Source organism: Xiphias gladius, chromosome 21 (genome assembly GCF_016859285.1).
Source record: "Xiphias gladius isolate SHS-SW01 ecotype Sanya breed wild chromosome 21, ASM1685928v1, whole genome shotgun sequence".
NCBI classification, from domain to species: domain Eukaryota; kingdom Metazoa; phylum Chordata; class Actinopteri; order Istiophoriformes; family Xiphiidae; genus Xiphias; species Xiphias gladius.
Window position 1 is genome coordinate 21,455,676 of NC_053420.1, and position 72,089 is coordinate 21,527,764.

General features: G+C 39.8%; 3 protein-coding genes across 4 annotated transcripts; 2 read left to right on the top strand and 1 right to left on the bottom strand.

Annotated features, from left to right (window-relative positions):
* Positions 1-2,148: 2,148 nt before the first annotated feature.
* On the bottom strand, positions 2,149-6,056 carry LOC120783277 (keratin, type I cytoskeletal 18-like). Of its 2 annotated transcripts, none has more exons than XR_005706320.1 (7): positions 5,542-6,056; positions 4,104-4,186; positions 3,661-3,817; positions 3,371-3,535; positions 3,152-3,277; positions 2,566-2,852; positions 2,149-2,433 (listed from the first exon to the last, which is right to left on the bottom strand). XR_005706320.1 is itself a non-coding variant. In XM_040116152.1 (7 exons), exons 1-7 carry the CDS (start codon positions 5,971-5,973, stop codon positions 2,394-2,396), a joined length of 1,224 nt encoding a protein of 407 aa, XP_039972086.1. In that variant the 5' UTR covers positions 5,974-6,055; the 3' UTR covers positions 2,149-2,393. The 2 variants fall into 2 exon arrangements, 1 of the variants encoding a protein (XP_039972086.1); XM_040116152.1 differs by having other exon boundaries at positions 2,632-2,852; positions 5,542-6,055.
* Positions 6,057-11,486: 5,430 nt separating this feature from the next.
* On the top strand, positions 11,487-18,488 carry LOC120783362 (keratin, type II cytoskeletal 8-like). The gene is made up of 9 exons (XM_040116318.1): positions 11,487-11,995; positions 13,641-13,849; positions 14,635-14,695; positions 14,845-14,940; positions 15,084-15,248; positions 15,741-15,866; positions 16,062-16,282; positions 16,396-16,436; positions 17,613-18,488. Exons 1-9 carry the CDS (start codon positions 11,561-11,563, stop codon positions 17,918-17,920), a joined length of 1,662 nt encoding a protein of 553 aa, XP_039972252.1. The 5' UTR covers positions 11,487-11,560; the 3' UTR covers positions 17,921-18,488.
* Positions 18,489-36,100: 17,612 nt separating this feature from the next.
* On the top strand, positions 36,101-40,679 carry LOC120783476 (intermediate filament protein ON3-like). Its single transcript, XM_040116527.1, has 9 exons — positions 36,101-36,578; positions 38,031-38,239; positions 38,338-38,398; positions 38,496-38,591; positions 38,744-38,908; positions 39,025-39,150; positions 39,253-39,473; positions 39,571-39,623; positions 39,749-40,679. The coding sequence occupies exons 1-9, from the start codon at positions 36,216-36,218 to the stop codon at positions 39,868-39,870; spliced, it is 1,416 nt and encodes a 471-aa protein (XP_039972461.1). The 5' UTR covers positions 36,101-36,215; the 3' UTR covers positions 39,871-40,679.
* The last annotated feature ends 31,410 nt before the right edge of the window (positions 40,680-72,089 follow it).

Genomic DNA, 72,089 nt, shown 5'->3' on the forward strand with positions numbered 1-72,089 from the left:
TTGATTATTTTGTGTATTATTACAAAAAAACAAAAAACAAAACAACGAATACTAAAAAAAATGGGTAGAAAGTCATGTGCCGTCCATTCAGGGGTGGGTTAATGAGGCCACAAAGCAAATTAAGATGGCAAAAATGGCACATAGCTTAGACAACAGGTGAGGTGAATAGCAGACAACCAGGGGTGGAAGTAACGAGTTACACTTACTCTCGTTACTCTAACAAAGTCTTTTTGTGTACTTGTACCTTTTGGATTACTTTTAAATATTCAGAAATGTCACTCTTAAGTATTTTTAACTTAGCTGTTTTACTTAGCTACATTTAAAGTCGAAATCGTTGCAGAGTACAAACGAAAGTCACATGATGAAGGTGTGATTAATCGTGTGAGAAGGCCCCAAATGAAAAGAGCCACATCAGCCGCTGCAGCGGCGAAGGAGCTGCCGGTGAGTCTGCAGCATCTCCGTCTGTGGCCGCTGGGGGGCAGAGCTTCCGTGCTCTCAGCTCACGGTCTACATACATGGTCTAAATGTTTACATCCGCTGACCCAGGGTCAGGGGGTGTGAGGGATGCGCCAGCACCTGGGCTGGGTCTCACTGTGCCATAAAATGAAGGGTGACGGTGTCATTATGCGTCCCTGGCATTGAAATTAGCATAGATTTTAAAAAAAAAAAAAAAAATTCGCTTCTGCTTTAATTAATCACCGATTTAGTGCACCACCCGGCGACCACGGCAAGTGTCCTAAATCAAGCGCCCTTGCCACGTTGCCTGACCAACAGGTGCGTGCTGCGAGCAGTGTCAGCAAGGCTAAGACGCTAGCTCCCTCGCCTGTGACTGTGCAGCACCTTTCCGCGGTGACACCAGAGAGGCTGAGGGCTACCGGTTGTATGGTGCATTGAGAGTGACCGGGCAGAGAAGCGGGGCTCGGGGCAGATTGTGGAGGACTTCGCGATGCACCAGAGACTCGCAGAGCGACGCTCGGTCGGGAGCGTTCAAACAAATGACAACTCTGCGTAGCGCTTTGCCCGTTTTGCTCGGCTGCAGTCGCTGTGGAATTAACGTTGTCTATACGTGGTGTATGTGTCATGTATACATCATTCTATAAGAAGGGGCAGCTATTTGATTTATCCAGCTTAATAGTGCTACATAAAGTCTGTGGACACTCGTAACTGTGTCCAGGTGTTTCTGTTATTTATTATTTCATCTGTCGTTTTTTTTAAAATTTTGTCCACCCCATTTGTGCCAACAGCACCACACACTTCATCATAACGTTGAATGGACAACTCTCTGAAACAATTTAAATAAAAAAAAATAACCTTCACGAAGGCAGGATTTGTTTCAGGACTGTTCGTTAGACTCCCATTAGTTTTAGCCGGATGTAACTAATAAACTGCCAAATGAGTGTAGCTTTGTAATTATCAGCTGTATGGACAGACTGCAAAGTTGTAATGGTTGCTTTCGGTGCAGTTTTCACCTGGGAAAAATACCAGTGCATATACACCTGGTAGCAATTAGGTGTAAGTAGTTTTATCATATATCATTATCAGCATATAAAAATCTTCACCCCCCCCCCAACCTTTCTATAAATGTAATGCAGTAATGTTTACTCAGACCACATTTTCTTTTAAGTAACAGGACTCTTACGTTTGTACCATTTTCCAGTACTTTCCACCCCTGCAGAGAATGTGGAGCCTACTGCAAGAATATTTATTCAGTGAATTCCTTTGTTTGTCATAATTTTCAATGGGCAACGATTATTTCTTTTTTGTTGTTGTCTTATTTGTTGTAATGTCCTGTGATATTTTTGTGTTGTTTTTAATGTTTAAATGTGAGGAAAAAAAGAAGAAAGATGTCCCCCAGTGTGGTGGTGGATTAAAAAAAAAAAGACAACATTAAAAGGGAGCTAACAAAAATCCAGGCTTCACATTCTTCACAGTAAGTGAAACAATATCCGTGTTTTCTTCTTCATTTAGTGCATAAACCACTGTCATGTTTCTTCATCTTCAGTCATTATATCTGAAACGTGATTCCTTTTAAACTTTGTTTTTCAATCAGAGAGGACTATGATAGTTTAATAAATATGACAACAACCTATCAAAAAACATAACATGCACATACTTATGTTGTATGTAACAATGCACAAGAGTCATGACTGTGGGTCAGCAGCTGGTTTTATTCATTTTCAATTTGCTGCCAGGTCAGGCAGTGATTGCTTTCGAAACAGCTCTGCATAAAGGCTCAGAATGCCTTTATTCAGAATTGCTTAAATCCTTTATGGTTTACACGGTATGTGGTCTTGTTTCAGTTGATTGGACCAGCAGGACATTTTTTCCATCACTGATAGTTGTGGCTTGCGTTGGTTTCATTGTTGGGATGGTCCCAGACCCTTTGTTCCAAATTACATTGTGCCCGCCAGCTCGTCTAGTGCATCCTGGAGCCTGTGCAAAACACAAATGAAACATTTTGACTTTAAAAATATTCATGTGGAATTGGTCATGTGACCACTGACAAGTGGAAATACTGCCTCACTTTTAGATGTAGTTATACTTGACCATGACTTTAGTAATCACCTCCACCACCATCATCACCTTGCCTCGATCTGTTTTTTCTCCTCCAACTCTTTTAATAACTCTTACTTGAAGTCTCCACCATCCAGCAGAGTCTTGTAAGTGCCAATCTCTGCCTCTAGTTTCATCTTCATGTTGAGGAGTGCCTCATAGTCTTGGGTCTGTTGCTGGATGTTTGCACGCAATTTGGTCAACTCCTCCTCCAGATGAATAGTAATGGTGTTGTACTTCTCCATTTCCATGTTGTTTCGCAGCTCTGTGTTGTGTAGCGTGTCTTCTAAGGAGGCTTTCTGATAAAGGATTGAAAAGAAGGAATGAAGTTATTTTAGGCAAGCAAGTCTAATTTGGGAGAACATGGGAAAACTGCAACCTTTGTGAAAAGGATAATTTGGAAAATATTTGCTGGTTTACAAGAAGTATAGTAAAATTTTCAGTGGGTACTATGTAATAGGGTATTTTAAAGAAGACACAAATATTGCAACAAGAAATTACAATATAATGATAGGATTCGATTATTTCATGTTTGTGAATAAAATGAAAATGACCAAAGACAGAATACAAAACACATGTTTGTGAAATGGATGCTTACTAGGCTCTGTTGGGATGCAAGTTCAATTTCCAGGGTCTGTATCTGTCTGGATAAGTCAGTCTTCTCCATTTGGGCTCCCTGCAGAGCTTCTGTGTTCTGTGATACCTGCACCTGTATATCTGCAATCTGAAAAAGAGATGGGGAAAAAGGTGTTAGCCAAAAACCAAGATAATTCACAAGTGTATTTCTTCATGATTACCCTTTTTAGCAGTGCATTACCTGATTTTCATGCCAACGTTTTAGGTCCTCTGCATTCTTCATTGCAATCTTCTCATAGCCGGACCTCATGTCCTGCATGATCTGGGCCAGGTCCTGACCTTTGGGAGCGTCTATGTCCACTTGTACACCTGACTGGGAGATCTGATTCCTCAGCTCCATCACCTCCTAAACGACAGACAGAGGAGGGCAGAAAGAGAGAAATGAACAGAAATGTTTAAAGACTCCTAACTAAGCACTGTGCCATGATATATAATATAATGGTAAAGTGTGAGGATGTACTGTTAACTCACATTCTCATGGTTCTTCCTTAGGAAGACGAGCTCCTCTCTCACAGCTTCAATCTCACTCTCGATGTTCATCCTGCTCATGTTGGTGTCATCGATGAGTTTCTTCAGGCCAGCAATGTCAGCCTCCACAGACTGGCGGATTGCCATCTCATTGTCGAACCTGTAGGAGTGCGCAGACACAAACTCTATTAGAGACACAACCAGCTCATATTCACTCTGCGCTGTGTAGTAAAAAGTTACAAAATTGCACAGCTGAGGTTCCAAAGAAACCCTGCAGATATAAGTCTGCTACTGCAGAAATCTTATTCTGTCAGATACATATTAGACCACATGAACTGTACAGTCTCTATATGGATTATACTTACAAAGTCTATAACTTCTGACACCAAAACAAGAATGTGTTTGCCTCATGCGTATTAGATTAGATTATATATAAAACAACCTACTTTACTTTGAAGTCGTCGGCAGCAAGACGGGCATTGTCGATTTGGAGCACAAAACGAGCATTCTCCACTATCTTAGCGAAGATCTGGATAGAAAAAGTATTTATGACAAAATGATTTATCAGTTGACAGTCTTTGGCCAGTGTGTGTCCAAAAAAAGTTTATTTGGGTTTTTTTCCCCCTAATTTTACTGGTTTTACTGGTTCTTTATTCAATTTATACCTTGATCTGCCCAAATCCTTATGTGTTAGATAGCCATGATTCACACAGCTACAGAATTAAACATGATTTTAATCAGTTTTTCCATTATGTAACAACCGTAACTCCAGATTCACATTGCACAATAGGGCCACAACGTGGCTGAATCCTGAGTAACTTTCAGTCAAAAAAAAGGAACCACAAAATGAAATGAAGAACAGGAAGAGACCATTTTCCCGTGCCAAAACAGAATCGGGTTTGTTTTAGCATTGTTGGAAAATGGTTTCCTGTCGGAATAAGTCATATAGGTTTTTCTTCTCTCCAGTTTTCACCCAGCTGCACTGTCTCTGTCATTCTCTTTGTATATATCACTGTGTGTGGTTTGATGGCAGTGACTGCAGAATTCTTTGTGCATGAGTGTGTTTGTGAGTTATATATCCTGTCTCAGAGGAAAAGAGAAATACATGTCCCTTTATCTGTCAAGAAAAACAAAGTGCCAACATCAATGTGTCATTGTTTGACACTGAAGAAGAGGAGTCTGGAGAAGAATGTGACATTTGACTCCGCTCACAGGAGCTGATTGTTATACAACCAGTGCACTCACATGCACTCAGTCCGAGATCCTTTGTGTGTGTCTCATTACCACACATCTGTTTCACATTGAGGCCCTCCTACACCAGAATGCGCTCGCAGAATCACCAAGTAAGACCCTTTGGAAATTCTTTTGTATGGTGAAGGCTGTTTAAGAGCTTTTCAGTCCGTTTCTCATGGTAATACCCTCGTGGTGGTGATTCATCAGAGGAAGTTCAAGCCAGTTTGTGGCACGAATTAGTTTTTTATGGGAGGGGGGGAGCCTAGCAACCGCACCCTTCATTCTCTTGCAAGAAACCTGATAACCTACAAAAGAAATATTGCCAGTCTCAGCGTAAGCATTCTCAATCTTAGTTTACAACCTTAAGCTTAAGAGAAACAATGGATACACTGATATAATTTACAGCCACAATTAGGTCTACATTTGAAACATTGTCTGTGATGATGAGTACTATCATATGCTCTCATTGATTCTCATATTAGAGTCTCCATCAAATTATTCTAAAACATCTAAACACTCAAATTTTCACCTTTCTAATTGTCTGTCTCACCTAGCTGTATCAAAGACTTCAACCAACAGCCACAACTTCCCAGTTTTCAGATAACATTTCAAACTTCCTGCCATTCATTTTATTGATCATTATTTGCTTACCTGGTTGCGTAGGTCGTCAATAATGGGTTCATACTTGCTGTAGTTTCTCAAGTCGGGCCCACCCTTCTCCAGGGCATCCCTGATTTTCATCTCCAGCGCCTTGTTGGCCTGTTCCAGGTTCCTCACTGTATCCAGGTAGTTGGCCAGACGGTCGTTAAGGTTTTGCATGGCTCCCTTCTCATTGCCCAGGATCCCAGCACCACTGGTTCCCATGGATGAACCAGCACCACCAAAACCTGCACCCATACCTCCACCCATTCCACTGCTCAGCTTGAAGGCAGTTGAGGAAGAGGTGACTGGGGCACTAGAGCGCAGGGAAGACGAGGAGACAGAGGAGATACGGGCACCATATCCGCCAGCACCACCATAAATGCTGGCAGCACGGAACTGTGGTGTAGAGCGGGTCATGGAGATGTGGCTTCGCTGGGTCATTTTGGAGAAGTTTAGATTCAGAGAATGAAGTGAAAAATGGGACTTGGGAGCTTGCTGCTGGCAGGCTTAGAAAGTGACGCTGGCAGTGGGAAGTGGGGAACTTATACTCCTGCTTCCCCCTCAGTCACAGCTCTCAGACCCAGCCCACTTCAACATCTCCTCATTCTTCCTTTCCCGCTCCCCCTCCCTGCTCTCTAAAGCTCTCATTCACTCACATGTTCCCTTTTTTTAACAGTGTATTTTCCATCTCCAAGGAAATGTATGAGGCATTTTTCTGTTTTGGAAACACTTTAAAACATTCACATTTGAGGAACCAGAGCAAATCAGTTTAATCAACTGAACTATAGATAGATCAGAGATCACATAAACCTCAGTTCACAACAAATGAAAGAAAGCAATAACGGACATGTTGTCCAGCATAAAGTACATGCTTCAACAAACAGGAAAGCTGGAATAAGTTTAAAACAAAAAGTGGTTTGAATATTCTTTGCAGAATGAGGTTTACTTTGTAAGCATGCAACAAAATTCCTTTGGTTTGCCCATAAAAGGAATAATGTCTACCATTTGCCGCGTAGTTTCTAAGTTTGTGGTAAGCCAGACTCCAAAATCAGAAGGTAGCAAAAAAATGATGATCTAGGCTAAACTGAAAGTAAGATATGGCAGCTACAGCACAGATTATTTGAGTTGTAGCTAAAACATATTTTTTGTCACTCGTTTATACTATTAAAGTGCAAAATTATTTAAGAAGAACTATCTTCAGCCTGACACGGAATTGTTTGTCAGAGTAACTGCAATCCAATTTCAGCACAGTCAATAGTGTCTGCAGTATCAACAATGAAAACCTGCCAGGTTTAAAAAGACACCCAAGCTTCAAATAAACCCAAAGGGTAGCTTGTTAGTTGATACCTAGTTCAGAAAACAATTGAAAAGGAAAGAAAAGCTGCCCTCATTCACGTACTAAAGGCGACTATCTGAACACATCAGTTCTGTTGAGGATTTTGAACAATTATCTCTGAAGCCTTACCTGTGATCATGAGAACTATGTTTAATATCTCAGTATGAAAAAATAATCTTTTTTTCATGGATCCCTTGTGAACCAAAGGAGAAAAAAAACACCAATATAATCAGGATTAATTACTTTTATTTCTCCTGAGAAAACATGTTTTCTGCTGTTCAGTGATCAAATGTATGGGGATACACAAGGCAAATGAGACAAATGAGAAAGAAATTGCATAAATCTCCTCAGTACCAGTATGCAGCATTCTGGCATGACCCTGGAAAGGTTTAACTGAGGCCGAAGTTGTGGTCAGAGAGGATTTTCAGACTGGGCGCCAGAGAATTTGATAATAAAACCAAATGAACCACCCCCAGGAGGAAAATGGCAGAGACTTGAACACCATCCTGAGCTCCAATACAATCTAAGTCTTTTTTTCTTTCCTGGTCTTACCTCACCTTCATGGTGGATATGGTTTCACTGTTTCTCACGCTTCACACCAGCCCCTCGCTGTGTGTTTATCTACCAATCTCTTTTAGCAATACTCAGTAAGAAGGAAAAACTACATATAGAAGGTAGCAAAAAGCAAAGAAATACAAATTAAACACTAATGAGTCTGGCCTGTGACGAGGACAGTTAGATATAAAGAACAGTAAATTAAATCGGCATGAGTCATATCTCATGACAGTGTGTCTACAGTCTTGTCCGTCTGAATGTGTGTTGGCAACATTTTGCCTCGCCTGCTAGGGACCCAAAAAACAAGAAATTTACAAATAGAACCAGGTACTTAACTTGACCAATATACAGTATATTGCATATTTATGGCAATATACCTGCTGTTAAATGAATTTTTTATTCCTGCTTACATCTGAATTGCACACCTCTTCCCCACATAAAACAAGGGGAAAAAAAGAGGAGAAGCTGGAGTCTGAGTCATAGTAACACACAGCAGGAATCTGGAAACTGCTACAGGAGCTTACGTGGTTCACAAATCTTGGACAACTGTCAGATTATTACTGCTTTCAGCCTGCTGTGGCCTTGAATAAACTTCACTTCCCTCCCTCGTTCTCTTTGGTTTTCTTTCGTCCAGCTTCAGTGCAGAATGAGTGCTCTCACACACTTATATACAAAGTCAAAGATATCTATTTGCATAGATGCATATTCATATTTATGCATATAATTGTATGCACCACGACAGATACGGGACAGAATGTGGACATGTATGTGAGAGTGATACACTCATACAAACTTATTTCCTTACATCCGCCCTTCCTCTTTGATCACTCCCTCATTGAGTCACCCAAGATCTCTGAAAGTCACCTAAAGGGGCAATTTGTTCATCTTGTTATGTGAATCTATATTCCGGTTTTATGGCCCGGACAGTTGGCAAAGTGTAAGGGTCACGCATCAGAGGTTAGCGAAAAGTGTCGACTAAGAGACATTTTCTCTGTGGGATGCCATGTCCATTTCTAGCACAAAGACATTTCACAGGAAGACATAAAATGCGCAGTGAGTCAGAACTGGTATACTGGAGAGTCATCTAAACTCTATTTTCTTGTGTAGAGATGAGTGATTAATTTCATTTAAGGAAGTAAAACTGTTTCTTAAAAGAGAAACTTCAGTACACAATAGACTTTTAAATATCTGTATTTGGTAAATGTTAAATTTCTTTCTTTTTAGAATATCAAAGCTACATGTGCAAATGCCTGAGGAAAAGTCAGATAACTCATGACCTACCCAACCTTTGTTATATAAAAAAGCACATTTAGCTAGGAGTAGGAGCATGTAGCTGAGATGAAGGGTTCAGGGATCACCAAATTCATTAGAATTTATCCTCAGGGGACCTTGAATATCTGTGTCAAATTTCACATAAATCCATCCAATAGGTGTCAAGATATGTCAAAACCAAAACTGTCAACCTCATGGTGGCACTAGAGGGAAAAAAAAGGGGATCACCTAAGTCAATAAGGTTCCCATGTGGACTATGAATGTCCCAACAGCTTTTGAGATATTTCAGTCTAGACCAAAGCGGTGGACCAACTGACCGACCAAGACTGTCATTCCTATAGCCATGCTGCTTGTGCGGTTAAACAACCCTCCAGTATGGCTCAAGTTTCAGGAAGTAGATTTTCTGATGTTGGGGATAGAGACTCTGTGAATTTACCGTACGACCACATCGTGCCACTCCTCCAGTGAAGTTTTCTGGGCTGAAAACATCCACTTCCACCTTACAGTCACTAGAGGGCATGAGCCTCAACGCAAACAAACCTTCTATGCATTGAGAAGCCCGTGGCACTCTGCTCTCAACTACATATGTTGTGGCCACGCCTTTGACTCTTCACTTCTAAGTATATGTGCTTTGAGTGTGTTTAACTCTATGCTCCATGCCTTGGTGTAGGTTTCATTCATGTCTGTTGTGGAGGTTCTCTGTTTGAAAAGGCATCACTGAGCGCAGCAGGAAGTGACTTTTCTAACTGACGTGTCCGACAGCTTTGAAGGCTTGGTAGGACCCTCCTGACCACTACAGAGAGCAGCCTCAAGACCAACGCTGAAACCAACCACTTTTTAAAATATATGTTACTTTTAACTTGTAACACATGTAACTTTTTCAGTTTTAGCCTTTGACTTGAGTTTGTATTGTTTATATTGCAGTGCTTCATATAGCACTGCAGGCATCAAGTTTAGCATAACCATATTATAAACGTGAAGATGCATTCAGAAGTGATGACATCATCTTTGCTATAGCCTTCAGAGGACATTTTTATTTTTTATTTGATATTTATCCTCTCCACTTTAAATTGCTGTACACCATTATGTATCCCACCCTGTCCTCACTGAACATCTCAGTCAAATCTGTCAGTGGTTTTGAAATAGGTTTGTTTCTCATCTTTGTTAATTGTCTTCTCATATCCCTGACTAGCTCCTCTTACTCTCCACCCCTTCTCTCTAACTTGTAGCATGTATGTGTCTCTCTCAGCACATTCCTGACTTGATGCATCATATAGCAACTTCATAAGAACCAAAACATCACTGGCCTCTGAAGAGACTTGAGGTCAGGGGGTTAGCCTCTTAAATTACCCTATTACTGCCCTAGCGAGGAATTGTCTCATCCGGAAACTGAGTAAAGCTGCTGTAATCATGGTTAAGCCGTCAAAAGTGAAATAAATGCAGCCCTGTTCATCAGTTAATATATTTGTTGGAGAAGCTGAGTTAATGAAACAACAAAACCTGGCTGACTTGCACTGTACTTAAATGGTGACCTCCGAGTTTAGCACAGCAGCCCCATTGTGAGGAATCACGTCACTGTTTGAGGCAAGCCAAGCAAAACATGCATTTATGATTGGTGCAAAACCTGAAAGTCCCTTTCTGGCTGTTAAGATGTACTTTCCATACCACACGCCCCCCTCTATCTAATCACATTTAGTTTCTACAGAGCAGAGTACCTCATAATTTGCTTCTTTTCATTAGCTGGTAAAAAGGTGAGGTTTTTTTCACAACCATATAAAACGTGGAACACAAAAGAGTTGGGGGGGGGGGGTTGTTCTGGTAAAAACTAGGCAACAGTCATGAATCTGCCGGGTGACAAACGAACCATTATTTCCACAGTTTGAGAAGATTGTTGAGGTAGGTGTTTTGATTAACACTGTCGTGAAATTATAACGCCTTACCAAAAACGTATTTTATGTTGTGTTTTTATAGGTATTTATCAGTACATTTATGGGTGGGGAAAGCTGTGATGGGGGGGTTAAGGTGGGGTCCAGAGTAAAATAAAAAGACAAACTCTGTTTGCTCTTCACTTTGCTGATATGGAAGGAATGTTCATCAATAACTTGTGTGTGCATTGTGTAGTGTGGTCCACTGATCATAGCTGATAATTGCACAATTATGAGACATATTGTCGCTGCCCACAAATGACTTCACCCTGAGCAACCACAATTTACTCTGCAATATGTCACATCTATGAGAGCTGCTCTGAGGGAGAAGAGAAGCTCATAAAATTACCTGCTTGTTCATTATACCCAAGGTCTGACTTGATGTTCTGCTGCTGTGTGTGTGCATGTGTGCATGTTTGTGTACACAGGATACAACAAGATTGTAGACTCTAAGCACAGTACATTTTTATGGATGCAAAATAGGCTGGGAGTATACTGTATGTCATTATGATGCAAAGCAATCTTTTGTTTCAAGGATGGAAAATGGCGTTTCACAAACATGTTAAGGTGGACAAAACTCAGAGTTTTCCAGTGTTTCTGCAGTAGTTTTACAGAGACTGGCGAGCTGATTATTATGTAATTCTTGTTCTCTTTCTCTCTATCTCTCTCTCTCTCTCGAATACACCTTTTGTGCTGCAAATATGTAAAATGATGCAATTTTCTTTCCTGACATTCCCTCATCTCTCCCCCTCCCCTTCTCTCCCCCCTCATCCTTCACTCCCCTGCTGAGGACATCAGCCAATCACACCTCAGCGGGGTCCCTCCCCTGCTCTGATAAATACCACTGAGGACCAGGGTGGGTTTATCTGCCTGACTCTCCTTCACTCAGCAGTGTCTCTCCTCTCACACCACCTCAGTGCTACAGGCTCCCTCTTTGACCATGTCTCTCAAAACCTTGAAGACCACCTACTCCACTGTATCGTCCTCCAGGGACCCAACCCAGGGCTTCAGCAGCCGCTCCTTCTCCGGCTATGGAGGCCGTGGCGCAGGTGGTGCCAGGCAGAGCTACGCTGTCCGCAGCTCCTATGGGGGAGTGGGCAGCAGTGGTGCTGCTGTGGGTGCTGGGGGTTTTAAGGTGGTCGGTGGGTATGTTGCTGGGGGATCTGGACAAAGAGGAGGTGGAGTAGAATTTGGCTATTTGGGCTTCGGTGGAGGTGTGGGAGGGGGCATGGCCCCCATCACAGCTGTGACTGTGAACAAGAGCTTGCTGGCCCCCCTGAACCTGGAGATTGACCCCACCATCCAGGCGATCCGCACCCAGGAGAAGGAGCAGATCAAGACCTTGAACAACCGCTTTGCTTCCTTTATTGACAAGGTCAGTCAACTGGAGATTGTCATGAGGTATTAAAGATAAATGCCATTGTACCAATAGGACTCTTTTATGTCATAAAGGCATGGGGAAAACTGCAATAATAGCAACAAACAGCACATACTGCATGTTGATTTGTTTCCTATATTCTGTTATCATCCATGACTGTTGGTACAGCACTATTAAATTCCACATTAAGTAGAAAATAACCCAGGAACCTCGGAGGAAATGAGTGCATTGGAAGTCAAAATAGCTCAAGGTGAAAGAGGTCCAATTTCACAATGGAGATCATCCATGAGAAAATCCCCGCAAAAACTGTATATATAACCATATGCAGTCTGATAAAGCCAGGCACAGTCATTCTGTGGAGGATACTGACTGTTTTGAGAAGTGGCTTAGCTTCTTCAGATACTCAGATCCTAGATCTCAGATAAATGGTCAGCCTGGATAAAGAGTAAATGCAAGGCTGATATGAAGAGCAGAACAATTTTGCTTGAAGGGGTACATCACTATGTGACAATATTCTGCAAAAGACATTCTTGCACTCTGGCATACATGTAATGAATCCATTCTTACATTGTGGTTTTGCAAAATGTTATGCATTGTGTTCATTTCCAAATTTCATTGCCTGAATATTCACAGCCTGTACAAACGCTTACAGAAAGAGCAGCACAGGAAATGTTTGCATGAGACAAGCTTGTTAAAACCTCACTTGAGTACATCACTACAGTAAAAAAAATATCTGCCAAAGACTATTGGTAATCTCAATAATACCCACTTTATGAGTTTTGTTATAGTCAAGAAAGCCATTTTCTTGACAGTAGTATAAATCATTGTTATGCACCCACTATCAAATGTCAGAAACAGTTATCTTATCAGTCAACAGACAGAAGCTTGCATTGTACTCTACCTGAGATTGATCAGATTCTTTAGTTATCTGTCATTGTAACTCATAAATGAGGTTCTGTTGTATGAGGAGGCACCCAGCAGTGATGTAGGATAGAAGTTAACCTGTAAATCAGTCACTCTGAAGCTAAGTCCTCGAATAGTAAAACAAAGCAATCTAGCTGTGTGAGTCTCCTCATGTTTGCCGAAGGGGAGCAGGACCCCACCCAGGGTCAGGCTGCTGAATAGAAAAGATGTAAAGGGGCAAACTGTGTCACAATTGGGAAACAGTGCCACTCTGTGTTGAAACTTGGCACTATGGGTTCGAATTGAGTGACCAGTGGTTGATGTGACATTTAGAGGTTGTTGTGGGCGGGACAAGTTCATTTAGTCATTTTTCTTTCAGTTGATGTTCATGTGTTTCTTTGTCCATGTCCATCAGCAAACAAAATGCAGTCATTCATGCTTTTTGAGTCACTCCCACCCTCTCTTTATGTGCATTCTTACTTTGTCAACCACACATATGTCTCAGCGACCACCTCCTTCCCATTCTACACAGTTTTGTTTCACCACGTGAAAATATGCAGTGTCATGCAGGGTTATTTTTGCAGTATCATGTATCAATTTTTTCTATTAAGTGGACTGGTTAGATCCATGCATTCATCCAACAAGTCTGGAACTTGGACAAACTCACACAGCCAATCGCAAATGAAGCAAACGTGCCAAACTATTTATTAACCTCTTTATTTACCTCTTCTCGCTGCAGGTACGCTTCCTGGAACAGCAGAACAAAATGCTTGAGACCAAGTGGAAACTCCTGCAGGAACAGACCACATCTCGCTCCAACATCGATGCGATGTTCGAAGCCTACATTGCCAACCTGCGTAAGCAGCTAGACAACTTGGGTCATGAAAAAGTCAAACTGGAATCTGACCTGCATCACATGACCGGCCTGGTTGAGGACTTCAAAACCAAGTGAGTGGAGTTAAGGTTTTTAAATCTGAACCTCTTGAATTCTAAAGTATCTGCCAGCGGCTCAATTTTTCCAAACATCTTGTACAAGCCAGGCACTGTCCAAACCCACAGAATTTGATTTTAAAACTATGTGCAGCGGTAGTGTATCTAGCGATGCAGCAAGTAGAAGTATACCGTCTATAGCCGGACCGATACTAGATTTAGATTTAGACTGATATCGATATAAATATTTAGGCATTTAAAAATTTGATAACGATATATCAGTCAATAGTAGGCTTTTTTTTTTTTAAATAAATGCATTAATGCATTAAAAAAACAATATTAATACAAATCCCACTGAATTCTTTTAAATTTCAACCAAGTTACATACTGAGCAGGATGTTTTACAGTGTGAAAACCAACCTGTCACTGCTCTCTGGTAGACAAACTATGTAATGGAGACACCGTTTCTAAATCCTAGTTTGGCATTTCTGTGCTGCAACTTCATGTCACTTACTTGCCCGCATATACACAGACACTGATATACCTGCAATAATAAGCTAATATCAGTCTAACTCTAATCCATTCTTTAGTTCGAATATTTCAGTCCATGTAAACACTACATGCATTCAAATTACATCCTCATATTTAACGTATATTCTTTATCTGTTTTACCAAGAGTTATATTAAATCCAAGGTGCTATCTGTGGGTTTCATCTTTGCAATTATGTCCAGCATATCGGTCAGATGGGGTTCAAAAGACAAGTTTAAGGATTAAAATTGGATTAAAATGTTCTATTTTCCAGGTATGAAGATGAGATCAACAAGCGCAATGAGTGTGAAAACAACTTTGTCCTCATAAAGAAGGTCTGTTCTGGTTCTCTAACATACGCTTGATCTTGAAGATTTAATTAGCCTTCACGCACCGTGAGCCTGCACACAATGGCCATTTGTACCTCAGGGTCAGGCCTATATGCAACAATGATTTTCTCTCAATGCTGTCTTTCCCCTTGCAGGACACAGATGCAGCTTACATGATGAAAGTGGAGCTTGAAGCCAAACTGGATGGGCTCTCTGATGAAATTGAGTTCTTGAGGCAGATCTACGATGCAGTAATAACTTCACTTGATTTTTCAGTCGCGCACTAGTGAATAACTGATGTTGCAATGGGACACCTTAAAAAACAGTCTCTTCAAAAGTATGTTTTTTAATGTCTGTTTATTCTCTATTCATGTTCACGTATTTCCCTGTGTAGGAAATCTGTGAGCTCCAGGGTCAGATCAAGGACACATCTGTTGTGGTGGAGATGGACAACAGCCGTAACCTTGACATGGACGCCATTGTCGCTGAAGTGCGTGCCCAGTATGAAGACATCGCCAACCGTAGCAGAGCAGAGGCTGAGTCGTGGTACCAGACTAAGGTGAGACCACTCTTTGTGTTATTTGAAACTCAGCCCTGCTACCAAAGCACGCAGTTATCTGTGAGGACAGTCCCTGCAGCTGACTTCTTGTTATCACACATGTAAAACTGGGAAACATGAACACGAGAGCTTTTCTTCTTAGCTGCATAGCACACTAGCTTGAAGTGGCAGATGGTGCAGGATGACCTCCCTCCTCTCTTCTTATTTTGCCCTCTTGTCTCAACTTGCTTCACCCCAACTTATTTTGCCCTAACTGTCATTTTCTCAAAAGTCTCGTGTGCACAGATAATGCTACAGAAAGTAAACACAGACCATCTGGTGACAGCACATCAATGTATGTTGCAAACGATACGTTACTGTGCGAAAAGGGAGGCTAAAAATAAAAATCAGCAACGCCTGGAATGACACCAGACTTTAAAGATAACTAAAAGAAACTCAGATTATTATGTTGCATTTTGATGTGTTAGTCTGACTTGTCCCTGTCTGTATCAGTATGCAGAGATGCAGCAGTCCGCAGGCAGATACGGTGACGACCTGAAGTCAACCAAGGCTGAGATTGCTGACATGAACCGCAGGATAATGAGGCTCCAGTCTGAAATTGACATAGTTAAAGCACAGGTGAGGATTACAGATTTCAGTTTTGAATATTTAGACATATTTTGCTGTCACAGTATTTTGCTTCGATCACTTTTTTAGCTCTGAATTTACTACAGTAATGCAAGTAACTGTCTAGTTAGAAGTACCTGTCCCAATAAAGACTACAGTATCAAGTGTTGACACTATACACTCCAATTTTTCCCTCTCCACTCTTAGCGAAACAGTTTGGAAACTCAGATCGCGGAGGCTGAGGAGCGTGGTGAGCTGGCAGTGAAGGATGCTAAGCTCCGCATCAGAGACCTGGAGGAAGCTCTACAGAGAGCCAAGCAGGACATGGCCCTGCAAGTCCGCCAATACCAGGAACTGATGAACGTGAAGCTGGCCCTGGACATTGAGATCGCCACCTACAGGAAACTGCTGGAGGGAGAGGAGGACAGGTAAGATGTTACTGTGAGAGCAAGTAATGAGAGCTGCATCCTTTACTGCAATATTATTCTGGATATCTCATGGTATTTTCCTCGTTCTTCTCTTTTTCCATTTTTCTCTACAGGTTAGCAACTGGAATCAAGACCACTGTATCTAAGCAGATTTGTAAGTTCATGGTCTATCCAGGTGCAGATATTTAGTCTTTCACTGTTTTTGCCATACTACAGAATAAACCCATGCAAAACAATTAAAAAAAGTCGAAACACTGGGGGGAAAAAAAAAAAAAAAATCACATATCACATAAATCTAACAGGGTAATTCCTATTCAGGGTCTTACAATGAAATAATATATGTCATATGATCAATAAACTATCAACTCCCTGTTGACACAGACACGTAAGGAAAGTTGAAGTTTTTCTCCATCACTTTGATGCCCTGTTGGAAACAAAAGCCTGGTTTTGAGAATAGGTGACACAAATACCAAAAACTGTCTCGCTATGAGCATGCTCCAAAAGAGACAGCAAAAAGTCAACCTCTCATTTCTACATGGTGCATCACATCCTAATTTCTCTCTCTCTCTCTCTCTCACACACACACACACACACACACACACACACACACACACACACACACACACACACACACACACACACACACATTCATTTAGTGGTGATTAACATAACTAAAAATTCAACTGTTCCATCCTTATCAGACCTACTGTAATATCCTTCCATGTCACATACCTTCAGTAAAATAGTTTATAATAGTTTATGTGGCAAGGTCTCTATTCTCTCTTACCCAGATAACCAACCTGGTATGTCACTTTATACTGTATGTGACTTCTTGAGTTCTGTACCTCCCCACAGTCGCTAAAAGCGAATGAGCCAACACAAAAGGGACAGCTCACTGAGATAGCTGTGAGCAGAAGACTCTCAGTGTCTGCACTTGATTTAAATATTCTGCCAACCATGTTTTCTACGTGATGGTTGTGTGAAAAGTAGAGAGATGTGTGTTAGAAGGTCCAGAAATACTCAAAAGCTAGTGCATTTGATTTTGTGAGCAGTGCATCACTGACTTTGCCATCTTACACCACAGCTGGTGGAAGTGCATCAAATAAATTGAGAAAAACTGGTATTTAAAAGCAAGTCAAGTTTATTTGGATCGACCTAAATCACACGTAATGTCTCAAGGGCATTTCAGGCCCACATCAGCTCCTGTGTCTGACATAGGCTGACAGTACAATGTGCACATAAATACATTCAAATGATGACTCTTTTGCCAACTTTCGGTCCCTCTTTGTTTGTCCACATTAATCATTACCATTTACTTCTGAATGTGCAGCTGTGAACTACAATGCCTACGGCCTAGAGAGCTCCCGCACCCCGTCCTACGTCAGCTGCTCCTTTGGCGGAGTCAAAGCCAGCAGTGGCTCAGTCGCTGCCCTCGAGGGAGCAGCAGTGAAGAGCACCACAGTCACAAAGACGGAAACCGTGGTGATCAAGACCGAGGAGAAGAAGGAGGAGGAGGAGGAGAAGAAGGAGGAGGAGGAGGAGAAGAAGGAGGAGGAGCAGGTAGCAATCGAGGAGCCGGCTGCTGTGGAGAAGAAGGCGCTGGAGCAGGTGGAAGCTGAAGCCGTGGCTGAGGAATGATGTGTTCAGATTCATGATTTGTGGTCTTGGATGTTTAGAAAAAAACACATCTACTCTGCTTTATCATTGTTCATTCACCAAAATGCCTTCACCAAATAATAGGTGTGTTTCTAATGGAAGAGGTGCAAACACAGTTTTCCGTCAGATAGTCTTAGGTGCCAATGCCCAGGTGCAAATGGATGAGTCTTCGTTCAGGTCTCTGAAAACTTCACTAAGTTAATTAGTTCTTTACTGTCAACTGTAGTCTGAGCCACTGCCAGTGGTTTAGTGATCACTGCACCCCACTCTTTAGCCAGCAGGTGGCACTATTGTATGCGTTTCCTTCTGCTTTTCCATCTTGTCCTTTGGTAAAGGCAAAGCACTGTGAAACTGAAAATTTGATAACTTTTAATAGGAGTAATTTGGGGAAAAATAAACCAGCACCATGCTAAAGTCCTTGTCCTAAACCTGCTGTACTTAAACAGTAAAATGTAAATGACTCACAAGAGCCTTCATGACTTCTACTTAGAAAAACCTTTTTTATGGTGTGCTGCTGTTGGTAACACCTGGAGTTGTGTTTGCTCGACAATAAATCTTCTTCAAACAGTAATTAACATGTTTTTCTGTTGTATTTTGTCATCATGCGTTGAGTTTTAAATTTACATATACATTTTATTTAGTTGAACTTGAATTACAAACTTAATATTTCAGTTACTTTTGACATTTAATTGGAAAATTAGCAATAACAATTTATGTTTGGTGGAAAATAATAATATACACATTTAGGGACACAATGAAAGACCATGGGAAAATATTTACTATCCACCTGTTCTACTATATCAACACACATACATCCAAAACAAGTTGCACTTTTAACAGTGTTCAAGAAAGAAAACTTATATGACAGAAGTGATGATATTCCACACAATCAGCCTATTCTCTGGTCCAGGTACACACTATTTCAGGAGCTTCTTTTGACTGAATTGAAGGTCATGCATTCCTGCAGAATGTCAGGGGATGTCACAGTCCCAACCCCTTTAATCACTTATTGAAAAAAAGCATGTAGTTAAAGGTCACACAAAGCACATAAAAAACATACCAATCCAACATATGGTCTAATTCAAAAAGGCCAAGAATTGCATTGAGGAGTACAACACAGCCACTCACACAAAAGCTATTATGTGTTAGAGTCTGTGAGTGTACTTACGCAAAATATGTGATTTAATGAGGAATAGGGCATTTGTCTCTTATAGTAAATGCTTACTTAAGAGGGGTTTTCAGCTCTAGAGCAACAGGTTTGAACATGAGTTGCCACACCCATGGCTATGTACACTCTCATGAAGTTGAAAACAGAAAAATGCACAAATCCCATCAACTGTCCACCACTTTCAGCAGATCTCTGGCTGCTGACTTGCACCTGGACACGACATTTCGTGGTCTGAACACTTGATGTGTTAACTGCACGAAAAAAAAAAACATGATATCACAGAGAACACATGCAGTCTCTACCTACAAATATGTTCACAGTAAAGGAATTCAAAATGACTGCATTACAGGCAAAAGAAATCTGCACTGAGTTTTTAATTCAAGTAAAATTACAAGTTATTCGACATTTTGGGAAACATGCTCATTTGCTTTCTGCAAAGAATAATACCTCTCTTAGATCTGTAGATAAAATATAAGGCTACAGCTGGGAAACAGTTGGCTTGGCTTAGTACAAAGAGAGGAAAGGGGGAAACAGCTAGCCTGGCTCTGTCCAAAGGTAACATAATCTGCCTAATAGCACCTCGGAGGCTCAGTAATTAACACGTTAAATCTCGTTCGTTTTATCAAAACAATAATCAAGTGTAAAATGACATTTCGCCGTTGGATTGGGGTTTCATACCGGCCTTCATCTTGTCTAGGAAAAGACACTTCCTGGCAACTGCGCAGCACTCAACTAAGCTAGCTAGCCTTATATTTAAAGGACACATTTAATTATCATCTAACTCTCCACCAGAAAGCAAATAAGCATATTTCTTAAAATGTCGCACTTGCTTTACGGCAGTAATGGTAGCAACCCCCCCCAACATTATTCATGTGTTAAAGTACTAACATTATTTTAATGTGGCCGCTGCATCTAAGCCCTGTTATGTCACATATGACTGGTAAATGTACAGTGCATCATATTTTATGAGCTTATCACGTTTTCTGTCTATAAAACTACTACAATTATCAGGTAAATGTAGTGGAGAAAAAAAGTTCAAGGCCAAACTTGAAATAATCCTAGTACCATAAAATTCAAAATACGAACGGAATTTGAAAGTAAAAGCTGCTCTGCAGCCCCAGTTGCCATTGCAATTCAGACTCCTTTTGTGTAATAGAATAAACTTGCACAATCTCGTTCAAAACTTTGAGCTGATCCACACTGTTAGCAGAAGAATGGTGCACATACGATACTTTCGTTGTAATATTTTGTTGGTCAAAGTTAATCAAATGCACTGTTGCAGTTTGTGTCTAGATCATTTTAATCAGGTTGATGTTGGTTTAGTACAAATAAAAACTCATATTTATTGGAGACTGTCCTCCTGTAAAAAATGCCCCCATAGGTCATCTGTGCAAGCAGTTTATTATGATCCCTAGTTACGTTTTATTGTTAGGTTTAATCCCTTGGACGTAAAATCCACATTAGGAGTCGGAGGTTGGATGTGTGGACAAAGCACAGGAGTCAGACTCACCAGGAGAGTCCACTGTTAAGAGTCAACAGTGTTTCTTTAAACCATGACCATTCCTTAACCTTAGTTTATTGTTGTAACCATGACGATGAAGGTCCTCTATCCTTAAAGAAGTCCTTATTTAAACCCAAAGCCCGATCTTTTCCTAAACCTAACCAAGTAGTTTTTTTGCCTAATCCCAACCAAACCGTGACCGTTCCATAAACTCAACATCTTGTTTATTATTGTAACCATGACAACCAAGGTCCCCTACGACAGAAGTAGTGCTCCCCTACGCACTATTTCGAGAGATGCTCCTATGGGTCCTATGGGCACAGACAAATAATCTATATGGTTGTTCAGGTTGTAGGACTTGATTATTGTGCAATGTTTGGTGTGATGTGTATGTGTGGTGGTAAAATTTACCTTTTCTTATTCAAATCTAACAAATTTAACCATGTAACTTTGTCTTATATAACCATTTGAGTGGTTGAACCTTGAACCTTGAACCTTGAACCTTTGAGTGTCTCTTGGGAGCTGATCTGATTGTTTACCCTGCAGGGGAATCTGCTCTGACCGCTTCTGCTACACAGATCTACTGTAACACAGGCATATCTATGCTGGTGCAGCTGCTGTTGGTTCTGCTAGTAGGACTTTTGTTTACAGAAGATTTATACCGCCTGCTAGATCCCGAGTCTCAGTTCTCTGGTTAAAATCCATTCATGCATTCATTTATTAAAACACTGCAACACTTATTCATTCACTAACAGCTGTCCAATCTGCCCCTAGGAGGCAGGACTCTGCAGATGACATGGTGGGGTGGAATCCTCCTCTCTGCATTAGCGCTGAACTAATGTGCACTGTTCTTGTTGTAACAGGTAGGGCTGTCAACGCTGTGGGCCACTGTGTTGAAAACCTGACATGGGCCTGCTTTGATGTAATGGTTTGCTGTTGCACCCTTGCCAATATAAACAGGATTAAAAATAAGTCAAATGAACTCTGCGACAAAAAAACAGATTTGTTAGTGTGTGGTATGGGGTGAGGCCATGGTAACAAGAGTAAAACAGGAAAATTGAGAGAAACTTGGCTGCATTACTGTGATTGGTTGATGTGGAGCCAGCTTTCCTTCCCATTCCATAATCTAACCTGAGGTTAACAGCATGTCAGCATGTAGTCACAGGTACCGGTTTTACCTCTATGTTATGTAATCTATACAATATGCCTCTGTCTACTACAGAATGTTAAATTCCCCAAGGCTCTCTGCAGAACAGACACTTTCACACCTCAATGAGAAAAGAAAATCAAGTAAAGCTTTTCTTTGAGCTTCATTCAGTGCTTGCATTGCATGCTGATGCCTGTGTAGTCCTCAGTCTTTGATATGAGTTATTTTAATCAGAACACTCTCAGTCATCTTAAGCATTCTTTTAACAGTGCCACTAGTTTTCCATGTGACATGGTAGCTTCTGTTACATTTGTAACACAGGGCGGAGCCAACAACATACAAACACAGTGTTTGATTACAGAAACACTTTACAGGGGGATACTGAGGACCTGAGTTGGCAATGAGTCAGTCTATGAACTCATCCAAGAGAAACTTTTGTCTCAATGAGATGTATTAAAATGTCTGATACAAACTGTGCCATGGCTGCCAGGCAATTTTAATTAACTTTTCCAATTGTGTGCAGTAATAAAGTCACAAACGGGAAATCAATCCTCAAGCGATAAAAGTCCCATAGAGAAACATGACGACTTATTTGTAAAAACTATTAGTGTTTGATGTCTCCAGGTTTTTATGATTTAATCCTATAAACTGTCAGATATAATACGCTTCAAACACTTAAACTACACTCTTCAGTAATACCGATAATCACTGTGCCAATATGCCTCAGTCAGGATTTGTCTACACATGTTTGAAATTAAAGAAAAGTGCAAGACTGAAAAGTGTTTTTAAACCATGAAAAAAAAAAGAAAGAAAAAAGATGCGCTCTCAACTCGACAAACAGGTCTGAATTCTTCTTGGGCAGAGATAACTGATGGATGTAAATTAAGAAAGGAAGAGTATTTAAAAGCTCTGAATGCCTGGTAGAGGTGTGCCCATTTTCTTCTGTTAAAACCAAAGCATGAAACAACAACAACAACAAAAGCTATTGCTCTCTGAAAAAGTCAGAGCCCTTCTAGGTTGGCCTACAGGAAAATGACATTGCATTTTAAAATGAAGTTCATGATTTACTGTGTTGGAAAATTGTCCGGTTACATCAGAGAAATAACAGCAGACACATAGCATTGATTAGAGCAAATATAATTCACAATATAGTAGGACTTGAGAGTTAAAGCTTATCTAAAAACAATCTAAATAAGTGTTGCACAACCTCTAAAAATGTCTTTGAAAAGCAAGAAAGAAGGAAAAATGTTGCATAATAGTTTGTATATATTTACAAATTCAACATATGCAAATTTACAAGTATGATGACCAGATTTGTCATCCGATCTTTGCCCTTTATCCCATTTACATACATGAGTGGGGCAAAATATTAGGAACACCTTTCAACATAATGCACTCCATCAAACCAACAATGCGACCTCAATAATAAAGATAAAGTTGAATTATCACCTACTGATAGTGTCTACAAAAAAGTGAACATTAATAAGCTTCGTAAAAGTAGAATTCAGGTAGAGGTGTACCTTATAAAGTGGCCAATGAGTGTACATCCAAAGCTATCATTAAATTCAACTGGTTGAAGTTCATCAGAACAGGCTGAGATGAAGTATCTGGTTTGGCATTTAAGATCCAAGAATTCTTTATTTTGAAATAGCACCTCTCCAACAAGTACATCTTCCTTCAGAAGAAAGCCAACTAAAGCCATATGATCAGCACATTTATTCTGAGTGTAGTACTGGTTTGGAGTCATAGTTTCAGAGATAAATGGGGGGGGGGATTTAAACCTATGGTGTCCTGGTGCTACAGAGGGATCTCAATAGACATGGATCCATTGAGACAGGCTAATTGCAGTTTCTGTGAAAGAAAATCCCCAATCCAGAGCAGGGATCTTCTGTTAATCCCTACATCATGCAGTCTTGTCTAAACTGTGCAGACAAGACTGAACACACACACATACATATACACAGTATATTCTGTATATATATATATACAATATATACACTGTATATATGCATGTCATGTAAAGCATATAAACCATTCAGCCACAACATTAAAACTGGTAACTGGTTTGAGGGCTGTGGCTGATCGTTTTGCAGATTAAAAGCTGCTTTCAAGAACGTCCTTACTCCTTAATTATTCCTCAGTTGTTTTGTGATTCAAAACTTTATGTCTGGCCTTTGGTAACATTGCTTTACAAAAATTTATGTATGTATCCGAACTGGGCAAGAGGGCAAATCAATATATTTCAAGAGAACATTAGTCAGGTTTAGGAGCCACTAAAATAAACACTGAAACATTGACTACAACTGATAAATTACCAAAAGGCAAGTCATAAGAGATGGTCCTACATTGTCACTTAGTCTCGTGGTCCTGCGAACTAGAGGGGCTCTGTATAGAATTACTTTAGTTTATATTGTGTTCACGTGGTGCATTTTCCTAAATTAAGCCTGGTCAGGGACCTCAGGTAGGAAAGTGTATTAATGTGAAAAAAGCAAAGCAGTATAGTTTCATGTTTGGATTATTTCTCTAAAGACTAAAGCCAGTTTCTATGGTGGATGCAGCAAAAGCAGTAATGATTGCGGAGATAACTGCAGAGCAATGAAGCAGCAGCAGCACTGGAAGAGGGAGAGCTGGGCATTTTGAAACGCTTGAATAGATGGATAGATGAATGCATTGGATAAGGGCTTGTCGCATGTGAATGCAGCAGTGCAACTTGCTGTCTGCCTGAATCTGCTCGCAAGCTCCACTTATTTTGGTAACTTGCAGGACAGTGCCCGAGGACAGGCCTTGGAGGTGGAAGATCATCAGATGCCCAACAGCACGTTTTTGCACCCTAACAGATTAATTTCAGCAATGTCAAATGGTAGGTTAAAGTTATTTGAAAAAATGAAGGTCTAAAGGTCAAACCTTCATAGTTTGCTATTCACACCATTACTGTTGCATCCCTTTCAACCATTCTAAACATTTCATGCCTGGTTTCTATGACCTGTCAGAGAAGCTAGCAGGTTTCATAATACTATTATCTGTCATTCTCCTCTGAAACTGATTGAGATATCACTCTGTCCCTGCAGGGCATCTTGTGAAGGCTAGAATGGAAAGACACTTTAGTTAAATTACTGCATAACTCTGGGGCACCCAAAAGCTGGGCGAACCTGTCAAGTGACCAGTTTGGTTCCTACCACTGTTTGTATCGAAGCAATGATCTGATAGAGCTGAACTTTCCTGCCCCAAGGGTGGCATCTGCTTAGTACTGGATGTGTAGCTCTAACTGATGGTATCCAACCTCAGGGGATTTTTACCGCATTTCCAAAAAGAAGAGAATCACGAACTTAGAATCACGATCAAACAGTATATCAGTCACAAATGGTTAGATCAACAGTCATTTTACTCCACAGATATGATAACAGCACAGTGGCAAAGTTTCATAACCTTGTTTGTTCTGCACTAATAATTAATTATAAAATTAAAGCTTTTTTACACAGTAAAAGATCAAATGTTTCCCTTCCTAATTCCTTACCTATTCCCATGGAGATAAAAATTTGTTTTTGCTGTATTGCAGTGCAAATGTTTCCTTGGTATCTTTTTTGCATTGTTAGCAAGAATTTCTGTCTGCAGCAGGATGTGTTTGTAATGTTATATGTTCTCCCTCAGATTTTTCTTTTCACTTTTATGTCAACAGAAAACACTCCCTCAACAAAAGCTATGTACTAAAATGACAAAAGGTGACACAGTGCTATCACTGTGAGATGTACCTCAATCACCATCGCTGGGCTACCCAGTGACAGATTATAATGGCCTCAAAGTGCCATGAAAGGTGTGTGCGGAGCTAAAGTACTCAGGGTTTCTTTCGTTTTGGGATCTCTATGCAAATCACTCCCTGTGACATACTTGAGATGTGGGTCTCCTGCAAACTTAATCACTGATGCTCAGCTCGGATAGAAATGCTTGTGGGTGTGTACAAGCCCTTTGTTTATTTGTGTCTCTTTCTCACACGCAACTTTTACTCTAAAAAATGCAGGGGTGTGTCAGGGGTTTTGCGTTTACTTTCCCTAAGGGGAAGCTTATTTTACATTTTGTTTCATTGCGGCTTAAACATGGCCCACGCCTACCCTAACAAATCCATGTTCAACCTAAAAATCTTTTTTTTTTAAAAGTCAGTGTTGAGTTAATTCTTCATTTGAAACTTTAAGACAGGTTTCAGTGGGCTATTACTGGACGTTCAACATGGTTCAAGTTCACCCATGTTATTGTGCACTCTTCTTTAGAAGTAGAATATGTCTTTTCTACCTCTGTATACCTGTCTACCTCTATGTCATACTTTCATTGACTCTCTTAACATTGTGTGAAAAAATTGTTACAGTCTGGCTGGATTCCTGTTGGCAGAGTGGTTTATAAGCCCAAGTTAATAATTTCCTACTATCAAATGTGCCGTTCTGGAAGCGTAAAAGGGTGGAGTGGTTTTTATGACACGATCTCACTTTGCTTTACCTGTTCAAACACGCAAGTATGTAGGTATGTGCCAAGGAAACTGCTGTTAGAGGCTGCACTTTTCTATTTGTTTCCTTTTATGTTGTAACATTTACAGCATTATTTACATAAACTAAATCTTTATTGTACAACTTCTCACAAATTCTCACATGAATGGAGGTGATGAGTATGTGATGACAAGACAGTGGTTGCTAGGCATAGCAGCAACAATGACAGAGGGTGTTTACACATCTGTCTGAATGATTTATGGAAAAATAATCTGGTCTGTCTGATAACAAGAAAGATTCAAGAGTTATTTTTCTTTACATGCTGTACTGTTTAAGGATATTTAGATATTTAGGCACAGTTGCAACACCGAACAGGTTTCACACTCTATAGGGGCCTTTAACCCCTGACTGTGATAATGAGTAGCTAATGAGTAGCCACACCCTTTACGACTTGAATTATAGACAGATTCTACAGATCTGTATGTAAAGTACACATAGCAGTAAATTCTACTTATTTGTATTAAAGCGTGATGGATGAGTAGGCTGCGACAAGTGCATGATTTCAATGTGAGGCCAATGATAGTGCTGAGCCTCTGACTGATGGGGTGGGTGGTGTCCCAGGAATGTGTTCACTACAGGCAGAACAAACAGACTTGCTTAAGTTCATTAAGTTCAGTAAGTTAACACAGTCCAGCACTACAGCCCATGACCAATGTCAGAACTGGGATAACCAATTTACAGGTTACTTTTATGGTTAACTCAAATAATGGAGAATGACTTACAGTAATCAAAATACTAAAAGAATATTTTGCTTAGAGGAAGTTTCTGTTCCACTTTTGGTGCAACAAGACTAAGCTGGCATTAAGCCCTGCATTAAAACAATGCCATTGGTGAGGATATGTTGTTTGAGGTACCGGGGAAAAAATGAAACACAAACCAGAAAGTCCAGTTGGAGGAAAAGACTAATGAGATTTGTTATATTAACAGACAGGATTTTACAGCTCTCTTACTCTGAAACTATTTTATTTTTTGTCACAAAGAACAAAGGGAAACAGGAGACATATTACATTCACAATACAAAAATGAATCTACTGTGAATGTGTGCTTGCGTATATGTGATTGGCCAACGCAGCACCTTACCGGATGATGTTGGGTTGCAGGAAAGTTGAGCCTGGCTCAGTTTTTTTGCGACAACCCTGTGTTTTTTTGCCAGAGCCCTCTGCGATGGCTCCCGTGCTGTGTCGCCAGACTGGCTCCTTTCAGATCAATGAGATGGGTTTTTTTCACGCAGGGCCACTGTCCGTCTGACAAGATTCAGCAGCCATGCAGGCGGTTCTGTGAGGCTGTACTTAGGAACTGTGGTGCTTCGTCCTGAATGCTAACATTAGCATGCTAACATGCACACAGTGACAATGTTAACACACTGATGTTTAGCAGGTAAAATTTAGTAGGTTCATCATCTTAGTTTAGCCTGTTAGCATGCTAACATTTGCTTATTATCACTAAACACAATGTTGGGAATGTCATTAGTTTTGCAGGTATCTGATCAAAAACCTGCTAAATCTGCTGGTTTTATCATGGCAAATAAAGCTGTTTGCTAGCATTCTTTTGGTTATCTGTGAAACTCACTGAGATTATTTTTAATCCTTTGGCAGCACAGACATAATTGGTGATGATCAATGAAGCACAGCTGTTAAAAAAAAAAAAAAAAAAAAACTGTAAAATCACATATACGATATATGACATCATGTAAAAGCAGGTGTTCCCAACTTCCCACTCACACAAGCAAATGGCTCGGTTGCTAGGTTTTTATTTGGTCAGACAACTTTCATGATATTCCCTGTCTGACAGAGAGTGAGTCATCCTGGCAGACAGTGAGGCAGCGTGTGTGTCTGTGTGTGTGTAGTGGTGGTGGCGGTGGTGGTGTGGGGCGGGGGGGTTGGAGGCTATTTTGCAAGGTGCTAAACTCTAGAATCAAGGTGATTTTTCAGCAAATGATGTGAATGTGTTTAGAAATTTGTTAGCGTGCCAACAAACTTGACTTTGTAAAATCAGTAAATACTGGCAGCTCTGCAACAGCTGAGCTTTTTAGTGAGACATTGTCAGAGAACGTTTCATGAGATGCTCAGTGTTCAACACATCCATTGCAGGTTAACCACATTCGCTTCACTTTGTCTCCACAACATATTTCTACGCATGGCTTGCAGCCACTATGTTGTAAGGGTGTGTACCTTTTGCAGGTGGTGAAACTGGGAAACCCAGATTAAAATCCAATCCAACAACACTCCCTCATGATGTACACACTCACAACTGTATGAGGACCTAAACGAAGTACAGAGGGGTGTGTTTGTTTGGCTTTAGATTTTCTCCTTTTTGTTTGTTCATTATTCTTCAAGTAGTCAGTGAATAGTTCTGTTATAGTCATTCAGATCTGATGGCAATTTTGACCGTCTGACTCCACTGTTCTTTGCTGTAATGAACATCCAGTGGACACAGTATTGTAACTCACTTCTGTTATGTCACAGTGAAAATACAGATGAACATGGCACAACACGAATTGGATAATGTGTGCAGTATTATACCATGGAAAAAGGTGTGATAAACTTACACTAGATTGAAATATGGAGCATAAAAGTTGGAGGCAGACATGCAAAAAAAAAAAAAAAAAAAAAAAATCCTTCTCCAGATCAGAGTCACACTCTCACTGCTGAATTTAGGTAACCATGCAAGTGTGTTTGTGCTTGAGTGACACACAGAAATAAAGCCTCTCACACTGAAATTGTGGTTGACTGAATTCTTCACATTCCATTAATAAACACGACAATGTGTTTTCACGATTAAAATTATCTTCTAAATATTGAAAGTAGCTCATGATTCATAACAATGGGAAGCATAGCCATACTCACTATTCTACTTTACATAATATGATATACTTTCATTTATTTGATTGGTAGCCTAATGCACTTTTGTAGGGATTTTTGAAAGCAGAACAATGGTTCTACACCCAGTGGTTTAAGAGCTGCATGCCTAAATGTAAAATATTTTTCTACAGAGCACAGTAACTGAAAATGTAAAGGCCGATGGTTGGGAAATAATGTCAGGATAAGACACAAGGCCTTAGTTTCCGTCAGTCATCTTAATAAGATCTGGTGTGACCTTTGTCCAAGCACAGCATCACAAGTTATATTATAATTGGTCAAATCCTTTACAAGCTTTAAATATTTTTCTACTTTTGTCTTAATAGGTGAGAGTCACTGTCTCATGATGTTTGCAAAGGATTCACAACTGTCAAACTTTCACAATCTGCTTACTTTGACAAAAATGTGCTCCACCCAAAGACATACAATGTACATCAGATATGAAGGTGACTGGATCACCTCCCTAAGAGGATTTGCAACAACTATGTTACTAGGAAATTTAAAATTATGGACAGATATGCCACCTGAAGTTAGAAATGTGTAGTATGGGAAGTAATAGTAGTAATGGTGGTCTTACTTTAATCAGTAATAGAAATAGCTGGATAATGATCATTGGCCACTCCTGTGTGACCAAACTGCTGCATTAACAACTACAGAGAATGCTTTATGTTAAGTATGTTAACCAAAGAATTGAATTTAAACAAACAAGGAACAAAAGTAAATTATCCTGAGACATGGAAAGTTGGAGCTGTTCAACAGGTTTCAGCATCCAGAGGCAAAGCTGTTAAAACAGCAAAGGAAAGTTAAAATCACAGCGCCTAAAGCCAGAGACAGGAACCCATTTAACACCTGACAAGTGGAATTCCATGTTTTGTAAGTGAAATGTCCATCAATGGCCTTTGGGTATGAAGATACTGACAACCATATAACAACACCTTCATGCTTCATTTTGGTCACTCTTTCATTACTACAGTTTCTTTCATAGACCAAAGAGGAGCCTGTGTTTCAATTTTCAAAAAAAAAGAGAGCAAAGAATATTAAGGAGTATATGAGAGCAGCAGCTTTATCCAGCTATTTGTGTGGATTAATTTCAGTGCTGATACAAAATCCATCAAGTACATTGTATTGCTAAAAAGTACCCAGTAAGTATAGAGATATATTTTGCAATGTTTATTTTACCTTGAAACAGGGATATGAATTGCACAATTTGCAGTCAATAGAAGTGGATGACAATAGTTACGGTGTGTAACATAGGCAGGTGTGGAAGGATGCACAGAGCCAGATGGTTGAAGATTTGCACGGACGTGTTTGTTAATGCTTCTGTGTATTGTGTTACATAGACATATTATATGCAGGGATGGCTAAACCCTCAGTCGCTTCGTCTGTATCTATTAAGCAGAACATGAACAGTATTATCCTGGACTCCTACTACCCAAATGTAAGTTTGTATCATCTTATTAGGCATGAATATGGAAGTGCTAGCTGCACCTCTTTGACCTATGACCTGACTTTTACAATGAACTTTTCAAGCCTTAATTGGCTGTAACACTAAGAAGAAAAGAATGTTATAGATGTCACTTTAAATTACATACTACTCACAAAATACAAGCAGTTGGGTGACAAATTAAAGGGAAACCAAAATAAAGTGTCTTAGTGATGTGTTTGGCCACCATGAGCCGCCAGAACAGCTCCAGTGCTCCTGGGCACTGATTCTACAAGTCTCTGGATCTCTACTGGAGGGATAGACACCATTCTTCCAAAAGATATTCCCTCTTTTGGTGTTTTGATGACGGTGGTGGAGAGCGCTGTCTAACACGTCGGGCCAAAATCTCTCATAGATGTTCATATGGGTTGAGATCTGGTAACTTGCAAAAGCCATAGCGTATGAGTCAAATCATTTTCATACTCATCAAACCATTTAGTGACCCCTCGTGACCTATGGATGGGAGCATTGTCTTCCTGGAAGAGATCACTCCTATCAGGATAGAAATGTTTCCTCACAGGATAAAGGTGATCACTCAGAACAACTTTGTATTGATTTGCAGTGACCCTTCCCTCTAAGGGGACAAGTGGACCCAAGCCATGCCAGCAAAATGCCCCAAAATCATAACAGAGCCATCGGATCCCCTCAGTGTTGGGGTCAAGCAGTCAGACCTGTACAGTTCTCTTGGTGTACGCCACCTGTGCACTTGCCCACTTGTCAAGAAAATGGTGAAGGAGACTCATCTGACCATATCACTTATTTCCACATCTCTGTAGACCAGTGCCTATGGTTATTTTACCACTTAACTCTCAAATATGTATTCATCTTTGTAATGAGGGGTTTATGCACTGCAACCCTACCATACCTATCCCTCTCTGTGTCAGCAAGACACAGTCTGATCCCGACTTGCGTTGACATTCTCAGTCACCTGAGGAAGAGTTGCTCTTCTGTTTTTCCTTCCATATCGCACTAATGCACCAGCATCAGGGTCATCAAATGTGTCCTGTCGACCACAATTTCTGACCCTGTTTATTGATGTCTTTCCCATAGATCTAAATGCAGATGTCACTTTAGTCACTGTTCCTATTGAAACACAGGCCAGCTGAGCAGTCTTTGTGCCTGAAGCTCCTCCATCCGTGCCCCAACAATGAACCCTCTTTCAAAGTCACTTAGATCTTTCCCTCTTGCCATCTTGATACAAAATCAGAATCAACTGGGCCTACACAGCATTTTTATACATGCCAAAGAGCATGATTGGATGTCACCTGCCTAATTGTACCATGCAGTGCACCTGTGTGGAAGCATGTGCGATCATTATGTTTCTCCACTCATTTATTCAGGTTTTCCCTTTAATTTGTCACCCGTCTGTATGACAGACATGGGGCGCAGACAGTCCTGAGCCATTCACAGAGGGAACATGGCTTTCGTTCACACTGCAAACTCTGCCATGTAGTACTGAATCAGTCTGTATCATTTCAGTTTTCTGCATGGCCCATAATTCAGGTATTAAGCACAAAGAAGCATGGACTGCCAAACCACACCCAATTTACACATACTGTAGAGGTACATAAGGAAAGTGTACTAAGCAGGCTAAACTAGGGGCTTTGTTTAGTTTGTCGAGTTATGAAATGAAATCATCAATCAATCTTATTAGGATGGTATTTTGTGAAATTTTATCCATTCCAGTGAGTTTTGACACATATTTCATGCATTTGATTACTTGATCAATTGTTATGACATCTTTAAAGATATCTCAGTAAAGATAAGTACTGAAACTATTATCTGGTATAACTTTGTTACTTCAGAGGGTATGCAAATCAGGTATGGGATAAGCAAAGGCTATCTTTGTGGGTGTAGAAGCAGCACGAGTGCACTTTCAATTACCTTCCCTGTAGAGGCATTCTTGAAATTTGTCCCCTTGAGAAAAGTATTCAGTCAGGGCTTAAAGACTATTATTGTGTAAATAGTTTACTTTCTACTGGTATCAATAAATTAATGGGATAATCACCTGAAAAGGTCGACAGAAACGATCAACTAGGCAAATGTAGATTAAAATTACAAAATGAGATAGAAAAAGAAAGGGAGAAAGATATGATATATCAGCCATTCATTGTACCACAAGTAAAACTTATAAATTGTTTTGCAGGTCTTCACTCTATAACAAGATTTTCAGGTTTTTTGATAGATTTTCTTTAATGTGATTCACAGAAATATTGTGTGTGTGTGTGTGTGTGTGTGTGTGTGTGTGTGTGTGTGTGTGTGTGTGTGTGTGTGTGTGTGTGTGTGCACTTCTGTGTGTGAGCCACCCATACATACTTGTGCGTTTTTGCATATGTTTACGCCCATTTGTATTTGGTCACATGAGTGTTACAACAAATAAAGTCATGATGAGGTAAATGCCTTTCCTTGGAGAACAGTTTTACATGCTGGACAACTGCTCTAGGGCAATTCACAGTCCCATAAGAAATAATGCGAACACATAAACAGACGGACTCAGCATTGTTACACACTGCGAGAACTAATAACCCTGTCCCACCTACTGACACATGGCCACATTTTGAAATATTACTCAAGGTTAATAAAACCTATGCAAAAGCATGCATGTCATCATCTCACACATTTGGTAACATGAACTTTAAATTGGTGTATGAGATTTTGCATGTTGAGTTGCTTCACGTAATCTGGACTTGACTGGGCTTGAGTTTTTAATTTATGACAGCCATGACCGATGACATTTTGAACATGCACAGACAAAGCTCAGACCGATCGTGATCCATGTCCACCCTTTCTTCAGGCTATGTCAGCAACAATATTCATTCTGGATTCTTTGCTGCCCCACTCTTAATCCATGTTTATCAAACTCCTCAGTAATGCGAATGTTCAGGCCAGCTGCAGGGGTATCACCATGCTTGCCCATCACTATTGTGTGGTTTTGATTTATTGCCATCATGTGGCACTAGAGTATGTGCACAGACAAAGTGGCACAGCATGAGAAAACAGTAAAAGAGATACAGGTGTCTTGCCTGTGTGTGTGTGTGTGTGTGTGTGTGTGTGTGTGTGTGTGTGTGTGTGTGTGTGTATCTATAACATGATTTTAAAAGGTTACACAATTCTAATTTTTTTCATATCACTTTAGTGCATCTGTTTAAACCTTTGTACAAAGCAAAACTGCCACATACATTTTCTCCAAATAGCTGTTGGACAGCAGAGATTTGAGCTTTAGAGTAAAGTTCCACACCATGGTAGAAATTGAAGGCATGTGCATGTGAAAAGTTGGGGAAGAATGAAAAAGAATGCAGGCCTCACCTACACCAGAGGTACAGAGGAAAGAAACAAGCGTGGTAGTGTTTGATTGTGGAACAACTGGGGTGTGGTGAACTTTATCCAATAAGAATACAACCACTAAATCTGTAGTGTGTATTGCTGATTAATGTGCAAGATTTTTTTCCCAGAACAAGGATGGCCCCGCAAAACAAAACAAAATTCATTATACAACTAGTAGATGGCCTATAATTTTGTGTGGCATTTTCCTGGTAGCATTAAAGACATTTTTTTTTCTTGCTGTTATAGCAAGACTTTAATGAGACATAACTCTGCCAAACTCATTTGTTTGAATAACCTTTAATAATAGTTATGCTAGTAATATAGCCTTTGTTTGTACTAATCTATGCTTGGCTGTCTCGTGTTGACTAGAATACTACTGCATATGACTTTAAATATAAATGTTCCAGTTCAATATGCAAGGCAAAGCTGAAGTCTAAATGTATAGTGCATAAATGTTTGAAGTGAGTGTACACTCTGCATGTACGTTAGTACTTTAGAATTTTTGCTCTTTCCAGTTTTTTTGTTGTGATGTTTGTGTCAGATTTGCAGTCTCCCTTTAAGCCAACATATGTTTACGTTCAGTGTGAGAGCAGGGAGCAACGTGTCATCCTTATACCACTGCAGAAGTCATAGGCAGGAGGTCAAGGCGGAAGAATGGCCTTGCAAAGTCAGTGACTTAGATGCTGGAGACTGTGATGCAGCTGTTTAATATACTGTGTTCTCTCACCGTGGTGCCAATTTTGACATCAGATTTAATGCTGAAAAGTAATTACAATTTGATGAAAAAAGGAGAGAAAAAAAGCTGTTTTCCAGGTTCTGCTTCAGTTCATGGGAGATGTTGCTAAAGTAAGCAGCGAGGTTAATGATAGAATAAAAAAAAAAAACATTGTAATTTGCACATAATTTTTAGGAGGAGAAATATACACATCAAACTCTCAAAAATCATTAAAAAAAGTTCATAGAATCATTACATTATTAAGTACAAGTAGCAATACCATCATGCATTTAAATACAAAATACAAAACTAAACTATTATTAGCAGCAAAATGTACTCAAGTATTAAAATTCCTCATTGTACAAACTGCCCTCTTACAGAGTGCTTATTATATTCCTGGATTATTATTGTGCATGCATTAACATGTAAACAGGATTTTAATGTTGTAGACGGTTAAAGTGGGGAAACCTTTAACTAATTTACATATTATAAAATGAATGAATAATATACCCCAAATGATACTTGATTTTTTAGGGCTGATACTGATATAAATATTTCTATCTATTTTCTATCTTATATTTTTAGCACTAATGAATAACAGTACATTGTATTCTATGAACTGATCACATGTTTTGGATGAAAATTTGAATCTGACAAGTAACTAGTAATTGTAGCTGTCAAACAAATGTAGTTGAGTAAACAGAACAATATTTTACTCCGAAATGGTGGAGGAAAAGTACAATGTAAGAATGTGCAACATGGAAATACTCAACATATTCAAGTAAAATACAAGTTGAGTAAAAGCACTTACAAACTTTTTACCAATGGTTTGATTCCTCGGTATAAATGTTTGTGCAGAATGTGTAAAGTAGAGAGCAACATAATTGAAGCACTGATTAATCCTGTGAAAAGTTACATGCTGTACTTAAAGATGAGTAGATTTCGGCGCAGGGGTGTATTTGTGCATGTTGAGAGAGAGTTTTATTTCATTTCATACGTATGTGGACACCTGTGTTTTGTCTGTGTGTGTGTGTGTGTGTGTGTGTGTGTGTGTGTATGTATGTTTTTGGTATGAGTTTATGTGATTTACGTGATTTACTATATTTCATGTAACTGTAATTGTACCTTTTACCACAATGGATGTTTGAAATGTAGTAAAATGAATGAAAGTAAACTTTCTCTTTTCCTCGACATAATCACGTTTTTACTCTGCTTCTTTACTCCTTTCTCTCACCCTCTTCAGCGTGTCCTGGTGCAGGGTGTGTCACGGCTTATCTTCTGACAATCCCTCCTTACCTGTTGTACAGGATTGGCCACTCCTGTCATTCAGAGCCAGAGGCGTGCAGGCCAGGCTGGAGAGGAGGCCAGACAGCAAAAGTGAGAGTACAGGTTGAAGTAGCTGAGGAGGATCCTCCCCCTGGCTCAGCACAGCCATAAAAGCAGGCAGAGTCTGCAGTCAGACACTCAGAGGGACTTGACTCTCCTTTTGAAGCCTGCTCATCTTCAGTTTTCTTCTGCTCAAGAGCTGACAACCTTTACCGCTGCAAACATGATGAAGAAGGCATACTCAGTCACAGGCTCTAGTGGCAGCACCAGGAGGTCCTTTACAGGACCATCCAGCAGCTACTCCGTAAAAAGAACCAGCTATAGTAGTGGTATTGGTGGTTCTGGTTCTAGTTATGGTTATGGTATGTCTATGATGGGTAACAGTGCTAGTGGATCTGCTTTTGGTCTTAGTTCTGGCCAAGTATCAGGCGGTTACATCCCGGCACAGATCACATCTGTCCAAGTCAACCGGAGCCTGCTGGCCCCGCTGAACCTGGAGATTGACCCCACCATCCAGGCTGTCCGCACCCAGGAGAAGGAGCAGATCAAGTCCCTCAACAACCGCTTTGCCTCCTTCATCGACAAGGTTGGTTCCTGTGTTCTCCATGTGTCTTCCTTATGTCTAATTTACAATTTACTGTGGGCCATATAATCTTAGTACTGATAACCTGCATTCTCTCCGGGCCTCCTTCTAGCAGCTGTCAAAAGTGAACTGTCTCTTCTTTAACCGGTAATTGCAAATAAATGACTAGAAAGTTAAAACTTTGGTATTTAGTATAGTAACAGCAATTCTATTTTTTAATTAAACAGCTGAGCATTGTTCACAATGCAAACAAGTTATTTTTACTTTCAAAACTGACAAAGCAAGAGAGCTGTGAATCTTATCTCTGTGGTATTGTATCCATCAATGAGTTACAGCCTCCAGGATTAGGAAATTTTATAAAAATCTCAAAGTCATCAAACACTTGCAACTCCGTCCATAATCTGCCTAAGGTAACAGTTTGCCTGTAGCCCTGTCCGAGCTTGTGGTAGCCTCTCTGGCTACTATCCAAACATGGGTGGGGATTATAATGGCGTCATTTGCGTATTCCTGACCTGGCAGACCGGTAGAGAGAGTCGGGATCTATCTGTACTTTGCCCACAGATTCCAAAGTCTTTTATTTGCACATTTCACCTATCACCTGGTTGTTAGGGGCAACAAGAATGCTATGCACAGAGCTGTAAATCAACTTTCACTTGTTTTTAAAGCTCCAGTCACACAGTCTTTGTTGCATGCAAGTTACTATACAATACTATAAGTTACTATATACTTTACTACTATATATTAGGGTGAGACTCTCTAAACACAAAGAATTGGCACTCGGACAAAAATTCTCAAAACAAAACACTCATCTCATGGTACTGAGCTGCTTTTTCTTCTGCGGTTTTTCTGCCACACCTAGTTTGATTTATGGCTGGAGTAACTGTGTGGCCTTCATAGCTCAGCAGAGCATACAGGATGAGTCGTAGCCAAACAATACATATAATAGGTGAAACGCTTAAAACCACATACACATGTTGGTGAACATCTGGGTGGAACATACTCTACAATTAGTCTCAACAAAGAAGAATTGAAGATATGTATTCTATGTAAGTTTTATTATATGTTTCCAGGTCAGGAATACCTTTTACTATTACAGCTGCTTGAACAGTATGCACACAAAGATATGCCTTTATGAGTCATGATTGTTGTGGCTAGGGTGTGGCAATTCACATATGTAGCTATCTATTCAAACATGCAGATAAAGGTGAGGCATTTTAAAACATGATACCCAAAATGACACACCCTTCAAATCGTTTTTTGCGTTGATCTTCCTTTTTTTAAAATGATAAGAATTTTTTAATCACCATTGAGCCAAGAAACAATTCAGTGAAGAGTCAATTACAATTAAAGCATCAGCCATACCACAATTCCTATTTATATACCATTCAGTATAGAAAATGTAAGAAAATCTTTTTTTAGAACAACATCTCACACACTGGTTTTGTACCTGCACAGGTCCGTTTCCTTGAGCAGCAGAACAAGATGCTGGAGACCAAATGGAGCCTCCTGCAGGACCAGACCACCACCCGCTCCAACATCGAAGGCATGTTCGAGGCCTACATCGCTAACCTGCGCAGACAGCTTGATGGGCTGGGCAATGAGAAGATCAAGCTGGACGGAGAGCTGAAGAACATGCAGGGCCTGGTTGAAGACTTCAAGAGGAAGTGAGTGTTGGGATAACATGGCAAGCAGTTACAACATATAATGAGCAGATGTTAAAAATTGACAAGATGTACTCATGTGTTGCCTCCGGTTCCAACAGGTATGAGGATGAAATCAACAAACGTGCAGCTGCAGAGAACGAATTTGTGCTTCTGAAGAAGGTGCAAATACATCAAGATGACCCTTTAGAATTTTTTTATCCTGGAGGTTTAATATGGCCAGTTATAACACTTCCTGTTTGTACATAATTTTTTCCAGGATGTCGATGCTGCCTACATGAACAAGGTGGAGCTGGAGGCCAGGGTTGATGCTCTTCAGGATGAGATCAACTTCCTCAGGGCCGTCTATGAGGCTGTATGTACTATCTATAATGTCTAATTCAGCCTACTTATTTCATAATACTATAATACCCATTTGAGTTAAAGCTAATGATCATCCAGACATTGTATAAATCAGCTAAAAAGGACAAAGAAATAACTCTTTTACATCAACCTTTGGTTCCGTAGGAGCTTCGTGAGCTGCAGAGCCAGATTAAGGACACCTCCGTCGTCGTGGAGATGGACAACAGCCGTAACCTCGACATGGATGCCATTGTGGCTGAAGTGCGTGCCCAGTATGAAGACATCGCTAACCGCAGCAAGGCTGAAGCAGAGACCTGGTACAAGCAGAAGGTGAGAGAAAAGCAAAGCCAGGGTGTATACCATGTGTCTTTTATATGCACTTGCAACACCTCTCCAAACGTTCTGGATCACCTTCATGATACACAGTCTTCTATTTTTCATAATAGTATGAGGAGATGCAGACCTCTGCCGGACAGTATGGTGATGACCTGCGCACAACCAAGGCTGAGATTGCTGAGCTGAACCGCATGATTGCCCGTCTTCAGAATGAGATCGAAGCTGTCAAGGGACAGGTATATTTCAAGAGCTTCTCATGGATGACGCCTTGTTATTAACAATTCATTGTATAAGAGGATGTACAGTTACTAAATCATTTGTGACATAATTTTCCACAGAGGACAAACCTTGAGGCTCAGATCGCAGAGGCTGAGGAGCGTGGTGAGCTGGCAGTGAAGGATGCCAAGCTCCGCATCAAGGATCTGGAGGATGCTCTGCAAAGAGCCAAACAGGACATGGCCCGCCAGGTGCGCGAATACCAGGAGCTGATGAACGTCAAACTTGCCCTGGACATCGAAATCGCCACCTACAGGAAACTCCTGGAAGGAGAGGAGACCAGGTGGGATAAACTTGAATACTTAATTCTGTTGTTTCATGGCTGTAGCATTGGTCTTAACTCTAAATTAAGCACTAACTCTCCATTATTCCACCATTAGACTGGCAACCGGAGGCTCCAGCGCAACCATCCATGTGCAGCAGTCCTCTGGAGGTGGGGGTTAAGTTTCAGATTTTATACATCATCATTCTCACAAGGGACACCCAAACCAACAGACCACACTGAGACATGGATGGATAAATGATAACATCCCTTGTTTTGTTTTTTTCCTGCTTCAGGATTCTCCAGCTCCAGCTCCAGCGGTGGATTTGGCTTTGGTGGCGGCAGCTCAGCTGGTGGTTATGGCGGTACTCTCACAAAGTCCACAGTCACAACAAGCAGTAGCAGGAGAGTCTATTAAAAAGGAGAGCCGTCCCTCTTCCCTTTCAGAAACTTTTGAAAGTCATGTAAATCGGTGCCCTTTCAAGGGCCTATGCAATACTCTCATGTTCAGCAAGCAAGCTGAAATATCCCAAAAATCAGTAATTCCTAAAATGTCAGACCAAAAAAAAATCATTGGATTGTGTTACACTGCCAACATTTGTGATTCAAGAATCACTGCCTTCTTTTCTTACTCTGCATGATTTAACAAGAGTTTCTGAGGTAAATATGGCCTTAAACAGACAAGGGTCAGGTCAGTTAGCAAGGCAAAATTTGTTTTCTTTCTGCATCTAGTCCAAGAAACAAAGGAAAGGCAAAAAACAAGGGTTTTCATGGAGTGTTAAAACTAAGCAAGGAAAGTATTTGAAAATCTGTACTCTATCTTGTCAACTAGATCATTTTTATACTGTAGTGCACTGATAAGCTGCTCTGAAATAAGATCCTGGAGCGATGATAGGCACAATGATAATACTTTTTTGTTCTTGTTCTCAGTTGATGATTCCTACATTTGAGTTCTGTTATTAGAAAACAGAGCAAGTAACTGACCAAATCTGATCACTAGAGAACAAAGGAATTAGAAATTTGTGTGACGTTACATGTGTACAGCTAAACTTTGAACTGATTGGTTACTGGCTTGTTCCTTTTTACTGTTCTGTCAAATGTTTCCCTGCTTAGTTTTGCCTTTCCTTGCCTTCCACCTAAAACTATGTTGAAACCAGATTTATTTTGTAAAAGCCTTCTCAGCAACATGACTGCTGACTGTTGCAGCATATCAAATCAATCTGAATAAAATAAATCTGAGAAGTAAAATGATTGCCTCTCTTTCTATCTCTCTGATTATTGTTGTCATAAATCAAGAAAAACGAGAACACAGCCTGTGTGCTGCAAACTTAGGTAGGCTTAACAGTAACAGTAAGATGAAATTTCCTCACTGAGATTTCACATGGTGGCAGTGCTGTGCCACTCCCTGCTTGGTTTTGCAGCCCCCTCTGTACTGTTTGTACACTAACCAAGCACTTTATTAGGAACACCATACTAATATTGGGTAGGGCCTCCCTTTCCTCTCAAAACAGACTCCTCTGTCCTCATGTAATGTACAACAGAGGAGGCTATCTGTGGTAGAGGAGTACAAGACAAGTCACCATGATGACAGGAAATTGGTGTGGGAGGCTTCTGCAACCTGAAAACTGCTTATCAAAAATTAGTTGTCTGATATACAACTGCATAGTTACTGAAATGAGAACATAAAGTTTGGTAGGGAATGCTTCAGAAACGAGCCCCTAGTGGACAGGTGAAGAATGACTGGATCTGTAATCACATGACACACACAAAAAAAAGTAGGAAGAGGAAGGGACAGAGGTAGAGGCGGGGGAACAGGGAGACCATACAGACTTCACTATAACAGTGACAAATGATGTGTCGAATTGCTGCAAACGTTCATCCCAAGTGTATGTGTACTGTTACTGTGAGAATCCAGCATGCTGCCAACACAGAGGTGAACAAACAGAGCTAGGAGGACACAGAGTTAGAACTAGTTCAACCTCTGCCACTCATGACACAGAGTAAGAAACAGAGGAATCGCTGACACATATTCATTCAAACTAATAGTGCAGTTGTATTATATTTAAATGACAGATAGGAGGGAGTGTCTAAAAATACCCAGAAGGCATTGCAAACATGTGAAATGCATGCTTTTGTGTTCTATCAGGTTTTGCTACTGGGTATTAAAGACGAACTGTGTTGAATGGACTGCATTATTTCATGCACATAAAATGATGCGTTTTAAAATGCACCTCGCACACTCACAGTCGGTACTGGTAGGCTGACTCAGAATTTCTTTTCATCATCTTCACCTGGTGCTCAGTGTGTTGACAGTGGTCATGTATTTAATTTCTGAATTTAAAGTTTGGTTGGCTCATAATAATGATGCAAAGCACATGCCTAACCCTGACACTTGAGGCATCCGTATTCCCACCAAACCAGTTAGATCACCACTAGACAACAATTAGAGCTGATGCATCTTTTTCTCCCTGAGGACGACATGAGGAAATCACTCTTGCTGTTTTTACCAGTCTTGCATTTATCCTGCAGACAAATGAGTGTTCATAGCTCAAACTAGAACATATTACCACTTGTATGAGACATATACACCTGCAAGGTCAGTCTTCTTCTCCTGAGTGATAATGTTTTTCTCTGCTGTGCATCAGTATAACTATCATTAACTGTCGATGCTCCTGGTGATGTAAACAATTTAGACACCCTTAATACAGAATAAGAGACTGTAATGAACATATATCTGTAATTGACTAAGGTTACATTTGTAATGTTGTGCTTGACAGCACAGAGGGAGGGAGCAGAACAATTGAAAAGCACAGGCAATTACATGCCCCAGAGAAGCGGATATAGAATGGTCTATAAGCAGTTTGTCCTTGAAGAGGATCACTGGTTTTATTGTTCCACGTTTAAGCATTTCTCTGTGTCAGCAGCACCAGACAATATATCTAAGAAAACAGGTAATGTGCCTCCTTTGAAAAGAGTTACAACCATACAGAAGAGAACAAACCTGCCTGAGTTCACAACAGAGTTAATAATCTGGATTATTCTGTTTCTTCCTGCTCTCCATGAAATCTCATGCAGGTGATCGTAACTATTACAATGCTTTTTTTAACAAATAAAAAAGAAAAAGAACAAGAAAGACAGACTACAATAGCAGCTGGGTGTCTTTATGCAGATTTGGTGCCACCCTGCAAACTCAGAACAATGTAACTGGACAAAAACCTGCAGGCGGTGATTTAGAGGGTAATATGAAAGGCATAGTGTGAAAGAAAGGAAATTGTCTGCGCAAAGTACTACTAATACGACAGGGAGCACAAACACATATCAAATTATATGACCCTCCCAATAAATAATGGTTTCATATTCGTGAAGTCAAGCACACAACAAATAAATCACTAAAGCAGAAAACTAGACATACTTTTTTGTAAGAAAAGCCATTCTTGAGCTACAGTACATTAACCTTCATTTAGAATTGTTTTAAAACCCTTGTGCCATTTTGTTTAGCATTACTATTGCTTTTTTGGCCATGTCATGTCTTTTAACATTAACATTTTACACCTATTGATTTTCTGATTATTTATGGTGCTAACACTGGTACTGGCACTGGGAACACTTTTTCTCTGGAACTATTATATAGAGGGTTTGATATTTGATGCAGGTTCTCGCGTCATCACTGTACGTGCATATTTTGTTGTTTTTGGAAAAGACTTCAATTTCTTAATAGATTGAATTATTTTGAGATCAGTATGGGCTGCTGCATCTCAGCTGCTGCTGAGAGGCTACTGCCTCTCTGTCAAAATGATTGCAATTGATTGGTAACATGACATTAGGACTGAGGCAGCTGAGTGGACTCAGGCTAGTAAACTTCTATTCCTATTGGAAAACTCCCTTAGGCAGAATTTAACTGAAACAAACAAACAAAAACACTCACAAAAACAATTTATCATATTTAATCATAATTTAATCATATTTAATTTCAAAGTGCCTCTTCGGTTGTTGCAGCACAAACTGAAAACAAAAGTTAAAAAAAAAAAAAAAAACTGAAATAGAAAAAAAAAGTTGTAGACTCAAAAAAACAACATAATATGATACAGTATTTGTTCTGCTTTGTTCAAACAAAAGCATAATAATTATTTGTCAAATTACATACAATTATGTGCTTAATGCAGATAAATTATTTACATGATCAGTGTGAAAATCATTTCACCTGAGGACAAAAGAAAACTCCTTTCTGCAATCATGCCTTCATTGAACACGTGACAAACACAAAAGTACAGGTAAAATAACAATAACTTGAACTTATCATAAAAAACTTGATATGATGATAAAAAAGAACACTAAATACTATCTACAAAGGAAGACAGTGGCCAAAAATACTGTATTACTTGTTTGTTAGTATTCAGCACAAGTAACAAGCTTGTTAAATTACTTTGGGATAAGTAAACAAAAAAAGATCAAAAATTCACTGCAGGCCAAAATAAATTCAGTCAGCGTTACTTGTGTACGTTATGTGTCTTTCTTCCCATTTATGCATATCTATGCATATGCATTTTAAGGTTGTACATACAATGTACATTTAGATGATGATAGTCTATGTTATGTTCATAAAGTTAGGTGCAAGGACTATTTATTCAGTCATTAAAGAGCCTTTGTCAGCTTTTATATTCATTTGAATCTGTTTTTAGAAAACACACCAGTGAGCGTGTGATCTCAATCACTGAACAGCAGAGCAAAGTTCATTAGGAGGCTGAGGCTTCCATAGAAAATGACCTTTGTTTTCTTTGCCCTGACTGCTGCGTGAAGAAGCACAATAATGAGCTATTGATTTAGGGGGGCTCTTCCACAGGACTGGAAGAAATCCTCAGGAGTGACGGGAAAGATTGACATTACCCTTAACCCGAGCCCAGCACCATGATCAATAAACATTACACCTTCCACAAACCCCGACATCTCGATCAATACTGGTGAATATCAGCAACCTCGACTGGGAACACTGATGAGCAGTGTGCTGCATGTGGAGTGGGTAAGGGTCAAATCACTTAGACCCTGTTTACACCCGGCATTAACATTCGTCTTGGGTGATCCGAACACAAGTGTACAGGCGAGACTCATCGCCCCTTACACCTGTGTCTATCATGCGTCTCCAAAGTGTCCAGCCGACCACCTGTGTTCTGATTTCGTTACTGCCTACGTCAATTCTGTCCTCGTAAACGGCCTGGTTACGATAGGAGTCGTTTAGTTTTATTCGGACCAAATCTTCTGCTGAAATGGTGATTAGGCATCTGTTTTCACTTGCACTCCAAGCACGTACATCAATACTATCACCAAAACAACCACCACGTCCTGCACTGCATGTCTGCTACCTTTGGGGACAAATTTCAGAATGGAGACCAGTTCATTGGGGACAAGCTGATTTTTGGGTCAGTGGTTAAAGTTAGGGTTAGGCAAGTAGTGGTTATGACTCTTAAATCATTATCATTCATTTTAGTACACAGAGTATGGTAACATCAGAGGCCTGTACTACATATCATATCTTATAAATACAACATGTACAAGGCTTTAGAGCTTCAATTAGTCTCTGTCGTAGGATTATATCAATTTACAAAAACACAGTGGAATGACTGACATTGCTTGCAGCCAACAGGAAAAAAAATTAAATGAAGAGGACAGGATGGGGCCTTACTACATGGGAATACACTCCTGCTGAGGAACTGGCCCTCTGCAATAATGAGGGTCGCCACTTAATGGAAAGGGTGGAAGGCGGCATCTCATCAGACCCAGGTGGAAGTGGCAGCGCCCAACAGGCCACTGTTGTACAGGGTAAGTGTCAATGAGTTGGATTGCTAATAAAACACAATTATATAATATACTAATTATTGTGGGAGTAAGTAGTGTATATTTACTTTCTCCGACGTGTCGAACTGGCAACATACAGCTCAAGAAGCTAACAAAGAGAAGTCATTCCGTCCGGCGAGAATCTATGCCTCTCATATACAATATATTCAGGGAAAGCCAAAGGTGGTTCCCGGTCTGTGAACCATCTCACGATCTGTGCACTGAGCTCCTAGGATGTCATTTTCCAAGAGAATTGATTGGTCAGTAGGCGGAGCTTATATGCGTGTCGATCTGTTAACTTGAACATAACCTGGTTGATGTACACCGTAAAAAGTGAACCAACGTCGTAACCTTGAAAACTCATGGTTAAACCTGAGGTTACCTCGGTAACTCCAAGTCCTGCTTCGGAGTGGAGGCCTCAGGTAACTTCCAGCTTCACCCACCTTCAACCTGAGCAGAGCTCTAACCAAATACAATGAGTAAAAATAACCTGTGGGTGTGCAGGGCTTGAAAATAATTTAGAGGACTCACAGACATGATTTCATCTTTGTGTCCTGTCCAAGTTTACATGTGAGAGATGTGCGTGTTTATTCATGCTTTTTTTGTCCTTAGCTGGACCTCCAGTGTGATATTAAAAACAAACACATGGTTCCAAACAGAGTTTGGGATTCTTTATGTTGTGGCAGTAGCACGTGTTCACATGTGTATGTACAGTCCATTGCAGTGTTAAATTTAGTGTGAACATGTTCTGCGCTCATGAGTGTCCACGACGACCTTCACAATACAAATAATGATGCAGCTATAAATCTGAATTTATTTATTTGTGGTGATCAGCATTATTCTCCAGTCAGTGCATTTGATCAGTGCTAAATCACGGAATAAATGGCTTTGTTTATTTCAGCATTATCCCGTGCAATGGTTGCTAAAAGTCAATCATTAGTTCCATTGACATTCATTAATTAAATATAAATAAAAATATCAGAATCTGTGAGTGTGCAGAGCCAGTAAAAAAGGGAAAATACAGTACATACATAAATGCTTGAGTTTATCAAAAAAAACTAAACATCAAACAATTTCATAACCACAAAAAGAATAGGCTTTACAGTGCTTTCACATATGCAAATTATGTAAAACTCTACTTTAACAAAAGGCACTTCGAAAAAGATGTAATTTCAAAGGAAATTGCTTTTGAGCTGCATTTACAAATCACGGACCTCAGGTGTGTTATTCCGTTATCTTTTGGTGCTGCAAAATGAGGTACATGTGTAATGTCATAGTGTATTAACCCACACAGTCGACAACAGCTGAGTGATAGGCTGCCTTGTGGTAGCCCTGCAGCTCCCTGCCCTCCAGCTGATGTGTTGTAGGTCTTGTCCAGCGCTCAGAAAACTCTGGCTCTTAAACATGGGGGGATTTATAGTCATGTCAGCTGTGTTCTTGCAGCTGTGGCCTGAGTAAAAAGACATTTTTAGTGGCTCTTTTTTGTAGATGCTCTTCTATGGGTATTTTTTCTGCCCAGTTCCAAGTTCAGTTGAATTAAATTTTCACATTTGCATTTAACACGCTGTAAAACCTGTATACACAGATTTTTTTTTTTTTTTTTTTTTTTTTTTTTTTTAGTATATCTTCCTTGTAGACATCTTTGACTAACCCACTCTCGTGGCCCTTTCATATCAGCTTTGATGCGTGAGGAGTGATTCTTCCTTTGCCATTGTTGACGCCGTTGTTGAGTGTTTGCTTAAGTGTCCTATAGCAATATTTCTCAGCCCTGTGGGCGCTGCCAATGTCCTCGGTGACAAGGCGCTGTGTTTGAGTGATGGTGCTTTGAGGCGGGACAGACAGACGTGAGGAGACAGATTGTCTATGCCAGGGCTCCGACACCAACCTGTTCAGCTGGTGGGAAATGATACATGCCCGAGCTAATTTTAAACTCTGTGAACTAAATTCCTGTTACCAGCGGCAGTGATGGGTATCTCGGGCACAGCTGGAGGGTCCAGATAAGACCTGCATTCACCTGTGTTTCCACGCCTTCCATGCCATTTCAACTGTCAAGCACTGCAAAATGTTTAATAATGATGAGGTGTTAATGATTGATCGGACTGAGGTAAGAGTTGGGGGTAGGTTCATGTGATCTTGCAGTTGGGTGGTGGTACAGATATCACTGAGGCTTTTCAGATGTCATGTCCAGCAGTTGGATAGAACAAGGAATATTAATAACATGTTAGCATGCTGACGTTGGCTTTTAGTTCAAAGCATATCTGTGGCTTAGTACAGCCTCACACAGCCGCTAGTATGGCCGTAGACTTTTAGTGGAAAGTGTGTAGAAAGTGTGTACAGTTAGTACAGTTTCCCAGAAAGTCTTCTGCAGCAGAGCATGCCACCTTTCAGGTTTCAGCATGTAAGTGACACCATAAAGTAAGTGTAAATCTCCATTTTCTGTCAACACTGAGGCACAGATCAGATATTTCTAATCTAAAGGCTTTATTCAAAGGGGATTAACTCTGCTTCAACTGTTTAATCAACCTGATAAGGTTGGTCGAAAGTTAACAAAAAGTTGTCGTCTAATGCAGATTAAAAGTTAGTGAGAGTCACTCAGTGTCCAGGTGGTGCTACAGTCTAGCATTTACCCTTTATCCACTGCACATTTCATAGAGACCATTCAGTGCAATACCTCAGCACACTGCACTGTGTGTGCTCAAGGACCTGCTACCAGGACAAATTCATTTAACTGGATCACACACAAGCAAAGATGTTTGGGAGGGATAAAACTGCCTCACTGCGGCCAAATGCACTTTATATTGCTGACACTGTATTTTGGCTATTTCTTGAACCATATCTTTTTATTAATGATGCTGCACAGTATCGTGTACCCCAACAGCCAACTAGAACTTTTTCAGGTGTAAAATAATTAACTTAACATAATTAATGTTCTTCTTCCTTTTTTGTTTTAATAATTGTAATGTTGCTTAGCTGGACGTTTTTAGTTCCTATAATCTGTAATGAACTCAAGGAGAGATTCTGATAGAGGCATAAAACTGTGATTGTACATTTTATCATGGCCAGGTTTATTATTTCCCATATATACCCCGAAAATCACTGGTCTTAATCAGCAGCTGTTTTAACTTTTAAAAAAAGGAACCTTTGAGCTCTTGCCTGCCATCTTAACATCACCAAAGCTTTCATTAAGAATGACACAAATGGCTAAAAATGTAAATGATTAAAATTTGAATATGAAACATTTATTAACTTATATTTTACCATGTTTTGTGAGCAAGAACATAATAAAGCTTTTCAAAACATAGCTACAGCAGTAGCTTGTACACTTGAACTGATTAAATTTGAGCCTTCAAATAGTGTATATTATTCCCAGCATAGATTTGACTACCATCAAGGATGCCCTAATACATGTTTGTTTGAGGAAAAATTTTTAAAAACAGTTTGAATTGATGTTATATGCCTTGGGACCCTGTGTAAAGCGACTATCTGGACTCATTATCAGACAAATCAATGGGCTTGCTGATGTTGATTGCTGTCCTTGACTGTGCAATCTATTGCTGGAAAATCTGTTGACTCTATTGACAGCTGGAGCAACCATGCTAACAGACCATGCATAAGAATCTGAGTTAGTGGTTAACTGTAGTTAACTCTACATTGTTAACTTTTAATGAGATCTTACTTTAGTTTTGCTTGTTGTTTGGTGAGAGCGACAGAACTCAGAGACATAGGATATATTATTAAAATATGATTTTTTGAAAGTTTTTTGTGAATTCGACTTGTGTGTTGTGGCCAAAGTGGTAATTGCAGGTCACATGTACCTCCTTACCAGATTGAGGCCTTATGTTGCAGTTAATGATGCTTCATCTGTTAAAATACAAACAACCAAAAGAAAAAAAAATCTGGAGCCATGGTCATCTTGAGAATATACATGACAGTAATCCTAGGTTTGATTCCATAATTTTTAAATTCTATGAATAGGGAAAATACCCACCCATTTTTATTTCCAAGCAATCCAAACGGGATCATTTTAGGGCTTCTGTAAAATCTGACATTCACTGTCTAGTAACAGGTAATCCAGACACAATCTGCAGCTGTGCTTTCTTGATACTTCTCCTTTTTTGACACACAGATCTGTCAGTACCAAGATGAATTTTACAACTTTGGCCTGAATTCAAGTACTGAATTCTCACACCAGTTATAATGAACTAAGAACAATATCGAGTAACAAAAAATGAAGGATCTGCTCAGGGCACTTGATAGCTCAATGGAAGAAACCATTTCACAATCAAGCCCCATGTGATTCCAGTCTGTCATGGTGATGGAGGATTTCTACTGACATGTGCGGATAAAAACAGTACCCCTATTAATTAAGGCACCCCGATGAGCGCGCTCTGTCCAGTTCCTCCCTGTGTCTGATCCTCACAGCACAACCTCGGTGCTCGCCCACTCCCGAACAGCTGACGGGATGTTTAAGGGAGACGAATGAGCGCTGACCTTATCTAGTAATAGATATCCCATAGTGGAAGAATGGGTAATTGTTCTGGGTTTTCATTCTGCCCTCTTTCTTGTAGAGGTTTTTTTTTTTATGGCAACAGAGAGGAAAAATCTCCCCTGGTCATCACTTCATACACGCCCACCCGCTGATAAACACAGAGGGAATTTCACCAGGCTGTTCTTTCATTTAAAGGGGAAACATTTGTGTCCTTTTCATTGTATGTGTGGCATCAGTGAAGAAGACTGGTGAAATTCTCTCAGATTACAGGTATGTTATACGTTTGGAGTAAAAAGCCTATGACCGTATTCATACAGAGAACAGAACTGTATGAGGAAAACACAGCCCCCTCATTCATTGCAGTGGTAGCACTTTACAAAGGGTACACAAAAATGTGAGTAGTTATTGAGGAACAAGATAAAACTAATCAAACAGATTAAGTAAAACACAATAAGTAAAAACAAAATAATCCCCGGCAGCATTGCTTTCGTCTTATCGACTACCTTTAAATGTGATCAGTATTCCAAGTCAGTGTCATTAATGTTGAAAAGAGCACATGTGACATTTGAGTTTAACTCTGTTGATAAAGTAGAGCTTTCATGAGCCAGATGTCTCCGGCTCTAAACTTTACTTGAATACTAATAGCTTTTCATACATTCTGGCTTCTCTCAAAAGACTTGAATGAATGAATGCCAGCAGTGGCACTGTACAGGGCTCAAGCTGGTTTCAAACCACTCAGTGCTAGGCCATGATCAGAAAAGAAAATGAATTCTTGTTAAAGCTGACTGAATAGGAGCATTTAATTTGCTCTCTGTACTTGTATTTTTGTATTTGTATGTGCGTATAGTGCCAGGTGAATAAATGAGGTCCTCTGATAAGCCACCCCTCCACATGTTCTGGATTTCCCCACCAAAATCCCAGAATCTGCTCAAACTGTGGCACTTCTTTGAAGAATATTCAGTCAGTGAAAACCTGAGCATCTTGCTTTAAACAGCTGGATGGCGTTCATATACATGCACGATCCTTTTAGCTGCACCTAAAAAAAAAAAGCTAGAAAAACTTTGCACTTTGAGGCTGACATTGCGATGATTTCTTTGAAAAAGCTTATGTTACAGCAGAGGACAAGTCTGGCCATAGAAAACCAGATCACATTGTGTGGTGTTAATGAGGTTATGCAAGACTAATGGGACGTCAGCTTCTATCAGATCTGCCTGGCTCATGACCCTGGGTCAAAACAAGAAGCTTTACACCAAACACTGTCACTGTGCCTTCACAGCAGCTTTTAGGCTTTACTTCCCCTCTGTCTATAAAGAACATGTGGGTTTTAACTTTCTAAATTGAAAACTGCTGGAGGGGGAAAAGATAGTGTGTCAAAGTCGGGGAGGTGCCAGTGGAGGAGATGACCATAAATAGGCAGCTACAGGCCGATGTGTTGGCACCCATCAGGGAGAAATAATTACCTCAGTTAGGAGAAAACAGAAGAGAGGGGTGGGGAGATTAACACACGCAGCTTAAAACTAAACAATTCATGCTGATCCACTTTTTGAGATAAAATATGTGCACAGTTTCAAAGACCAAAATTAAGCCATCCCAGCAATTTCCACACCAATTTCCCAGTGATACATTCATAGGGTGTATCAAAATGGTTTGGAGAGCTTTGATGCAAAAGCACTAGCAGAAAGGGCTAAAAGGCTGTTTACTGTACACTGGTCAGGGTGACAGCCAGTAAGAGGCAGGTATAGATATAATTCAAACTCTGGGGCAACTTAGCAACATGAAAAGGGGAGGAAATAATGTTCACACAGTATTAATACACAGAAACTAATGAGCAAATGACCAGCAGCTGTGCAGGCGGGAGGGAGGCTCACAAGGACAGACAGGTGATCTACTGAGTCAGGAAAATCAGTGAGGACACCTAGTGGACAGGTGTGGTAGAACAAAGTCTGGAGATCAATGCCCCAATTCCATACTACATGTACAGAATATACTTACTGCAAACAGTGTGCACTATATAGTCATTGTCATATTGTTTTTGCAGTTTGTATACAATATAAAACATATTCTATCATTTTATACAAACAGGAAATAACACAAGATCAATTCAACTACAACTTCCGAATACCACTGCCAATTAAACTTCACTGAGAGCAAAATGTTCTGCCAAAGATTTAGTATTTTTTTGTTTTCTGATTTGTTTTTGGAGCTGTTGCACCGCTGTGCACAACTTGTGAGCAGCTTCTCCATTTCCTCTCTACACTTGATTTGTCACTTTTCCAGTGTAAATATACTTTCCATATATTTATTTACATATTCAAAACCTGCTTAAAATTATGGAACTGGGACACAGCAGGTTACAACCCAGTTCCCCAAAATGTGCTCCCAAATGCTTTACTTGCATCCTTTCATCACACCTTAGTTCCTCCAAATTAAGGAGGAAACATTTAGTTGATTGAGACATCTTTTCCTCTCTTTATCTGAAGCAGTTACTGATGATGGCTGCAGAGCTGCATCATCCATCAGTGGGCTTTAAAAGCTCTGTAGGCACAGATAATGTGGTGTAATGTTCAAACAATAAGGCTGTAATTCAAGCTAAGTCTGTGAAACTGACCCTTTCTCTGTAACAAGCCCATAGCATAAGAAGTTCCATTTACTTCTCATTTAAAACAACATTGCTAGCTGCTCACTAAAAAGCATATACAATACAAGAAAATGTGACAGATTTAAAAAGTCATTTAGCTGAACAGCCTCTCTGTCAACACACTGTTCTTCTGCACAGTCTGCTCAGATCCACTGGGCAGCAGTGAACTGTTGTGTCTAAGGGGACTAAATGCTGCTTTGTGATCAGCTACAAATATAGAAAATTCATTTTGTTGTCCTCCAACCACAGAACATCAGTCATACAGACAGTCCCAGTCCACTAGGAGTTCACCAGACTCTGGCCAACTTTCACTGAGGTCTCTGCTCCGTGAAAGGTGTAAAAATAATTGCACTTTCTCTCCACTTGTACTGTGTGTGTGTGTGTGTGTGTGTGTGTGTGTGTGTGTGTTTGTGCGCGCGCGCGCGTGTGTGTGTGTGTGTGTGTGTGTTTGTGTGGTTGCGTGTGTGTGCGTGTGTGTGTGTGCCTCTGTGTGTGTGTGTGTGTGTGTGTGTGTGTGTGTGTGTGTGTGTGTGATTACACTTGACTTTAGCCATGAGTTGTGTTAGAAAATCAAACACAGCAATTGATGTTCAGGAACAGCATCAACCTCATCTGAAAGGTAGCAGCTGGGCTTACTGTACCCAGTGTAATACAGTGAGAAAGCACCTCGCAGCTCTTTAACTTCACATTTGTTTTTACGAAATCTTCCTTGTGATGCTGCTCTGAACTTGAACACTTTCCTCTTGAGTTTAAACAATGACATATTATATCTTTTATAATCAACAATTTCCATAATGAACAATGAATTTACCCTATTAACAAGTATTTTCTATTAAACCTTCATACTACAGCACTCCATTTTTTTTCCAAAAGCCATTTAAACAAATTTAAGAGCCATACCATAGCTTTTGGCTGACCTATCCCTTCATTATGATGAACACTGCCGCAAATCCAAGGGTATAGTTTTCTCAAGCTTTGGGTGCATAGATAATACTAGTTAGTTGGAAACGTTATGTTTGGCCCTTCAGGGAATGATACAGTAATAATTAAACACACACACACACACACACACACACACACACACACACACACACACACACACACACACACACACCTATTGACAATTTAACCACAAAGGATTTTATCCCCGGTACGTAACCTTGCCAATACAGCAATCTCCTCGTCTAATTCCCCACATAATATTTCTTCACACAGTCTGACGAAGGACATGTCTATTTCATGGGTCAATTCATTTGAATTACCACTCATGCCAATATCACAGGTGAGATATGCATTTGACAGGTTGGAGGAGTCCTATTGAACTCTAAGCTCTCACACACAGGTCAAACTGAAGTCAAGTTTGACTAGACTGAAAGCTCAGATTAGGTTTGAGCTGACTAAATATGAAGCATATACACAATAAATATTAAGCATACCACTCTTTAAGGGATTGTATCTGCCCAAGGCGAATGTTGACTGAGACGGGCCAAAAAGCCAATGTAGGTAAATCTCCACACTTTGTGTTCCATATCACTGTCCTCTCTCTAATCTAATTATCCCAGTGAGCCAGGGTAAAGGTTATTTGGCTCTGACTGATTTAGACAAATGCTGTGCGTTCTGCACAACAGCTGCATGTAGTGGACCACCGCTTTACTGGTTCCACTCCCTACCACTCTGCATCTCAAAGACACCCAGAGAGTTCACTCAATATTCAACAAGTGGCAATGGTAATGCCATACTCATGGGGACTCTTCTCTGTGACTTATAACAGGGGCAACACAGGGGATACAGTATGTTTTATGAATAACGTTTAACTGAAAAAGACAACATTTTAATTGCTGGAGGATGAGTGTCCTTACTTAGGGTCTGTACCTGAATACAAATTTAATGTAGCACTTGGTACACTTTCTACTGGAGCAACAGTTTAATCAGAATAAGCTATTACTGTATTTATTGAAAGAGAGGTGAGGTTTCTGTTTATCTGTCTTTCTAGTTAATATTGCCGATCCAAAAGTAGTTCTTTGACTTACAGGAACAGTCCGACTTTTTGGGAAATATACTCATTCACTTACTTGCTGAGAGCGAAATGACAGGATCGATATCGCTCTCATCCCTGTGCACTGACTGTGGAGCTATAGCCGGGAGGCAGTTAGCTATGTTTTTACATAGTGTCCCCATAAAACACAACGTTTTACATCTGTCTTCATTTACAAATTAAACAAACGAGATACAACCCACCTCTATTACAAGCTAATAGAAGTGCTGCCAGGTATATTTTTAATCTTTGGAAAGAGGAAAGCTAGCAGTTACCCTCTTCTTCCAGTCTGTATGCTAAGCTAAGCTAACTGCCTCTTGGCTTCAGCAACTATAGTTAATTCACAAGCATCAGAGTGGTGTCAACCTTACTTCTTCTTAGCAAGAAAATAGTTTTATTCTGATAAAGGAATTATTCTTGGTGCACACCCTTGGACTATAATATAGGCTAGCACATACTGACTGTATACCACATCCATAACCACAGTAAGGGCAATTTAGAGTCTCCAGATCACCTAACCTGTATCTCTCAGGAAACTGGGCACCCAGGGGAAGCCCACATGAGCGAGATAGTGGATTCAGACCCACTAACCACTAAGCCATGGTCCCCCATATTCCAAGATGAGAGAAAAAAAATCCCATCATGACTTGTGTATTGGTTAGGCACAAGTCATTTAAAAACTTTTAAAATAAAGCAACCAGTCATTTCTTTATTTACAATTGATATAAAATTCAATCACGGTGCTATAAGGCTGATATGCAGTATATCAAACTAAATGTATAATCGCCTCTCTTAGATCAACCTCTCCAGTGAAAGTTGTTCAGAGTAGTATTTCATTCTCTTAGTGTTCCCACTTCCTTCGAGCATGAAGGATACCTGATTTAAATTCCTCTCAACTGTAAAATCCTATACCCCATGTTCCTTTCTTCCAATGGTAATGGCCATTTTTCCAGGCAGCCCAGCCTCCATTAGTGACACTGATTAACCCCACGGTATCTAGCTATTCACCGCTTGATGTGGCTGGACAGGCAAAGGGTCTGAGAACAGGCCAGTTGAGGAGAGAGGTAGCATGAAAGGACTTGTTAAAATGTATGAGTTTTATCACATCTTATTGAGGCTACTTCATTTGCTGATTGAAACGGAGATTTACAAGAAAGCAGCCGAATGAGATTTGGTATTGGATTTTCACCAAGGCGTTGAGCAGCCTGCCAATTAGGTAGAATTTGAATGGTGCATCACAAATTTGTTCTCCCTCTACAGCTGGAAAGAGGCACAAGTTAATCGGCAAAACAGAAAGTGGATTCCTTGAACTCTGGGGAAAGAGAAATGGTTGCTTTGATGGCTAGTTGATATGACATAATTAAAATTGGTATTAAATTACATCTATAGCAAAGGCCCGATGTATCCTTGCTCGTATATCGGACTACAATCATCAGGCTGTGGCATTAATTTGTGTTTGACTATGACAACAATGGATCAAACAAGAGTCCACAGCCATGCTAGCGGCTCTGTGAGGCTGTACTATGTATCCTATTTGTTGAGATATTTCAGTCTGGACCAGAGTGGTGGACCAAAGACCGACTGACATTTCCATCCCTAGATCCACACTGCTAGCATGGATAAAAAGGTCAGTAGCAACATTTTCATGATATACTAACATCCTATATTTTGAAATTTAATTTACATGAGAGCATGAGAAATAACTTTTAAATGCACGGAAAGTAGAGATATGAGTGTGTACGTTTTTGTTTCATTTCCGCTGAACAGTGATTTTCAAGGTACAGTAGAGTCAGTTTCCAGACCTGCACTGTAATGCCAATCTTTACGAATTAGCATCATGTTTTCTAAGAAACCCAGGATCACTCAAGTGTGAATAAATTCAGTCACATTACCTGTAAAGGCATGCAAAAAATTAAGCCATTCTTACATTGGACGTGTAAGTGTGTGTCATGCAAACCAAGCATTACACACTTGGTAATCAAGCTGTAAATACTGTGCCTTGACCACAGAGATCACTGGGATGTTTGGAGCCAAATTAGATTGTATAATATCAGGCACTATGGAGAACGTTGGTTTCAATAAAAACAAAACCTGACCAAAGTACTGAATGTGATGCACTGTAGGTTAGTAGCTAGTACATAGATGTTCCTTGAAAGCTACAGTATATTCTTATGTTGCTATGATAATGTCAGCGCTACATTATGATTGTGCTGCGTATGGACCTGCAGCAAAAACGTCACAAAGCAAGATTAATGCCATCTAGATGTAGCATTAAGAATTTCCAGGGGAGATTTTAAGACTTCATTGTTCTGCAAGTTGAAGAAGTAGCATTACTAATGAGAGGAAAACTAGTGATATTGAATTACTGCAGCAAAAAAAGTCTAAAACAATACTGGAAGTGAGATCCTGTTAGGGATGAGTATTTTATACGGATAGGAAATCAGAGCAGGAGAGCAGGATTACATGAAAGCAAGTTTGCTCCAGGAGGAGGATAGGTAGGAGAAAAATTAAAAACCAGGTATTATAGAGCAGTACCAGCTTTCACAGAGGGACTGTGCATTTCAAACACATGAAATTATTGAAAAATTAAAACATGAAATTAACTTTACAATGTGTGGAAGACATTCAGGTAAGGGGGGTGTAATAATTAGCACACAGAGGAATAAGAGGAAACAATATATTTGCAGTATTGATTTCAGCAAAGGTTAGAAGATAATTCATCAATTACCTGAGGTCTACTCATTTAAAAAGTCCTACGGTCCTCTGCAAATTTTCCAGAACTTACATTTTCAGGCAAGTGCAAGTGACTGAATGATTGCAATGGCTTCACTGTCAGTACAGTATGTTAATATTTGGTCATATGAAATGAGCAAAGCGAGACACCAAACAGTTAAAAAGAAAGAGTAATACCTGATCAGTGCAGTTCTATCAGGTGCTGGTCGGGTTAGAATTATCCATGAACTTTCCCTACCAGTTTATGTGAAGCAAAGACAACAAAAACACAAAGCTCAAAGTTTGACACTGTTAAGAGGCTCATCCTTTGAGGAAGATATACTGGCACCTGTAATATGTGAAATTAAGCGTCACTGAATATATAAAGAAATCATTATGACACTGAAGAATCTTTATTTCAACATCAGTTTCATTTCTAAAGTTTTCCTTGGACACGGTAAGATATTTTCTTCACATCTAAGATTCATCCTCCTTTTTTCTCTATTTGTGTCTTTGTCTCCCTTCAAGGTTAAGTGCACCAGAATTCTTGCTCGCATGATGGTGACTGACAACCACAGTGGGCCCTGACTCATAAACATTAGACATGCTTGAAAAAAAGGGATGATTTTTCTGTCTGACAGCACTTGTTGCCTTCACCTGCAGATGAAAAAGAGCCCCATCACCAGGCTGCCAAGTTCAAATAAGACAGTGAAGGTAGAGGTCACAGACTGCGTGGGATGTCACCTTCTGAAGAGACTCTCTAAAGCATTGAGTTTGGATTTGCCACCCATGGCAAACTTGTTAGCTACTGCAAACAAAAAATTCAAATTTCGTCGACATGATGCAGCCTCTGTAGAACAGAAGCATTTGAGCCAGCAGCAAAAATGATGTATTCAACAAATATTAATTTTGAGATATAAAGAGTTGACTCACACACTATTCACACATGATGAATAGTGGATGAAGTGCACCACCACTAAATCATATGTTTCTAATCCATAAGGAGTCAGTACATAGGTCATCAATCATTTGAAAAAACTGAAGGGATCATTTCAAATTGTATCACAAAGGATTTAGTCACAATTTTGACAACCAAACAAAATATGAAGCTATTACCTGTAGTTGTCAGAATTCTTTGACTCTTGAAAACTTTTGAGACCCATATGTGCAGTATTTTAAATCAGCTGTTGCAACAACAATTTGTCACCTTCCCCTTTAGGTAATTTGTCAACAAGTCGACAATTGATCTCAGCAATACATAATATTCATAAATGCAGGTTTCGGTTGGTAAACTCAGGCATTCAAAATGACCATCTCCACTAAATTCAAATATAAATGATACCCTGCAACCGCTTACTGGGAATCAGGCTAGTGAGAACAGAAGGACACAACTGAAACAACCTGATCAGAAACCAAGAGTCTATAATTTTGTGAAGATGTGGAGCTCCAGATCGTTTTGAATTCGTGGGGCTTTTGGATTTCAGTACCAAATTTGCTAAAGCACTACAGTGGATACTGGCTTATATCAGAGTTTTTCCATCCACCCAAAACCCACTTATCCTGTTATATGTCATTCATCATTCGATAATCGTTTTGATCAGTTGATCATATATTTATAGTACTGTAATATTACCTATGGACTATGGTTTAATAATAGCTTAATCTTTGTTTTCCAGTCTGAGAACTCAATCGACATTGTCAGGGAATAAGATAATGAATAGTAATACATCAATATTTAGTAAATGCTTAACCAACTCCCCACATGTCATGTGTGTACTTTAGCTTTCAGACTGAAAAAACCATGCAATATTTTTTTTGTAGTTCAATGGCTGATTGCTTTCTCCTGTTGAATGTACTGTTAACTTTTAGGTCTATAAATTGCTTTATAATGATTATGATGAACCACTTTTAGAAATCAATACATTTTTAGTGAAGGAGCTCTTTTCTTTGCTTCCTCTCCAGTTTCCTTTTCATTTTCTTCCATTTTTAAAGGTATAATATGCTAATCATCTCACTTTCTGGCTTGGCAATATTCAGATAGGGTTGCACAAGTTATGTTCATTCGCGTTTGCTTTAATACATTTGGCCCTTTCCTGCAGTATTTTCTGAGATGCACTAACGGGAGTTACATGGTGGGGAATTGAGAGGTGGAAGGTGTTAGCACTCTTTAATGCCCCGGAGAGCTGGCCTGACTTCTTTTATCTCAAATGAGAACATCAGAGGACTGCTGATGGATTGCTGAGTGTGTGTGAGAGATTTTCAGCTCTGCTGGGTGTACGCCGGGTAACTCATGTAGTGGATTTGCACTTGCCTACAAATAGGTCTGGCTTTTTATGTACAGGTTGTGATCTTGAATGTTTTAAGACTGAGTCATGAATATACACTGCGCAAATATGTTCAGAACATTAGGCGGACTAGGATATTTTAATGCTACATTCAGAATCCAATTTGTGAATTATGTGCAAAAGACTGACAATTTTACCACATGTATAGATCCATCTGCTTGTACTGGCCGCCGAAATCAGTCTTGAAGTGCATCTGCTTTGCCAAAAAGGAAATAATAACCACTGCTAATCACTAATCATCACAATTTCCACACAAACTTTTTGTTGCTCCTATATCTACACAGAGTTTTCTCTCCTTTCTTGTGTCATTGACATGGCATTGGTGGATGTTTTGGTGATTGGCAAGGCTCTCTGCAGCAATAGCAGCTGTAATTATTGGCTGCAACACTGCAGTGGAAAACTCTAAAGCTCAGGGGAGGATGAGCTGTGAAATACCAAGACAAAAAACTAAATCCAGCTGGATGAAGCTGATTACAATCCATCTAAATTTTTGAAAGACAATGAAGACATTCTTCTGATGAGATTTAATAACACACAATAAAATATTGTTGTCAAAACAGAGAGGGTTCAGTATTGCTGGGGCTTAAGTCTAATATTGTTTACATTTCAGTCCTGGAAAGGTGTCATAATTTCCTGTTGTCTCACTCTCAGATTAGCAGCTGCTACAATGGCTACAGGTCAACTGGTGATTGAAGCCTTTACTTGAGAGAATTCGACGGAGCCCAGGCCACAGAACGAGCTGTTGGTATGCTGTTGGTATGCAGACAGGCACACTGTATTCCAATTGAGGCATCGCACTGTGATCCTCAGCCCATAATCCGTGTTGTTCATGGTCCTGACTGCGCAGGAATGTGCTCCTCATAGCAACCAAGTGATTATCGTTTTTTGAAAAATCTCAGAATTGTATTCTGTACCACGGACAAACAAAATCTCCATTTTAATTACACTCTGACTCATTCCTTTTCTCCCGCTCGTCATATCCTGGTATGTTATTGCGATGTTGACACTTCTCCCATAGTTGTTTCTATGGAAGAAGTGTCATTGTCTGCTTATCTATGCATTTCGCTTCTGCAAAGTCCTCTGAAAGCTGTTGTTCGTTTGATGGCAGCAAGGCAAAAATTGTGCAAATCCATTTTGTAAAAGGATCACAAACAGATGCTCTGTGTCCTCATAGGAGACTATGTGTATCTCTCTGTAAACCTTGTGTCTAGTGTCTGAAAAACCTGGAAAATAAATCTGTTCACAATGAGACACAGTAAGACCTCACATTTGAGCTCCTGGCGTCGGCAAAATGGGATCAACCCAACTACAATACATTATAAGTGACAGTGTAAATGAGTCGTTGTCTGTTGCGATTTCGAGAGATAAAAGTAAGTGACATGCAGTTGGTTCTATACGGAAAGGGTTGACTCTTCAGGTGAGAGATAAAAACAGGAAGTCATCCCCTCTACTGTCTTAGTTCATTTTTTCTCTCTCTATTTTCTCCCCTTTCCTCCATAATGTCAGGGAAGTTCATAATCACTATTTTTACTATCTACATAATCCAGGTTTTATTTTAAAAGCTGTAAAAGATCACTGTGAGACTCCGGCAGGAAAGGCACAGCAGTCTTGTGTTACAGGGGGAAGTGTCACAGTGGCTGAAGGCTGGTGAAGCTCAACCCTGTCTGACCTCGCTACAGTGTCGCCGCCTGGGATTTATGAAACTTTATACTCTGTTCATGAGCCCAGATGATATCTGGGCCTTGCCTCACAGATGGTATATTGTGTTGTGGTTCACCTTGCTCACGTAACAATAGAGTGAATACTTTTAGGGGTCATTTAAGGGAATCATGAGAGAAATATAAGAGTGCTGATCTATGTCATCAGTTGCACATGTGCTTTCCCTGCTATAACAAGTCCAAACATCCATTTTTGTTTGATCCAGGATGCAGTTGTTCAAATCAAGGATCACTTTAATTATTGTGATTCTCCTCAATTTTGTAAATCCCATTTTGATACTAGTCAAAACAGCATGCCAGTTAAATGAAAAATAAACAGGTATAAATTATTATTCAAAAAAGAGAATGAAAGAGCTTGTAAAATGAATTCCACAAGCATAATAGAAATGTGAGGAGGTTATGGGATAAAAAGATTTATAATCCAACTTTAATTCAAGAACATTGCTCACAGTTTTCATGAGAATGAAATAACAGTTTTCTCACAGTTCTCTCTGAAAATGATTATTGCTTCATTTCCAGAAATCCAATTTAGCAATGTCATATAGGTCACTTTGTTCAAATTGAAGGGGGAAGTAAAGTATTTTGTATTACATTTGCCAGCGTAAAACTCATCCATAAATGCCTAAATAACCAGGCCCCTTACCTCTAAGGGTTTCTCGGGTCAGTAACTCGAGTTTCATTTAGGGGGAACTGTGAGGTTCCCTTTTGTAAATCCTCCTTTGGACAGATAGCTTTTTCTGTTCAGGGATCAATATTGGGAACTCAACCTACCCACAGAACTCAAGCTGAAGGGATCAGTCACGTAGTTATGATTTTTTCTGCCACTAGTCATGGACTTTACGGTAAATTTATCATATCGTGGTTTGTGTCCTGTGCTGTCTTTTGTGCATTGGAAACTAGCTTAGGCAATTAATGGTAGTACTATGTTGCACTGGTACAACATTTTTCAACATTCATAGCCTAAGCTATGAATGTAACCTCATAAAAAGAAATATTAATATTGGATTATTATTAGGTTTTACTTGATGACTTACTGTAAATAAGCCAGTTGCTCTATAGTTCTCCTGCTCTGTGGCCCCAGCAGACAAACCGTTGTAAATCTGTGACTTGAGTCCAATGGCCCACAATGTCTACAGAATTTTTTGCACATTTTCTGTACATCTTTTCTTTATACAACATATCATAGTTCCATATTATTTTTATAAATCCTCCAGAGACTTGACATTTTCTCAAACACCAGCATTGCATCTTGTGACTATCCTTGTTCCAGCAATAATTGGACAGAAGATGATTTTTTTTTCAACCACTACATTTGGGCTACATTGACATTCTCTCAGCATTTCACCATATATACAAGTCGCTTGCTGCGGCTTATACACCCTTCATCAGAACACTTTTCTCAGTTGTGGATGCATCCTTCAATGAGCCCCACAGCTTGATCAATTTCTTCTCTATTTCGTGCATTTGTCAACGTTTGCACTCCTCCACCATTTGTCTCTGCATCTGCTTTCCTCTCTCAACCTCCCTTTCTTTCTCCAGCACCTCATCAATCTCTATTCTGCAGGACTGTCTCTAAATCTGCTCCAGTACTTTCCCCCTCCTCCTCTTGCCTCTCTACTCACTTTCACCACAGTGCTCTGGTGTTCCCTTGAGGAAGCCACTTAAAGTGTTGTTTTATTACAACTTTCAGTAGGCACAGACCTTCCCACAGCTGCTTTATACCCTCTTTCCCGATGACATTCGCCCTTTTAACGGCCCATGTTTTGTGTTTGTTTGGTGGTATTTTACCATTTACATGATAATTTTATGCAGTGTCACTTCAAAGCTAGTGTAATTCCAATATGCAAAATATTTTTTTCATCAAACATTTAACATTATTGCAAATGTTACGAGCCGCATACTGCAACATATCGTAACAAATATGTAATTGTAAACTAATTGTAAACTAGTTCAGGAAAACAGCCTGAAGGCTTGAGAGGATCGCAGGTGACAGACTGACAGGGTGACAACCTTACTGACGCTCACATTGTCATTACTCAACATCTCACTGATGACTGTCACTTAGAGCAGAGGTTTGCAACTCTTCTTTCTTGTGACTCCTTAATACAAAGCCATTTCTACTTGTGAGCCCCCTTCTGTTTCATTTGAGTTATTTAAGAGGCCTGTACAGATTAAAGTAGGCAGTATTTACTTTAGCAAAAGAAATAGGCGAAGATCTATGTAGCCACATTTTTTTTTCCCTTATAACGCAGTATAGGGGTTTTTTTTTTCCTCCGATCAAGACCATTTCATTGTCACCATTCATAGTATCAGAATCAGAAAATGTACCAATAACAAGAGTAAGGCTTCATTTTAAGTTAATGTAAATGCCGAGTACACATGGAAAGTTTCCTGGAGAGAACCAAGTAATGTGGCCCTAATTTTAAGTAACATAGAGGCAATGTTCAATTGGCACACTTCCAATTACTAACTTTCAATTAATTAAATAAGCCTGTGGAGTCTTAGTTAACACATGGCAGGTAAGCTTATCGTGCAAATGTTCAGTTTGTCTACAGGCAAGCACAAAATTCAACACATCTGAAGTCTAAGGTCCCAAAAACAAATTAATAATGAAAGAATATTTTATCAATTTGTTTTATGAATTTATTAGTATTTGGAAATACATGGACCTGTAAAATAAAGCATTACCGAAACAAGAAAAGGGATATAGTGAAGCGGAATACTGAATTCAACCAAGGAGACCTAAATCTAAATAGGATATTATGCTGCCCGTTCAAAGCCGAAGGATTTGCATATTCACAGTGACTACATCATTCACATTACATATCCATCAAACTACCTTTATTATAAAAAGATTAGTTTCAGCCCGAAAAAAGGCTGCACACACGTTTTCCTGTGGGAGACCATTTGTTACCCATTCATTTACCACTGACCACCGTATCATTTATGTTGAACTTGGAAAGGCCACCATTCTGTGTTTAAACTTAACAGAGGTCTTCTCAGGGTCAGGGGGGACGAGGAGGAGGGTGTGCCCTGCCTCTGCTGTGTAATGGATTAGCAGCAGTGGCAGGTCATTACATACCTGGAAGCTGAGGCTAATCAGGGTGTCGGCAGAGCAGGAGGCCTCCTGAAATGATCGCCTCCGTTTCACCTTTCAGCCCTCATTTGTACTAATGGTGTTGTCACAGCCCCGGCATTTTTATGGCCATCTATACCACATATTCAATGCAAACACTGTGGGAAGGTGTCCATAACTCAAGGGCTGTAAGGTTCTTACATAAGGAGGACATAAATATAACACATGAAGGACAGGAAAAGCAGGAACAAATCTTTTAAGATAAAAGGATTTTGCCTTAAGAGGAAAATGGAAAGGTGCATAGCTGAGCCACATAGCGTATGATGGGATTATAATGTAAAGAATTTAATGCCTCTTTGCAATCTGTAAACCTGTTCTCTCAGGGCACGTCTATATCTACACGTCTAGATAAATCTGTACATACATCATCCTACGAACATGCCAAGACCAATAACAGAGCATTTCTGTTGCATAATCATTTGGATACCATACAGGCAAATAATCACATTTTTCATTGAACTGCTTCTACATTAAAAAATTGCAAATGTATACCACTACTGATGTTTCTGCATGTGTCTATCTCCTAATTCATACATATGCATATTTTTTTCCCCTTTTCATTTTTAGAATTTTACTTACATTAATACATCCAAAGTTTAGGATCATCACTGTGTGAATGCTATATGTCTATGATATAATTACTTGTTGATCATTGGAACGTAACAGTATAATTCATTCTGTGTAGGCAGTTTTCTAAATCATCCAGATTTCATATAGTCTCGAGGGCGTTCATCTCACAATGCAGAATTTCTCGCAAGGGTCCTGCGTGTTAACAAGCTCTGAGGTCAAATTAGTGCCTTGTTGTTCGGACCTCATTTAGCTAGCTTTGCAAATGCTCAGGGGTGTTTAAAGAAATAAAATGATGGGAAAAGCATCAAATCTTCTGTGGCATTTAATTTTTGGCGTTGTGCAGGATTTAACGTTCACAGCTTGCACTTTTAAACTAATAAAGAGACAGCGCAATCTCACGGAAGTACAAAAGAAGAGTTTTATTACAATGTGGGCATTAAGTAATCAAAGTCAAAGTCATTAATTGATATAGTTCAATATGAGTGTGTTTATATGCAATTTATTTTATTGGAAGTGGCTTCTTGACTAGAATAAAATGAAGTAAAATTAGAAAATAAGATATTATGCATGTTAAGCCAGTTATGTTAATATAAGCAGGTGTTTTGATCTCATAATCAACAAACATACCAACAATATCATACAATTAAGAAACCTCAATATTAACCAGACGCATTTCACTGAATCAGCACAGATAAAAAAGATCACATGGAACTCAGTTTATTAATGCTTAGTCTCTAGTAAGACGCATATATTTTCAGCAGATCCACAACCTAACTTTCACTGTTTGTGCTACTCTTCCTCGCTTTAAACAGCATCTGCTTTGGGGAAGAAATTAACAAGATTTTGGTCAGAATCAGTTAGAATGATGGATGATGATAAGAAAACAGGGTCCAGGTCAGAAATGGTGAGAGTTATGCTTTTAGTTTGAGCCTAATAAGTTCCCTTGGGAAAAGTTTACTTTATACTAAGACATCTAGAAGGAGAATCTTTTGAAAGTTCTCTTAATGAATTTAATACTTTGAAGTCCTGATACATTAATTACCGTTTGGGGTCACTCCAGGGGTTCACATCCTATACCTGCAAATGAAAACAAAGACATTTTGCACACAGTAAAGCCCTTCATTTTTTTCCCTCTGGTGTTAAGTCATGACAATCCCAGTGCAATCTCAACAAAACATTTTTACTGTAAGCATTATGATTAAGTTTAACCGCCTGCTCACTGTTCTCCTTCTGTCAAGTCTCAGCGGTTCCACTTAGCACATATTGCACCATTTATTTTCATTATACTCTGACACTGTGGCTGCAGCTTAAAACCAACAGCTCGTCATGTCACTGCTTTCTTTGTTTTAATCCTCTATGGGCTACAAAACTTTGCTAGGTTTATTTCATTCTCCACTTATTTATTGCTCCTCAGCATTTTCTTTTTTGACTGTTCATTTCTAGATTCAGAACATGTCATTTTATTTATTATTAAAGTTATGTAATAAATAACATCTTCTGAATGTCAAAGGAATAATAAGTGTCTAAGCTTTAATTATAGATAGGTTTATTAGTTTTAAGCTGCATTTTTGCTGCGGCCCGCAGCAGAGATAAACAAAACAAAAGATAGACTTTGTCCTTGAAGAACTGTTGTTCTATCACGTATCAGTTCAAAGTTCATACATTTGGTCTCCTATGATCAGCGTATGCATGAAATGAACTGGGTGCCCAAAAAATCTTGCATCTCACAGTGAATAATTCATATCTCCCCAAGGCGTGCATGTAATCCTTCACGTGTATGATTTCTTGCTCAGTATGAATGAAACTTAAGCTCTTCAATAAATGCACGCAATCTACGGCTTTCTTCCTGCAGAGCAGAGCGGAAACACACAGAACCTCTGAACGAGCAATTACAGGCCCAGAGCAATGCTAACTATCATGCTCCTGCCAGGGACAGTGGCCATGTGTGGATGAACTGTAACATGTTGGGTTACTTTCTGCCAGTCTGACAACAGGCAATGACTTTGAGCCGGGATTCAAGAAAAATAGCACATATCCACAAACATTGACTCAAACCTCAAACACATTATAACATATCCTAAGTGTGTTGTTGTCCACCTGAAATCACCTCTCCTCTTTAAATGTCTCTTGCTGCCAATATGTTACCATGCACAGTGTGATCTGAGGAAAGAACTGACCCCTCCCCTAAACAGTAATTGTCCAATCATAGTTTCGGAACCGTAGGTCAGAGTCCTGCACTGACTGGTAACCTGCAAAAATTTTGTGCAACAGGTAAAAAATATATAAATCAGCGTCATTTTCATCCAGCCTAATCAGCCACCATGATTTTTTTTACTGCGAGTGCTTACGACAACACAGACTCTCACTCATCAGTTCATCATCATTCCAGGACTGCGAGTGCAGCTGACTGGGAGCAGCTTCACTTTGGACATGACGATTACTGCAGAATTGGCTATCTTTGTGTCACTTTGCATTACAGCAACAAGTGGGAGCTGACTAAGTGAGCGCTTTGCACATCTGAATGGGACAGTACATCACACAAAACAGTGTAAGTAACCTCAGACCAGCCATCATGCACACCTCGTGAAAAATACAATCTGATGAATTTTTAAGTAATATGTGCGTAATGTTAAAAGATAAAACAGCAAATGTATGAAAATACAACACGTATGTAAGCTAAGCTGCAAAACAATGCTATGTTAGAACAAAATAAGAGTCTGAACCTACTTTTTTTTTTTTTTATAATCATACTAGTTACTAATGTTTTTTACTGATGATTTCACCAAGAGAGTTTCATGTCAATCCAAGCTATGGAAGAGCTCCCACTGTGAGTCAAATAACATCATCTATTGTAAAAATGAATGCAGGTTTATTTCTGGAACCGGGGGCACCAGACCGCTATCTGGTCGTGAAACTGTCACGTAATGGTCAAAATGGTTAGCACTGTCAGCTGAGTAGCTTGGCCAGTAAAGTTTCTCAGAGGAATTACAAAACCATTCACTTTCAGACTTGGAACAAAACATCTTGGCTGTCAACAACCCCTGTGTCTGTTCTGCATTTTATGCATTATTTTGTAAAGTTGGAACCATAGGCTAACGATAACCTTTCTGCCCTGCTGTCAAGCTGTTCAGCTGATTTTTTTTTTTTTTCAGGTTGACACACTACACCAGAGCCCCTGTTTTTCATAAGTGACATGAATTCACCAGAACAGCAGTTTGAAGCACATGCCAGTTTATTGGGTGAGTTTGGCACCGCTGCACATGAAACTGTAATAAAAACCCATCTGTTAGAAGGCTGACGCTGAGCCAGTGAATGTGTGGTTTTGTATAAATGTGTGTGACTGTGTGTGTGCGTGCGTGTGTGTGTGCATGTATGTGTGCATGCGCATGTATGTGTACTCTTGAGGATCTGGCCGACAGTCCTCTTCTCTGTCTCAGGCTCAGACTGTAATTTTCCAATGTTTTTCTAAAATTTTCAAGAAGTCACTGCCACAGAACACACTGACATGATCTACATTGTCTTCACCCGATGTTGAGCTGCTTACCCAATGCATTTCAGCAGCTGTGAATGCTCAGCGTTGAACCTCTCATTTCCTTTTGAAGGCAATGGCAATGTATAATAGTGTTGTCATGACAACAGGGTATAGTGATGGAATTAAGTAGCTGCACACACAAGCAAACGCAAAATTGATTGACTCTGCATAATGCGCCCTGAATTGCTCTCTCCCTCTTTGGGAATGCTGATGAACATGGGACGAGTCTCACCAGAGAACAAACATACTGCAGGTTCCCATCATCTTACAAAAGAAGAAATACATTTTTCAGCATGCCAAGGGCAGTTGGAGCTCAGTCTTTCTTCATGTGCTCCTTATTACACCCTACACCAACAGGTTTCTTTTCTGGATCAGTTAGATGTTTTGAAATTTGAGATTTAATACATTTATTCATCTTGATAGTGTGCGATGGCAACAAAAGGTGTTGCCACAGTAACAGGACTGATTTCCCTTGATTATCTTCCAGTGAGTCCTGTTGGTGATAAATTCAAGAAGGGAGACTGAATGTGGGTTATTTGCAGAAATATACATTAACATGATTTAAACCGTATGGCTGTGAAATGTGGAGTGGGTTGTAATGTCATCTATATACAGCAAATGCATGGAGATAGTAGGCAGTTCAAAGTGTCAGTGTGGTAAAATGTTATCAAAATTTTCACATTTCAGTGTGCTGATGCAGAAGGGTGTGCTTTGTAGCTGCCAGCTGAGTGGGACAAAAAACATCATTCCCCTGCGGAAATGTTCAAATACAAGCTTAGTTTTAGAAATCTATTGTTTCATTTTTTCCCCTTGAAATATGAAGGGACATAATAAGTACAAGTGACAATAAAGTACCAGTTCCAGAATTGTTTCGAATGCAGACACTGTCCATCAAAAATGTACAAAGACAGACAATCCTCTAACCAGCAGCCCTCTGTAGCCAAAACAAATATTCTGTCATAATAAATGTCTGTCCTCCAAACAACTGGAATACAGTATATCTCCAGTATATAATATATGGGAGGATAACATGAAAACACGAGGAAAAACATGCAAACTCTATCCTGCTTTCATGTGACTGTGCTGACAGCTAAGACACCACAGCCTCGCAATGTTGTTTTGTTTTTTTGTCCTTGACCTTTTGTTAATGACAGTTGTTGATGGGCTTCACCAAAAAGTTCATTTTTTTTGGAAATGCACTTATTTGCTTTCTTACCGAGAATGAGATGAGAAGACTGATACCACTCTAGTGTCTGCACGGTAAATATGAAGCTACAGCCAGCAGTTGGAAACACTGGAAACAGGAGGGAACGGCTAGCTGCGCTCTGTCCAAGGGTAACAAAGTCTAGCTACCACCCTCTAAAGCTCATTGATTAATACGTTATATCTCATCTGTTTTTGTTTAAAAATTTTTTGTTGTCTCCAATCTTTACATTTAGCTAAGCTAACCAGCTGCTGGCTGTAGCTGCACATTTAGTGTACAGGCATGAGAGTGTCTCAATCTTCTCATCAAGTGAACAAGTGCATTTCCCAAAATGTCAGACCTTTCCCTTTAACATAAAGATGATCTCCCTGACTATTTTCTTTTCACAAGCCATGGTTTCAGAAGTGGATGTTATATCAATTTAACACATTTTTGGGAGAGAAATAGTGGATGCTCGAGAATAATTAAATAGTCAATACTGGCTTCAAAGATTATTTTGTAACAACAGGATTCACGTTTTTCCAATTTTGACATTTCATGTTGTATAAGCATGATTATGTACACGTATGATAATGCCGAGGACCGAAAATGCTTCACATATGGGTCTACATGTCTAAACAGGGTTGCCTTTGCTCTTTTGATCAAAACATTGGTCACTCAGCTGGCCAGAAGGAAGCCGAAGTGGACCTGAACCTGCCGTACCGACAGAAATTGGTCGAAGATTAAAAAGCAGTTGACTGCAATCTGTACCCACTGTGTTGAAATGCCAAGGGCTGCTGAGAGTGAGAGCACAGAAGATTGCGTCACCTCCTGAGCCAAAAGCTTGCTTTAATGAGAGTGTATTAAAATAGCCAGAATAGATTTTACTTGTCCAGCTGCCCATAGACTGGCAGGCACAGAGTCCACAGAGGTGGCATTTTCACAAAGCTGTTGACTGCTGAGTCATTTGGCTATATAGAGCAATTATTAAATACAAGGAAACTTTAGATTATGTTTGTATGTATATAATCAAACACCATAGTGTTTTGAGTTGAGTTGAGTAAATAATTAGTTGTTAAACCATTTTATTGCATTACACAGAAAACAACAGAATTATTTGACTATAATTCTAGTTTACGAATTGAATGTCCCTAAATATTCAGCACCATTTCATGTACATGTGACGCACAATATACTCATCACCTCCACATCCTGATTATCTTTATTCATTGCATGTTTCCGTCAAGCCACATTAGCCTCAGAAGGAAGGCGGTAAACGGAAAGATGGTTAATGTGCCGCACCTGCTGCTGCCGGGATGCTAGTTGACATCTTCTCTTCTCAGCGGCAGCCAGTTAAAATTGTACCAAAAATGGACAGCAAAGATTTACTGGAGCGCGAAGCTGTATCCAGTGAACCAGGAAATGGTGGCAAGCTTCTTGCCATCATATAATTTTTCCTGAACAGTCAGTGAGATGACAGGTAGAGACAGAGGAGAGAGGCTGGCCAACGATCTGCCTGACTGGAAAGTGATGAATGCTGTGGAGCGTGAAAACATTTTCCTCATGTTGAGAACTAGTGTCATGGTGTAATGTTCATGAAAGGTCTCATGTAGGGAAAATTACATCACATCAGTTGGGGCTAAAAAAAGATGGGTTTTGAAAGTTTCCGGTCTGGTAATTTGGCCACTGTAAATGGGGTAATTTTTCAGCCACACACCAAATTCTGTGTTGCATTTCATTTTTAAAATCATCGTTTTTCACTGCTGAACATCCTGCAGTTTTAAACCAAGGCAGTTATTGTTGCATATAATGTACTGCATCGGGAGAGGGATTAGCAGAAGAATGCTTTAGTTAAATGTCCTCAAAATCAGAGCATATCTTCTACCCTGTGTGATATTTGCGATGTACTTTTGATGCACAGCGATTCCTGAGGCTCCAGAGAGCCTTGGCCTTGTGAAGATGGCATATTCTCGCTTGCTCAACTCAGCTTTCTCCACCACAGGATTCCCAAGAGGGACACTTTTCGCAGAGTGTAAGCCCTGTACATCTTCAGCAGAGTATGGCAACATTTTCCAACATTTGACTCACGAAAGCCTTGTGGAGGTGAAACCTGCTTCATCTACATGCTAAAAAGCTTGGCCACTGCAAAGAGAATAAAACGAGAAGATATGCCTTAGGATTTACATGCGAGTTCAATCCCTAAGCACTATTTAAAGGATCAAAAACAGCCTGAAAAAGCAGAAATGATTGAGTGTGCGAGCAGCTGCACCCACATTTTAAGCCCTCACCTTGTGCATTAAAGCTGTGGTTATATGGCCTCCAAAGCTTGGAGCTTGGTTTAATATTCATGAAGTGCTGAACAGCCTGAGATCTCTGTGCACTCAAGAGCCAAAAGAGTTTTTGTTATTTGATGTGGTAAACAGAGCACTGGAAAATGGAGCAGGGAGGCC

Bases quoted from the DNA above. Each gene is read 5' to 3' on its own strand.
- LOC120783362 (XM_040116318.1), top strand. From the start codon at position 11,561: ATGTCTCTCAAAACCTTGAAGACCACCTACTCCACTGTATCGTCCTCC. The intron at 11,996-13,640 runs GTCAGTCAACTG...TTCTCGCTGCAG, and splicing joins TTGCTTCCTTTATTGACAAG to GTACGCTTCCTGGAACAGCA. The intron at 14,696-14,844 runs GTCTGTTCTGGT...TTCCCCTTGCAG, and splicing joins ACTTTGTCCTCATAAAGAAG to GACACAGATGCAGCTTACAT.
- LOC120783476 (XM_040116527.1), top strand. From the start codon at position 36,216: ATGATGAAGAAGGCATACTCAGTCACAGGCTCTAGTGGCAGCACCAGG. The intron at 36,579-38,030 runs GTTGGTTCCTGT...GTACCTGCACAG, and splicing joins TTGCCTCCTTCATCGACAAG to GTCCGTTTCCTTGAGCAGCA. The intron at 38,909-39,024 runs GTGAGAGAAAAG...TTTTCATAATAG, and splicing joins AGACCTGGTACAAGCAGAAG to TATGAGGAGATGCAGACCTC.
- LOC120783277 (XM_040116152.1), bottom strand. From the start codon at position 5,973: ATGACCCAGCGAAGCCACATCTCCATGACCCGCTCTACACCACAGTTC. The intron at 3,818-4,103 runs GTAGGTTGTTTT...GCACTCCTACAG, and splicing joins GCCGACGACTTCAAAGTAAA to GTTCGACAATGAGATGGCAA. The intron at 2,853-3,151 runs GTAAGCATCCAT...ATCCTTTATCAG, and splicing joins TTGCATCCCAACAGAGCCTA to AAAGCCTCCTTAGAAGACAC.